Below are 71379 nucleotides of genomic sequence, written 5' to 3'. Positions count from 1 at the left end.
TATGTTACCCAGGCTGGCCTTGAACTCAGAATTCTCCTACCTCAGCCTCCTGAGTAGCTGAAATTATAGACATGCACCATTCTACCAACTCTATTTTATTTTATTTATTTATGTATTTGCTTGTTGCTGATACTGGGGCTTGAACTCAGAGTCTGGGCATTGTCCCTTGGCTTTTGCAATCAAGGTTAATGTTGTACTACTTGAGTGACAGCTCTACTTCCCACTTTTGGATGGTTAATTGGAGTCAGAGTTTCATAAACTGAAGATAGCCCAGGCTAGCTTCAAACCTTAAACTTTGGATCTCAAACCTCCTGAGCAGCTACCAAGAGCCATGTTACCAACACATCTTTTTTGTTGTTGTTGTTCAGTTGTGGGGCTTCAACTCTAGGCCTGGGTGCTGTCCTCAGCTCTTCAGCTCAAGGCTAGTGCTCTACCACTTGAGCCACAGCACCACTTCTGGCTTTCACTTCTGGTTTATTGGAGATAAAACTCTCACATACTTCCCTTCCTGGGGATGGCTTTGAACCACAATTCTCAGATCTCAACCTCCTGAGTAGCTAGGATTACAGGCGTGAGCTACCAGCACTGGGCCCAACCAATATTTGTATATTCAAATGCAAAGGATTAAGAATAGCTTAGAGAGCCAGAGGTTGGTGGCTCTTACCTGTAATCCTAGCTATCAGGAGGCTGAGATCTGAGGACTGTGGTTTAATGCCAGCCTGATTAGGAAAGTCCATGAGATTCTTATCTCCAATAAACTACTCAGAAAAGGCTGGAAATGGTGCTATGACTCAAGTAGTAGAGCACCAGTGTTGAGCAGAGGCAGCTCAGGAACGGCACCCAGGCCCTGAGTCCAGGCCCCAGGACTGGCTAAATAAATAAATAAAAATAAATAAATAAATAAAAATAGCTTAGATTCTCCACTAGCTACTCAAGAACTATAAAGCAGAGGTTCTTAGCCTGTGGTTCACCAAGGATTCTTAGAATTTAGAAGTCAATGAACTTGGATAGAAGAAAATTATACTTAAGTAAAATGTAGCCCTTATTCAATTATAAATGTAAGCAACAGAGCACACTAATGTGAGCAACACCAGTGGCTTATCACAAATGGTATCAGCTACTTTTGTTGCAGAAATTTCAAAATATTGTTAATATTCATCACCACTCTCATTCAGTGTGGCAATAAAGCATATGTATTGCAAAACAAGACTTGTTTCTCAGGGCTGAGAAGGTGGCTCAGTGGTAGAGTGCTTACCTTGCATGCTTGAGGCCCTGGGTTCGATTCCTCAGCACCACATAAGCAAAAAGAAAAAAGCCGGAAGTGGCTCTGTGGATCAAGTGGTAGAGCACTAGCCTTGAGCTGAAGAGCTGGGGGACAGCTCCCAGGCCCAGGCCCCACGACCGGACCCAAAAAAAACCCAAAAAACAAAAAACAAGACTTGTTTCTCCATAGTAGATAGCTATTTCTTCTCTAATGGCAATTGAATCTAGGGCTTCATAAACTCTTCTATTGAGCTAGCCTACATGTGTATTTCAGTAGATTGTTTCCTTAATGATTCTATATGTACATTTTTACTTCAGGGAAAAACTTTAATTGATACATTAAAAGCAAAAGTTGGGGAACTAACTGGATGGAGGTGTGGCTCAAGTGGTAGAGTGCTAGCCTTGAGAAGAAAAAGCCAATCAAGAGCACAAGGCACTAGGCACGGGACGCCTATAATCCTGGCTATTCAGGAGGCTGAGATCTCTGGGGATTGTGGTTTGGTGCCAGTTGGGGCATGAAAGTCCAAGAGACTCTTATCTCCAATGAACCGCCAGAAATCCAGAAGTGGTGCTCAAGTGGTAGAGCACTAGCCTTGAGCTGGAGAGCTCAGGGACAGCACCCAGACCCTGAGTTCAAATCCCATAACAGACTAGAAAAAAGGGGCCCTAAATGCCAGTACCATATTGGTACACAAACACACACACAAGTAAATAATTTTAAACACTGGCTGGAGACGTTTGGCTTTAATTAATTCATTTGTTTTATAGTAATGATTGAATTCAAGAACTCTCCATTAATCTACCAATGGGGTTACTCCCCTAGTCACTTTGCCTTTATGTCCCCCCCACCCCACCCCAGCCCAGATAGAATACTGTGTTTTCACCCATACTGGCCTTAAAACACAATCCTTCTAACACTACTCCTGAATAGCCAGGATTACAACACTCATCACCTTTAGTCTTTTTGGTATTATCCATCCTTATTTGGGTGAAGCAGTATCTCCTCCTGGGCTTTGATTTGTATTTCCCTGATGATTAGTGATGTTGAGCCCTTTTCGTGTACTTGTTCATGAATGTATGTCTCATATGTCTTCTTTTCAGAAATGTCTATTTATAGTTATTACCCATTTTATAAGGCAGGTTATTTATTTTTTATTTTTTATGGTTTTCTGCTATTCAGTTTTTGGAGTTCCTTAGGCATTCTGGATATATAATTCTACATACTATTTAATCATGTGTTTTACTTTTTTTTTTTTTTGGGTCCGGTCGTGGGGCCTGAACTCTGGGCCTGGGTGCTGTCCCTCAGCTCTTCAGCTCAAGGCTAGCGCTCTACCACTTGAGCCACAGCGCCACTTCCAGCTTTTTTCTTTTTGCTTATGTGGTGCTGAGGAATCGAACCCAGGGCCTCAGGCATGCAAGGCAAACGCTCTACCACTGAGCCACCTTCCCAGCCCCTCAATGTAAATTATATACCTAGACAATTTTTGTTTGTTTGTTTGGATGTTTTTGTGCTGGTACAAGGGTTTGAACTCAAGGCCTGGGAACTGTTCTTTGCTTTTTGGCTCAAGGCTGGTACTCTTACGTGAGTCACACTTCACTTCCATCTTTTTGATGGTTAATTGAAAGTCTCACAGACTTAACTGCCCCAGGGTTGGCTTCAAACCTTAATCTTTAGATCTTAACCTCCTGAGTATCTAGGATTATTGGTGTGAGCCACAGGTACCTGGTCCCACAGGTACCCAGCCCACTGATGACTTTCTACAAGGCTAATGGGAATACAAGTTGGTAGAATAAATATATATATATATACATATATACACATATATATATATATATATATATATATATATTTGTAAAGATACTGTACAGAGGGGTTAAACTTTTTTTTTTTCTGTAGAATAACTTTAAAAAAACCGCCTGGGGATTTGGAGATGTGGCTGTGGTAGTAGAGCTCCAGCCAATGAGTGAAAGTGTCAGATACTGAGTTAGAGTCCTGGTCTTAGACAAAGAAAAATTTTGGAATAAGATGTCAAATAGTTTGGCATGCCCTATTACCTAGTAATTTTACTCCTTAAATAGGCCCCGAAAAGATGTGTACCATGTGGAACCAGGATATACACAAAAGCATATTTAGAGCAAAATCAACAACAAAATGGATAAACAAATCATAGTATGTTCATACAAGGGAATATAATTCAGCAATTAAAAAAGTTTACAATAAGGGCTGGGAAGTTGGCTCAGTGGTAGAGCGCTTGCCTTGCATGCCTGAGGCCCTGGGTTCGATTCCTCAGCACCACATAAGCAAAAAGAAAAAAGCCGGAAGTGGCGCTGTGGCTCAAGTGGTAGAGCGCTAGCCTTGAGCTGAAGAGCTGAGGGACAGTGCCCAGGCCCAGAGTTCAGGCCCCACGACCGGACCCCCCCAAAAAAAAAAAAAAAGGTTTACAATAATATTGGTGAATCTTAACAAATACAGTAGAGTAAAAGAAACAAGACATGATTCCATACCTCAGAAGTTCAAACATATGCAAAACTAAAATATACAAATTCCAAAATTAGGTGGCAAAACTAGATGGGGGGAAAAAAGGGAAAGGATTACCCCAAACAGCAGGTCCATGGCTACCTCCAGAGGAGGGGGAAAGGGAATGACAGCCAAGCTCTTGATCCAGATGTCACTTTTACCCAGTATCTTTGTGTTTTATGCATTTTCTATATACCTAGTACACTTTGCAATGAAAAGGTTAGAAATGGAAAGTAAACATTGAAAGCTTGGACCTATGAGTGTTTTTTTTCCTCTATATATTTTCCATATAGATATAGTATATATATGTATATATAAATATAGTACATCTATAGATAGTATACATATCTATACATCTATCTATATATAGCTTACCTATGTACCTATAGGTCTATAGCTATAATATGTATAGAAGTTCCACATATATGGAAATATATAACATATAGATATATATTTCATATATGTTGAAAGTCTAAAAGTACATATATATATAATACAGATATATAGATACATAGATGTATATATTATACACACATATATTCCATATATATTCTAATCATTAGCCAGATTTGGAAACAGCTTTAAGGAAATTCTTTCTGATCATTCCTAAATACTACTCACTTTCACCAACAACATTCCTCATCTCACCTCTCAATTTGAGGTCTGAGAGGCAAATAAGAAATTCCTTCCTGCTCTTCCAGCTCTTTGGGCCTGGCTGGGCCCCGAATGTGTGACAGAGCCACACACCCATGTACACACAGCAGAGCAGCAGTCAGAAGCCTACGTGCTGCCTCTCAGGGACCTTTTCCCTCACCAGCTTCAGGCCTCTCTTCCTTGCTTTCTCTTCCCATTTATTAAACCAGATTTGGCAAACAGCAGACCATGGCCTTGGATATTATGTTTGTCTGGTCGACTTGGAATGCCTGGGAGGAGACATTTCCAGCTGGAATGGGGAGAGATGCTAAGTAACTAAAGAAGCCCAAGTCCACAGAGATGAAAAACAAGAGATCTGGCTTGTAGAGAGACCTAGAAATTGGACCAACTGAGCTGTAAACTTCCCTTATGGCATCCTTCCAAATCTCAGCAATCTGGGCCAGGGAAGCACACAGTGACCACCTCTCTATGGCACATCCTAGTTTTAGATGTTTTGGAAATCTCCACGTAGGTATCCAATGAGCAATGAGCATCTGTAGTACACACAGCTAAGATTGAATCTATGCTTCCTCTTTGTCCTTGTCCTCACCACTCCCCCACCCCGTCTCTGTCCATCGTGGGGTTTGAACTCTGGGCCTGGGCGCTGTCCCTGAGCTCTTCAGCTCAAGGCTACAGCTCTACCACTTGAGCCACAGGGCCACTTCCAGTTCTCTGGTAGTTAATTGGAGATAAGAGTCTCACAGACTTTCCTGCCCAGGCTGGCTTTGAACCGCGATCCTCATATCTCAGCCTCCTGAGTAGCTAGGATTACAGGCGTGAGTCACTGGCACCCAGCCTGTTCTTTTTTGGCCCAAACTGGGGCTTGAACTCAAGGTCTGAGCCCTGTCCCTTAGCTTTCTGGCCAAGGCTGGTGCTCTACTACTTGTCCATCGTGGGGTTTGAACTCTGGGCCTGGGTGCTGTCCCTGAGCTCTTCAGCTCAAGGCGAGTGCTCTACCACTTGAGCCACATCTCCACTTTTGGCTTTTTGGTGGTTAATGGAAAATAAGAGTCTCACAGACTTTCCTGCCTGGGCTAGCACTGAACTGCAATCTTCAGATCTCAGCCTCCTGAGTAAATAGGATTACAGATGAGCCACTGGCACCCAGCCCATGCTTTCTTCTTTTTTTTTTTTTGTCAGTCGTGGGGCTTGAACTCTGGGCCTGGGCGCTGTCCCTCAGCTCTTCAGCTCAAGGCGAGCGCTCTACCACTTGAGCTACAGCGCCACTTCTGGTTTTCTGGTGGTTTATTGGAGATAGGAGTCTCACGGTCTCTCCTGCCCAGGCTGGCTTTGAACCGAGATCCTCAGATCTCAGCCTCCTGAGTAGCTAGGACTACAGGCGTGAGCCACCAGCGCCCGGCTCATGCTTTCTTCTTAAACCCATCTCTTCATCACCATTCTTATCCTAATAGGAAGGAATGTCTGAAAAATCTAGGTTGTCTTGATCATCTATGTTCCACATCCAATAATCTTTCCGATACTCTGGAATTCATGCAACCCTCCATGTTGTTACTCCAATCCTGACGCCATCATCTTCCAGACTATTTCAGCCACATCCTGACGGATTGAGTGAGCTCTAGTCATGGCCCCTTATTACTAACTTCATCATATAGCATTTGAAGAGACTGTTCTATGATGCAAGTATGATTACATCTCTTCGTGCTTAAAAGCCTTCAATGGATCCTTTCTGATAGCATCCAAACTTAATATGAGGTATGAATCCTTTTACTTTCTAATTCTCAACCTTTATCTCCTACAATTCTACCCCTCATATGCTTTGATCCAGTTCCACTGCAATTATTATACTTTAAGCACCACACCCTCTTACCTCTAAACCCTTGTACGTGCTGTTTCCCCTTTTTATTCCTCCCTACCCAGCCCTCTTTTGGTAATTTGATTACTTCTCTCTCAAGTCCCAGGTTAAATGTCAGTTCTTCCGGGAATCCTCCCTTGTTCCTCAAAACCCTCTGGGGTCCTTCAACACCTACAATGTCACAGTAGTTTTCACAGATACCACTAATGCCTGCTTAATTATCCATCCTCCGCTTGGTGGCAGAGGGATCATGCCTGTATGTACAACTTCAGAACCAGTCCCAACATGCGGAAGATAGCTAGCACTCAATTCGAAGCTGAATAAGTGATTGGATGGCTATACACTCAGCACTCTGAGCTCAGGAAGGAAAAAAAAAATGAAGACCAAGTTTCTACCCTCAAAAGTTTACAGGTGGTAGGGCACCAGTGGTTCACGTCTGCAATCCTAGCTACTCAAGAGGCTGAGAACTGAGGATCGTGGTTCAAAGCCAGCCCAGGCAGGGTTCGTGAGACTCTTATCTCCAATACACCACCAGAAAACTGGAAGTGGCATTGTGGCTCAAGTGGTAGAGCGCTCACCTTGAGCTGAAGAGCTCAGGGACAGTGCCCAGGCCCAGAGTTCAAGCCCCATGATCCCCCCCCCCAAAAAAAAAGTTTACAGATGAAGATAACTTAAATCTTCATCCTTTACCCTCCAAAACACCCACAAGAGCTAGCTGACACTGACCACACTGAACAACAAATCAGGATCACTAACTCAGAACAGGACAAGACACTAGCTGGGGCTCCCAAGTAAAGGCTAGCCTGTGATTCTTGTATGTGGCTCAGGTTCTACACCTATTTATTCATCTAGGAAGTGCCAACCCTTGCTTCTGGCCCTGCTTTACAAAACACCAAGCAGAACACTGAACAGAGTGTACCAAACACACAGGGGAATAAGACTGGGTAAGGGACAGTGGACAGCAGCAGAGAAGAGCTCAGAATGACTTAGCAACACTGGACTCAGTGATACACCTCCACAGGACCTTGTTCTGACAGCTGGTGAGGCTTAAACCTGTATAAGCAGCAGATGGTTCTTTTTTTTTGGTTGTTCTTTCTGCAGTACTAAGAATTGAAACCAGAACCATGTACATGCTAGGCAAGCACTCTACCACTTGAGTTACATGCCAAGCCCTTTTGTTTATATTTTGTTTTTGAGACAAGATCTTGCTATTTTTGCTGGGGCTGGCCTCTGTCTCAAGATTCTCTTGTCTCTACCTCCTGAGTAGCTGAGATCACAGGTGTTCATCACCACACCTTGGCTTTTCATTTGGTTCTAATTCGTGCATGTGTTTGCCAAAACCACTTATGCCAATCCAGCAGCTGCTCTCAGGAGTGTGGGCTGGAAACAGGTCCACCCTCTTCCTCTTCATCTGATGGTGGCTACAGAGGGCAGCATCACAAAAACATTTCACTTAGGGGAACTCAACCTGGGACTCCTCAAAATAAATACCCTCTCATCATGTCAGCAATGCAGAACTAGATGAGTTCTAGCGCTGAGAGATTCAGATTTTTCCATATAGCTGGTTCCTAAATTCAAGTCTTATTTCAGGTGATGCTCAGAGAAAACTTGCTAAATCTGCCTTCCCATGTTTTATTTTCATTCTTTCAATCTTTCACAGGTGTGCAACTTTAAAGACTACAATTGTATTTCCTATGTATACTCATTCACGTGTATCATACATTACTGTCACACATTTATGCAAAGATACTATCATAAAGTGTGAAAAATCCTGCAGATCTTATATGGTAGGATTTACGAGTTTTTCAAAACTACTGTTGGTCCCCATGGTTTCTGCCTAGCCTATTGGCTTTGGAGCTTGGTCCCCACATGGGATGAAGCTCCACTACATAGGTACCATCCTCCAAGTTTCTCCTCCAACCTATGGCCTTGTCCAATCAACATTCAGCAAAAGCTGAGCACTCTGATCGCCCAGTTAGCAATGACAAACAGCTGTTAGAATCCTCACTAGTTCCAAGAGAAGCTATGACAAGAGATAGCTTAGGCCTGTGAAAAGGAGGTGGCTCTCAGAGCTCTTCTCCCTTTCAATCAATGAAATATTTAAATCACACTAGCTGGGCATAGCAATAGCAACTCAGTTCCCTTCCCCAGCTCCCTTCAAGTCCTCTAGTCCAAAAGATTGACAGATGGGGAGATAATCTACTCTACCACACTGCTAAGGAATTACCAGCTTGGGTTCAGACTACAGTTTCCTGCCTCTGCCACTATTCTACACCAAGGAAAGGACTTCCAAGTATGGTGGAAGTACCCACTGACCCTCACTAGCCCACGCTTGAATGTTCCCCATACACACAACCATGAGAATCAGCTCTGTTCCTGAACCCCGGTATAGATGAGAGTTCCCATATTTCGGACAAGGAAACTGAAATTTGTGAATGCAAGACTGAAGTCACGGTTCTCTGTCTAGACTTAGCTCCTAAATCAAGATTTCCAGATAATTTCTTTTAATAATTCATCATAAGGGGGTTTCTTTTCCTTTACAGATTTCTCAAACTTGCCACTACCTTCAATCTCCAAATACTTAAATCCATTCTACCCTTATCCCCCCCCCCCTGCTTTTTTTTTCCCCTCTCCCCAACTTCAATTTCCTCAAGGTCTAAGCATGGCCTTGAATTCAGAGGTCTCTGATTGTAGAAGGTGCAACCTCTCTGCCTAAAAAGTGGCTGAGTCCCCTTCTCAGGGCCTCTTATTTCTCCTATCCATTCTTTACTCACCCACCCTGTCTAGGCCCTTTGTGACTAACAGCCTTCCTCAGTTTCCTTGTCCTCCCTTCCCCATCGTGAGAGTCCCCTCCAGTACCAAAGTTCTAGATTGCTCCTCCAATTGCCCCGAGCGGGGGCTGGGGGGGGGGGGGAGCTCCCCCGCTACGATGTTCAGGCCTCAGCCTTTTCTTTCCAACAAAATCTCCATCCCACCATCTCAGCGCCCCATCTCAGACCCAGGTTCTACGCGCTTACCCGACCAGAGCACGAGTTTGCCGTGCGCCTCTTCCTGCGAGTCCGAGTCCCCGGCCAGCAGCGTGGAGGTGGCCCCGTAGGGCAGCGCCGAGCCTAGGCACACGTTGGAGCGCAGTGGCTCGCAGGGGGCGGCCCGGCCGCAGTGGCTCAGCAGGGATGGAGGGCCGGTTACCGCCGCGCTCCTCTTCGCGTTCCCGCCACCGATCCGCGACTCAGGCCCGGTCCTGTTCCCGCTCAGGGCCGCCCCCCGACCCAGGCCCTCTAGCAGCAGCAGCAGCAGCCCCAGGAGCTGCAGCTCCGGCCCCCGCGCTGGGCGGGCAGCGGCCATGGCCAAACTCGCCAACTCAGCAGAAGCCCCGGGCGCCCCCGCCCGCTCCCCGGAGCCCCCGGGCCACACGCACAACCCTGGGGGCCACGGAGGCGACTCAGGCGACCTGAGTACCCCACGAGTCCGGGGCCGGCTTCCCCCGGACGCTCCGCGCGCCCCGGCCCCTTGGCGCCCAACTTCGCAAAGTTTGGAACCCGGGGCCCATGTTGGGCAGCGGAGGCCCGAGCCAGGTTGCACAACTCCCTACTCCTTCTCCTGGCAATCGAAAGTTGTCTTCAGCCCTGGGAGCCCCCTAGGCCCCCAATCCTTAGCTCCATTCCCTCTTCTATCACTAAAGCTAACTTCCAGCCCCGCGACGGAGGCCTCGCGCCTGCCCGGGGTGCAGAACTGGGACCCCGACTCCGCCCCCCAGGCCAGCCCGCGGCCCAGCCACCGCCGCCGCCAAGCGCGCTGCAGCCCCCTAGCTCTCCCCGCCGACTACCCCGCTCCTTTGTTGCTCTAGCTGGCCTGGCTCTCAGGAATGCACGGGGCCAGGCGGAGCCAAGCCCGGCCCCCCTCACCAAGGCTGGGGGAGGGACTGGGCGAGAGAGAGAAAGAGGGGAGGAGAAGCTAGAGAGGAGGGGCGTGAGCTTGAGCCTGGAGGAGCCAAAGAAAGTTGGGGAGATTTGGCCCCCCACCCCCACACACAAACACACCCTGCCACCGCCCAGCGCCACGGTGAAAGAGATGGGTGGAAGTCGTGGCGCAGAGCTGCTATGAGAGACTTTAGCTATAACTTTATCTGTCTGAGGCTGGTTTGACTTGGTCATTTGCAGGACATTTCTCCTGTTAGGATGGGAGAGACAAGACATGCCCAGAGTCCATGAGAAATTCCTCCGCCCTATCCTTGCCCAGTTGCTCAGCGCTGCTTTTTTGGTAAATCTTTCAATTTAGCCCAGATCCCCATGGAGAGGAACCAGAGATTGTAGTTCCCATTTCTACAAATCCAACTCTGGATCTGTGTGAGAGAGGACTAATATCAGAGCAGGTGTCCCAGCTGTTGTTACCTGAGAGAGCAGGTGTCTGAAACCCAACATGCCAACCTTAAACTTGTATTGTTTTATTGCTACGAGTGTGTGAAGTCTGTGATTTACACCCACTGGTTTGGCGTGTCTTTAGTTGTGTACAAAAGATCCAGTTCTTCTTTGATGGCTCTGGCTGCCAGAGGAAGTTTCTGCATTTCTCTTTCCCGTTCTACTTTTCCCTTTCTCAGTCCTTTGCATGCCTCAAATTTCACCTTGAGGCAGTTAGCACCCATAACTAAGGGTCTAGCCTTTTTCTGTTACTGATGGGCAGTTTACTAAGGTAACTTTTATTTCTTCTCTGGGAGACTAGCTCATAGACTAGGTAAAATAGATGATTTCTGTTACCTTTGATCATTTAAGAACAAATTAGCTATTACATTTCAGCTACCATCCTTAATTAATACCTTAACCCCACAGGTAGAAAACTTGGAGATAGGCAGAGGAGAATTCAATTTATTCGTTCTGAAATCCTGGGATTGTACACAGCAGCCTAGTAACATCCTTGAAGAATGAATGGGAATGTGGTTTGCTGTGGACAGTCTCACACACACACACACACACACACACACACACACACACACACACACGAGATATTAGAATATTGGTATTCAGTATTAGAATATTGTGGAAACAAGGCTTGCCCTCAGGAAACATATATAATATCATGGCAAAACAGAAAATTTTTCTTCAGAGAAGGAAGTTAATTTTATTCTCTGTATCCACACAGTTCAATTGGATATACATCTTTTTGTTGTTGTTTTTGTTGTTGTTTATGGGTCTTGAACTCTGGGCCTGGGCGCTGTCCCTCAGCTCTTCCGCTCAAGGCTAGCACTCTACCACTTGAGCCACAGCACCACTTCCGGTTTTCTGGTGGCTAATTGGAGATAAGAGTCTCATGGACTTTCTTGCCCGGGCTGGCTTTGAACTTCCATCCTCAGATCTCAGCCTTCTGAGTAGCTAGGATTACAGGCCTGTAATCCTGTGCCCAGCTGGATATACATCTTAATCACCTGATTAGTTGCCAAAGTGAATGTGATAGGAACTTACAGTAGAGACATCAGTGTGGGCAGAAGTAGAGGAAGTGGAATTTGAACCCAGGATTGAAGTGTGAATAGGAGGAGTCAGAAAAGCAGAGGATTCGACATTAGTATTTCATATGAAGGAAACTATGACCACAGCTCAGAGCATGTCCTGCCTGTCTATCCCGACATAGTAAGGGTTATGGATAGAAAGTGACTGGCAGGAAGCCTCAAATGACATACAGAGATACAAAAGTTTAATTCTGTTGCCAATAAGAGAGTAATTTTTATTATAGGAGTGCTATTAATCATTCATAACCATAAAGTGACCTGAGCATGGTATGAAGGGCAAGAGCCTGGAGGAAAGGGAGGGTATGGAGCGAAGTCACCGGTGATTTATGGAAGGAGTAGAAATAGACTGTCACTAGGGCATAATATTCCCATTGGAAAAACCATTTAAAGTATAATGATCTAGGTTGTTTTTTTTTGTTTTTTGGTTTTTTTTGCCATGATAGAAATGAATTGGCTATTAAAACATGTCCACATCTGAGCCACAGGGAAAGTTGCCTTGGAGCCTGACATCACACTCACACTTTATTTTGTGAACTTTCTCTACTTATTTCTTTTCTTGGTAGTTACTGTGGCAGTTTTGAAGTCCTGTGGCCTTTTCTCATGGTGTACTCAATATTCTGTGTATTAAGGAGGGAGCAACACATGTGCTTGGGCAGAAGAGGGAATCTTAGATGATTCTAAGATATGTTTTCAGGCCAGAGTGTTCTTTTCTTGTGTGTGTGGGGGGCGGGGGGGTGTCAGGAGGTGAGAAACCATATTATTCCTTTTTTGGGAATACCTCTGGCCTAGGAAGAGGCAGAAGAAGGCAAAACTGCAAGAAAAATGCTCATAGTACTGTCATAGCTACTAGGGGCCATGTTCTTGCCGGTGGCAGATACACATCACCAATGTGCTCTTCCCTTGATACAGAAGTAGGAAAAAGTTCTACAATCCTGTCAGACAGTAGATTTGAAAGGAGAGCTGTGAGGATGGAGGAAACAGAAATTCCTGGTGACCCCTGAATGGCGCTCAGGATCCTGCTCAAAGCTAGACTTTCCTCTCCTGCAGATGCACCAAGAATGCCAGTCTGTTAGAGGATCTTCAGTGTGCTGCACATACTCTTTGTTTCAAGCTTGCTGGCAGGTTGCAAAGTATTTCACTCCTGCGCTAGGTAAAGCACACATGAGCACGCGCACGTGCACACACACACACACACACACACACACACACACACACACACACACACACGAACAATCTCTTAGGAATCTTAACCCTATCTACATGTCCTAACACAGTTCTTTTGTTGGGACCATGAGAAGCTGTCCTGGTTGAGGAGGCCTTGCAATACTTGATTTGCAACAAGTAGCTTCTTGATTTCTGAGTCATTCTCACCAAATATTTTTGGCATTCTGAAGTCTCACATTCACTATTGACTAGCTTAATATTAGTGTACTGGCCCAGAGAGATCTTACCACTCACAGAAGATTGACATGACAGTGTCATGAGTATCCTTGAGACCTTGGTGCCTGAGCTCAGCTGAGCCTTGGAGACCTTGGCCCAGCTGTCACACTGGCCAGAATCTGGAGCATAATTGTTGCAGTGCTCCAGTGCTCCTACATTCAAAGACGGGAAGACCCAACATTGTTAGGATGACAATACTGCACAAGTTTAATTACAGATTCAACACAAACCTTAACAAAGTTCCAATAGCTTCTGACAAAAATGGAAACGCTAATCTTCAAATTTCTTATGGGTTACAAGGGAGCTCTGAGTAGCCAAAACAATCTTGAGAAAGAATAAAATTGGTGGGCTCACTCTTCTGAACTTCATAATATACTCAAAATATACATACCTAAAAGACTACACAACTAGCATTAGAGCAGAAATGTAAGCCAATAGAATAGAACAGAAGCCTAGAAGTAACACCGCCAGTTGGTTTTTGACCCAAGAGACAATACCATTTAATGGTCTTTTCAACAAATAGTGCTGGAAAATTTGATTACTCACATGCAAAAGAATGAAAGTGAGCTTGGTGTTCACACTTTTATAATCCTAGCTACTCAGGAGGCCAAGATCTGAGGATCGCAGCTCAAAACCAGCTTGGTCAGGAAAGTCCTTGAGACTCTTATTTCCAACAAACTATGGAAAAAGCTGGAAGTAGAGCAAATAGTAGAGTACTAACCTGGAGCAAAAAGCTCAAGGATAGCACTCAGGCTCTGCACACACACACACACACACACACACACACACAGAATGAAAGTGGACCCTTACTTTGTATAATGCTATGATTTAAATGTGGTTTGTCCCTGCCAAAGCTCACGTTGAAGCATGTTTCTACAATGTTTCCACAATGAAATGGTACTGAAGTAGTAGGGTCCTTAATATATATTTGGGATCCTAAAAGTCATGTGTCATGAATGGATTAGTGTGGTCATGATAGCTTTTGGTATATGTTAGATATAGTGTTCTCAAAAGATTCATCTCAAAAGGATCTGCCCACATGGCAGATCCAATCATTGAGAGATATTTAGATCATGAAGGCTCTGGCCCAATCAATGGATTCATCCCTGGATAGAATTATAGAATGGACTACAGGGAGATAATAGGAACTATGGAAGGTGGGCCCTAATTAGAGACAGTAGGTTGTTGAGATGGGCTTTTAGAAAGTGTGTATTCTCCCTAGTGTCCTTCTTGTTCTGTCTATGATTCCTGGCAGCCATGAGGTAACTTTGTTCTGCCATACCCTCTCCACCATGACGTTCTACCTCAACCCAAGTCCACAGCAATGGGGCCAATTGACTATGGAATCTAAAACCATGGGCCAAAATGAAACTTTCATCCTTTAAAAACATACACATTTAAGAGCTAAAAAACCTTACAAACTCTACGTGGCATTGGGTTTGGCAATAATCTCATTGCTATGCCTGTACCAAAAGTATAGGCAATAAAAGAAACAACTAGGAGGCCGGGCACTGGTGGCTCACGCCTGTAATCCTAGCTACTCAGGAGGCTGAGATCTGAGGATCGCGGTTCAAAGCCAGCCCGGGCAGGAGAGACCGTGAGACTCCTATCTCCAATAAAACCACCAGAAAACCGGAAGTGGCGCTGTAGCTCAAGTGGTAGAGCGCTCGTCTTGAGCTGAAGAGCTGAGGGACAGCGCCCAGGCCCAGAGTTCAAGCCCCACGACTGACAAAAAAAAAAAAGAAACAACTAGGTAAAATTAAGAAATTTTAGGTGCTGGAGGTATGGCTGAATATATACCTAGCAAGAGGGCCCTGAGTTCAAACCTTGATACTACTATAAAATTAAATAAAATACACTACAATTTTCCCCCTCTTAAATGGCACCACTGTTCATTAACTTCACAGGCCAAAAACCTTGGTCCTTTTCTTTTTTTCTTTTTGCCAGTCACGGTGCCTGAACTCTGGGCCTGGGCACTGTCCCTCAGCTCTTCAGCTCAAGGCTAGTGCTCTACCACTTGAGCCACAGCACCACTTCCAGCTTTTTCTGCTTATGTGGTGCTGAGGAATCGAACTTAGGGCCTCAGGCATGCAAGGCAAGCACTCTACCACTGAGCCACCTTCCCAGCCCCTTGGCCCTTTTCTTTGTCAAACATTCCTTACCCAATCAGCAAATCCTGATTAAAAAAATCTTCAGAAAATGCCTGGCTCTACTGACAGTTCTCCCCTCTCCCATCCACTCAATTGCTGCTAACCTCATCTGAGCTACTATTATCTTTCACCTGGGCCAAAGCGTTTCTGAACAGCAGCTTCACCTTCCCTTCCAATAGTGTATTCTCAATTTGAGTTCCAGAGTCAACCTTCTAATATGTCAGATCACATGTTTTTTGTTTTTGTTTTTGTTTGTCCATTGTAGGGCTTGAATTCTAAGCCTATGCACTGTCCCTCAGCTCTTTAGCTCAAGGCAAGCACTCTACCACTTGAGTCACAGTGACACTTCTGGCTTTTTCTGCTTATGTGGTGTTAAGGAATGGAACCCAGGACCTCATGCATGCAAGGCAAGCGCTCTATCACTGAGCCAGCCCCAGATCACACCAGTTTTGTGTTCAAAATACGTACTTTGCCAGTCCTGGGGCTTGAACGCTGGGTCTGGGCACTGTCCCTGAGCTTCTTTTGCTCAAGACTAGCACTCTATCATTTGAGCCACAGCTCCTTTTCCAGCTTTTTCTGTTTTATGTGGTACTGAGAAATCGAACCCAGGTTCATGCATCTGAAGCAAGCTCTCTACCATTAAGCCACATTCTCAGACCCCAAAATATTTTATCAGAACTTCACCAAAGTGCTGCTGACCAATGGCAACCAGGAGGACATCACTTGCTGTCACTCTATTTTTCTCACACCACTTCACACTTGCTGTTCTTTCTAATTACTGAGTAAACACTTGCCTCAGGACCTTTGCACTCATTCTTATATTCTCAATTTACTCAGGTGCACTCAAATATTCTTTCTCGGGAATGTAATCCTTACAAGTTGCTCCAAAGAAAATAGACTATTTAAATGTAAATCTGATAAAGACAAATTACAAATTAGGAGAAGATATATACAAATTGCATGTCCACCAAAGTCCTTATCTATCTATCTATCTATCTATCTATCTATCTATCTATCTGTCTATCTCAAAAACAGCCGATTGGAAAATGGGCAAAAGATGTGCACAGACATCCACTAGGGGTAAAATGAGTTAGGCAAGGCAGTCCCAGCTACTTGGGAGGGTGAGATGGGAGGATCACTTGAGTGCACAGTTCAAGAGCAGCTTGGGCAACAACTCACTTAAAAAAAAGAAGAAGCAAATAATAAAAAAGACTGTATAGATGGCAAATACATAAAAAGATATTTGACATTATTCACCATTAGAGAAATGCAAATTAGGCCACAATGAAATACCACCACACACTTCCCAAAACAGCAAAAATGAGACTGAAGGTGTAGCTCAGAAAAATAGCAGCTTATGTGATGCCCTGAGTTTGATCCCAAGCAACACACACACAAATACATACACACACAATCACAGAAATTGGGTCACTCAGAACATAAAATGATACAGCCACTCTAAAAAGTAGTTTTGTTAGTAATCACACTGCTGGACATTTATCCAAGAAAAATAGAGATTTATCTTCACACAGGAAATTATTATATAAATGTTCATAGCAGTTTTATTTGTAATAGCCCCAAATTAGAAACTAATCAAAAGTCCTTCAATGGGTGAGTGGTAAAAGGAACTATGATTTATCCATATGGTAGAGTAGTATTGAGAAATTAAAAAAAAGAAAGAAAGAAAGAACATACTCGATACACATAATAACTTGGATGGATTGCAAAGGAATTAGGGTGAAAAAAAAAGTCAGTCTCAAAAGATACCTATTGCAGATTCCCTTTCTGTAACATTTGTGAAATAACATAATTATAGAAAAGAAGAACTCACTCCTGGTTGCCAGGGGTTTGTTAGGGAGGGATGGATGTGGGTTTGTTAGGGAGGGATGGATATGGGTTTGTTAGGGAGGGATGGATGTGGCCAAACACCACTGTGTCTTGCATGATGGCATGGCTGAGCTTTGTTCTGTTTTGTTTTGTCTTGGTGCTGGTCACATTTAGGCCTTTATAAAGGTATGCACTCTATCACTGAGCTACAGCTCCAGTCCCCTAATTTTTTTTTTTTTGGGGGGGGGGCACATCAGGGTTTACAATTTTGTGAAAATATAATTCACGGGGCTGGGAAGGTGGCTCAGTGGTAGAGCACTTGCCTTGCATGCATGAGGCCCTGGGTTCCATTCCTCAGCACCACATAAGCAGAAAAAAAAAAGCCGGAAGTGGCGCTGTGGCTCAAGTGGTAGAGCGCTAGCCTGGAGCTGAAGAGCTGAAGGACAGCGCCCAGGCCCAGAGTTCAGGCCCCATGACCGGACCCACAAAAAAAGGGGAAAAAAAGAAAATATAATTCACTTAAACAGTTGAAAGCCTTGACGGGAGTGGCAATCACACAAAGCCACACATATGATAAAAATGATATAGAGCTATGTAGTTTATGCAAATAACTACTTTAATTGGTGAGATCTGAATAAGTGATGTAGATTTCTTCATTTTCATATTGTACTATAACTGTACAAGTTAACACTGGGGGAAACTAAGGAAGGCTCATGAGGCTTTGCTGAACTATGAGTTTGTAATTCTTTCAAAAATATAAAGGGTTTTATAATTATTTATTTGCTTGTTTGTTTGCTTATTTATTGTTAATCATGGGGCTTGAACTCAGGGTCTGGGGGCTGTCCATGAGCTCTTCTGCCTAAGACTAGCACTCTACCACTTTGAGCCACAGCTATACTTCAGGTTTTCTAGTGGCTAACTGGAGATAAGAGTTTCATGGATTTACCTGCCCAGTCTGGCTTCTAACCAAGATCTTCAGATTTCAGTCTCCTGAATAGCTAGGATTATAGGTGTGAATGTTCATACCGGTACCCATCTAAAAAAATACTGTAATTAAAAAAAAATAAAACTACTAGAGCTAGTGGCTCATACCTATAATCATAGCTACTCAGAAGGCTGAGATCTGACAATCATGGTTCAAAGCCATCCTGGGCAGGAAACTTCCTGAGACTCTTATCTTCAATTAACCAACAGAAAACCAGAAGTGGTGCCATGACTAAAAGAAAAAGAAAAGAAAAGAAAAAAAAAAGAATGGTGGTTTTTGTTGTTTTTATTTTGTCAGTCTTGGGGCTTGAACTCAGAGCCTGGGCACTGTTCTTGAGCTTCTTTTTTTGTTGTTGTTCAAGGCTAGCACTCTACCACTTGAGCCACAGCACTACTTCTGGATTTTTCTGTTTACATGGTACTGAGGAATTGAACCCAGGGCTTCATGAACGCTAGGCAAGAAATCTACCACTAAGCCACATTCCCAGCCCCAACAACCATTTTTTACAATATCTCATCCAGAATAGCTCTCCTTTCACCACTCTAGCTTCTCAGCCTAATATATTTTTATATATTGCATAAATGTCTCCTATCCTTGAGTATAAATTTAGGAGAGTAGATCTTGTCATATTCTCTTCCCAATGCCCCAGTAGTACCTGGCAGTTGAGTACTGGTGGCTCATTCCTGTAATTCTAGCTACTAGGGAGGCTGAGATCTAGAGGATCACTGTTTGAGGCCAGCCCAGGTTGTATCCATTTTGCTTAAACCACCCATGATTTTGTTTAGAGAATTTCAGTTAATCTTTAAATTGCCTTTCTTCAATAATTAGTTTTTAAAATTCCTTTTTTTTTTTTTTGGTCAGTCATGGGGCTTGAACTCAGGGTCTGGGAACTGTCTCTGAGCTCTTTTGCTCAAGGCTAAGGCTCTGCAACTTGAGCCCACTTCCTGTTTCCATTGGAGATAAGAGTCTCATGGAGTTTCCTGCCAAGGTTGGCTTTGAACTGTGGTCCTCAAATCTCAGCCTCTTGAGTAGCTAGGATTACAGGCATGAGCTACCAGTGCCTGGCTAAAATCTCTTTTTGAGACGTCACTATGTAGTTCCAAGCTGGCCTAGAGCTGATGATCCTCCTGCCTCAGCCTCCTGAGTACTGAGATTATAGGTGTGCTCTACCACTCTTGTCTCAGTAATTATATTTGGGATGTTAGTGGAGATACAAATTTCATCTCCTTTTGTCCATCTCTCCCTGGCCTCCAATTAGGCCTTTCAAGAATATGTTCTCATTTGGCATCTTTCTGGGACAGTTAAAAGTCCAGCTGGGCACTAGAGGACACTTCCTCAGGAGGCTGAGAACTGAGAATCACAGTTCCTGGCAGGAAAGTCTGGAGTCTCCTAGCTCCAATTAACACCAGAACCAGCACAAAAATGAACAAAAACACCTATATCTAGCAGTTAAGTAAAAGGCTCTGAATCTGACAGTTCCTGACAAAGAAGGTTCAGACTGAATTGTTCAAATGAAATGATGCATGTGTACTGGGGCCGGAACTCAAGGTCTAGGTGCCATCCCTTAGCTTATTATTTATTTATTTATTTGCCGGTTGTGGGGCTTGAACTCTGGGCTTGGGTGCTCTCCCTCAACTCTTCCACTCAAGGCTAATGCTCTACCACTTGAGCCTTAGTGCCACTTTAGGCTTTTTCTGCTTATGTGGTGCTGAGGAATCGAACCCAGGGCCTCATGCATGCAAGGCAAGCACTCTACCACTGAGCCACCTTCCCAGCCCCATCCCTTAGATTTTAAATAAAGGCTAGCACTCTACCACTTGAACCAGAGCTCACTTCTTTTTGGTGGTTAATTGGAGTCTCATGGGCCAGGTGCTGGTGGTTCATATCTGCGGTTCATGTCTCTCAGGAGGCTGAGATCTGAGGGTTAGGGTTCAAAGCCAGCCCGGCAAGAAAGTCTGTGAGTCTCTTATTTCCAATGAACCACTCAGAAAACTGGAAGTGGTGCTGTGGCTCAAGTGGTAGAGTGCTAGCCTTGAGCTGAAGAGCTGAGGGACAGCGCCCAGGCCTAGAGTTCAAGCTCCACGACCGACAAAACAAAACAAAAGTCTCATGGACATTCCTATTAGGACTGGCTTTGAACTGTGATCCTCGATTTCAGCATCTTGAGTAGCTAGGCTTACAGGTGTGAGCCACCTGTAATGAGCCACAATGAGCCCAATGTGAAATGATTTTATAAGGAAAAGAAACAACATAAAGAAAGACTATTAAACTCTCTGTTGTCTATTTTACTACACGTGGTCATGGTAGCCCCATCTATAGCTGACGAAATAATGAAGGAGGCCACTAACCAAGGAATACAGGTGGTCTCAAGAAACTGAGAAGAGAGTGATGTTAGGAGGGGTGGAGGAGGGTACAGAACTTGAGGGAAAACCGGGTGAAAATGAGCAGTGGAGCTCACTGGACACTGATGAAAGTGAACTATACAACTTGCAGGTGGAGATGGGAGGGAGGGACTGGGAGAAAGTGAGGAAACAGAAGACGTTGTATGAAAGGAAGTATACTCATTACCCCCGATGCCCTACAATAGATGAGTGGATCCAAAAAATGTGGTACCTAACCATAATGGAATTTTACAGAGCCACTTGGAAGAGTAATGTTATGTCATTTGCAGGGTAATGGATGTACCTAGAACAAATCATGCTAAGTGAGGTAAGCCATGCTCAGAGACAAACGGTGCACATTTTCTCTCATATGTGGAAGCTAGGTGTAAAGCACACTGGGACATGATAAATGATACAGGACTCTAGGCATTTATGCACAGTGAGACCAAAGGACACTCTTATGGGAAGAATGCAAAGGCACAATGCCTCTGTGCAATAATATTTATTGAAATGAACTCCAGGAAATGGAAACAAGGTTTTTTTTTTTCTTTCCTTTTTGTCTTATTTATTTATCTGTCTTTGGAGAACTAAGGGGAAGCGCAGAAATGGAGGAACTAAGAATAAACAAATGCAGCAGTGATACTCACTAGACACTATGTTGAAAGTGAACTATACAACTTGTGGGTGGGGATGGAAAGGAAAAACTGGGAGCAAGGGAAGGAGTGACATTGTCTAGAAAGGAATGTGTTCTTTACCCTCTATATCATCTTTATAATAACAATAAAAAATATCAATAAAAAATAAGCCAGTGGAAGTGGTACTGTGGCACAATTGGTAGAGTACTAGCTTTGAGCAAAAGAAGCTCAGGGACGGGCCCAGAGTTCCAGCCCTAGGCCCAGCATAAATAAATAAATAAAAATAAGCTGGGCATCAGTGGCTCACACCTGTAATCCAAGCTACTCAGGAGGCTGATATCTGAGGATCACAGTTTGAAGTTAGCCCAGGCAAGAATGTGCAGAGACTTCTCTCCAATTACCAGAAAACCGGAAGTGGAGCTATGGCTCAAAATGGTAGAGCACTAGCCTTGAGTGAAAAAGCTTAAAGACAGAACCCAGGCCCTGAATTCAAGCTCCATGACTGACCAGAAAAACCAACAACAAACAAAACAAAACAAAAAAAGACAAGAAAAAAAGAGAAACAGAAAAATACAAAGAAACAAATTCTCCCTTGGAACTTCTAGAAAGATATATCTGCTGCTGACAGCTTGCCTTATGTTCAGCAATACCCATCAGGCTTCCTTCCTGCCTACTGACCTGCAAACCAATACATTTGGTTGTCTTTTTTTTTTTTTTTTTCCCAGTCCGGTTGTGGGGCCTGGACTCTGGGCCTGGGCGCTGTCCCTCAGCTCTTCAGCTCAAGGCTAGCGCTCTACCATTTGAGCCACTTCCAGCTTTTTTCTTTTTTTGCTTATGTGGTGCTGAGGAATCGAACCCAGGGCCTCATGCATGCAAGGCAAGCGCTCTACCATTGAGCCACCTTCCCAGTCCCTATTTGGTTGTCTTATGCATAAAGTTTGCACTAAGTTGTTACAGCAACAAGACAAACTAATACAAGATTTTATTCTATTTCTAGTATTTGTGTTGTTTTTGTTTATAAGCACGAGAAAGTTGAGTTTCCTTATAAAAACAAAATAGGCTTAACTCTAACACAAAGAGCATCTCTAGGAATCAAGGCAGGAAAGCAGGGGTGCTGCAGAAAAGTCCTAGGTCTGTAGAGGAAGCTGCTCTCAGAAGGCTCCTCCTTCTGCCCTCTGATCTCTACCCCCCTCCTCATCCCCACTCCTTCTTTTCTGCAATTTAGTCCATGAGGACTGAGCTTTACGTTCCCTTTGCCACTTTTTCCCCTTTCTAGTCCTGAAAAATCTCTGGCACAATTTAGACTGGATGTGTGTTATGGAGTGAATTGTGTCTTCCCTCAAAAGACATGTTAGACAGGCTGCCAGTGAGTCTAGCTGCTCAGGAGGCTGAGAACTCTGGGTTTCAGTTCAAAGTCAGCCATGCAGAACCATCTGTGAGACTTGTATCCTCAACCAGTAAAAAGTTGGAAGTAAAGTTGTGGCTCAAGTGGTAGAGTGCCAGCCTTGAGCAAAAAAAGCTAAGATAGTGCCCAGGCCCTGAGTTCAAACCCTAGGACTGGCACACGCACACACACACATACACTATTAAAGCCCTAATTTTCCATCTCCCCTAACCTTTTATGGCGCTAGGTTCCTTGTAGATGTGGTTATAAGGAGGACATAGTGAAGTAGACCATGGACTGGTGTCCTTGTAAGAAGAGGAAACTGGAAGAGACACAGATGAGGGAAAGACAGCCATGTGAAGATGGACGGTTTGCAGTGACGCTGCCATGAGCCAAGGACTGCTTAGGGTCAGCAGAGGCAAAGAAGGCTCTTCTTCTAAAGGCTTCAGAGGAGCAGGGCCCTGGGAACTTTCATTTTAGACTTTTTGTTTGCCTAATTGTGAGGCAATATGTTTCTATTGTTACAAGCAACATAGTTTATGACACCTTGTTACAGCATAACTGGAACACTAATAGTGTCCAAGTATGACTGAGTCCTAAAGGAACAAATGTCTAGGAAACCAAATGTGGTACCCTATGACCTGCAGCAGGAGGACCAATTTGTAAAGAAGGAAGAACAATGGTGACTTGGGCAGATACATTGAAAGCTGTCCTCTGTGGCCCCTCCAGAGCTATGACAAATACCACAGCCTCATTTTCTTTCCTTTTTTTTCTTTTTGGCCTGTATTAGTTTAAAATATTTACTCAAGCCAGATGCTAAGGGCTCATACCTGCAATCTTAGCTACTCAGGAGGCTGAGATCTGAGGATCTTGGTTCAAAGCCAGCCCAGGCAGGAAAGTCCATGAGACTCTTATCTCCAATTAAGCCCCAGAAAACCGGAAGTGGAGCTATAGCTCAAAGTGGTAGAGGGCTAGCCTTGAGCTGAAGAGCTGAGGGACAATGCCCAGGCTCCAAGTTTAAGCCCTATGACTGAAAATAAAGAAGTAAACTATTTAATCAAAATGCTCTACCCTTCTGGGATGTACTGCAGGGTATGAGGGAATATACAAATTCGTTACTTATTTCCCTCCCTGTAATCCATGTAATACCTTTTATTATTTTAGTGACCATTCTTCTTATTGCTATGTTACATTTTGCTTATTAGATACTGAGCACTGATATTCAAAAAGTATTTCTGGAATTTCTATGCTATATTCACTTGATGCTACTTCCTGGCATGGAGGGAAGACTCTAGAAGCTTAATTTCTAGCCTGAGTCTTACTAGAGGGTTACCCCATCTCTAAATGTTTTGTCTATGGCAATTGGGAATATTCACTTACTGTAAACTTATTTTGGGTGTTTATTAAATGTATTTGATCTTTTCAGCGTAATTGGTTGGAAGAATTCATTTAGTAACAACTGTGTTGTTCTCCTTTTGTTGTTGTGACAGGGTTTCCCTATGTTGCCCAGGCTGTTCTTGAATTCCTAGACTAAGTGATCCTCCTGCTGCAGTATCCCAAGCTGTTGAGATTACAGGTGCATCACTGTCCCTGGTCTGTTCCTCATTTTGAAACTTGTCCCTAGATTTATTAGCTCATCTGGTCTTCAGGATGACAATGAGTCATAAAAATAACAAAGCCTGAATATTTATCTTTATAGTTAACTATACGCCTGAAACACAATAAGCACACACACACACACACACACACACACACACACACACACACAAATTGATCATTATCAAGAGAGATGGGGGCTGGGAATGTGGCTTAGTGGTACAGTGCTTGTTTACCATGCACAAAGCCCCACTGGGTTTGATTCCTTAGTACCACATAAACAGAAAAATCTGGAAGTGGTGCTGTGGCTCAAGTGGTAGAATGCTAGCCTTGAGCAAAAGAAGCTCAGAGACAGTACCCAGGCCCTGAGTTCAAGCCCCAGGACTGGCAGAGAGAGAGAGAGAGAGAGAGAGAGAGAGAGAGAGAGAGAGGAAGGAGAGAGGAAGGGGAGGAGAGAAGAGAGCTGGAGATTATTTTTGGCAGCATCCAACATATGCTCATTCCCAGATTCCCTCACCTGAAGTCACACATGAAACTGCGAAGGAGAATGTGACAGGCTGAATAGTGTGCATCCAGTGTCCACGTCCTAAGCCCTGCAGCAGTGTGTATCTGACTTTATAAAGGCAAAGGGGGCTGGGAAGGTGGCTCAGTGGTAGAGTGCTTGCCTTGCATGCATGAGGCCCTGGGTTCGATTCCTCAGCACCACATAAGCAAAAAAAGAAAAAAGCCGGAAGTGGCGCTGTGGCTCAAGTGGTAGAGCGCTAGCCTTGAGCTGAAGAGCTGAGGGACAGCGCCCAGGCCCAGAGTTCAGGCCCCACGACCGGACCAAAAAATAAAATAAAATAAAGGCAAAGGGACTTCGGAGAGGTGGCTAAACAAAGGAGCTTAAAAAGGGAAAATCATCTTGGATAATCCAAGTGGGCCTGAAAATCATCACAAGGGTACTATGAAAAGGTGGGAGAGTCAGGGGGAAAGCAGATGGGGTGAAGATGGAGGAAGGTATACTACCAAGCAAGGTATGTAAGTAGAAGCTGAAAAACAGTTCTCTCCTATACCCCCAAAGGACAGTCACACCTTGACTCCCTCACTGAGACCCCTTCTGGATTTTTGGGTTCCGAATGATAACAACAAATGTATGTGTTTTTACACCATTAAATTTATGGTAATTTGTGACAACAGCAATAGAGAAAGCACACAGGGGGGCTTGGAATTTCTGCAAAATTTGCTCTTCTGGACATAAGGCTTGGATTGAGGCCTTTTTCTTGCCATGTCACCGAGCAGTTAGGTTTTCACCAGTCTCTTAGCACTGCCTCTGCCCTCAGATTCGTTTCTTGTCTCTGTGAATATCCTTCTAGTCACCCACCTTCAGTGCCTAGACTTGATACTGGTGCTAACTCCTCCTGTTTGGGACTGGGGTTGCTAGAAATAAAGAAAAATTCAACTGAAACATGAAATTACAATGAGAAACCTTCTAAATATAGGAGTATTTTCTCTCCCAGCATCCAGCCAAAGAGAGAGCAAGCTAGAGAGACTGAGAACCAGAGGTACCACAAACTGGAATCTAGCTAGAAACACTTTGCTGCCTTTTCAGTTTCTGAATATTTACTTGGTAAGATTTTGTTTTTGTCTTTTGCTTGTTTTGTGACAGGATCTCACCATGCAGCCTAGGCTAGCCTGGAGCTCATCATCTTCCTACCTAAGCTAATTTATAAGCCCCTACAGCCCTGCCCTGCTTGCTACTTGAGTTTTGAATCGTGGCTCTTAGGCAGGATTTCCAGGCCTTTAGTTCTAGCCTAGAAAACTGAAGACAAAGGACCAGTGGAGACCCTGGAGAAACCTGCATTTGAATTGTGGTTCTGAGGACCACAATTTTGAATTGTGGCTCTTAGGCAGGATTTCCAGGCCTTTAGTTCTAGCCTAGAAAACTGAAGACAAAGGACCAATGGAGACCCTGGAGAAACCTGCATTTGAATTGTGGTTCTGAGGACCACCATTCCTAGTGTTTTATTTTCATACGTAGAGGGTGCACTACCCCAATCCCTAATTCAAGACCTGTGGACTGCTGTTACAGATAGAAAGAATAAATGCATGTTTCTGGCCCTGTGCAAGAAAGGCATGTTACCAAGAAAGCGCAAAACTCGCTTTATTTTACTTTTCTCTCGCAGAATAAAAGGCCCTTACTTTAAATTGTATATTCGTGATGATGATTTTAATTTTTCTTTCCTTTCCTTTACCAGCTGGGAGCTAAACCCTGGCCCGGGCCCCAGGCGGCTGCTGGAAAGGCGCCCTCCCAGGAGCAGAAGGCTCGCAGCGGAAATAGTGGAGGCGGGAGCGAACTTGCCACGCTTTGGCGCCCCGCCCCCCGGCCCCCCAAGGGGTTCTCTCCAGGTTTCACCGGTGGGACCCCAGTCCCTAGTCGGAGGCTGGATACAGCAAGGAGCCCCGCGCTCCTTTTCCGGGCAGCCCCTCCCCTTCCCTGGCAGACACAGAGCAGGCCCCTGCAGCCAAGAGGTTGGAGACCACCCATGGAGGCCGGAGCCCCGCCCCTCCGCGACCCCGCCCCCTTCCTGGCCCCGCCCCCGCACTGTGATTTCCTACGCTGTGCTGAGTTCCGCCATGCACCGGCTGGGCAGCCTGCGGGGTACCCAATGCCTTCAGAAGAGGGAGTGTGGAGCCGCAGGGCCCAGCCTCAGAAGAGATGCCCTTCCTCTTCATTTCCTTCCCTACCCCAGCGGAGAGTACTTGTAACCTTTCCTCCCCTACACCCATCCTAAATTTGGGGTGGCAAATTAATTTTAATCCACTGTAATTCGAAACAACAAAAACAAAAAGCACCACCAAGTTTGGAGATACAATCTGAGAACACTGTTTCAGAGCAGAACTGCAAACCTTTGGATCTATAAGATCAAGTTAGATGGGGCATGTGGACCAGGGAGGGTGTTTTAGGGGTCTTCAGTATCTTCCTAGAGGCAAAGCTCACAGACATTTCTCCCCTTCTAGTTGCCAGAATGGAAAGTTTGTAGGAGACAGTTCAGCCCAGGTCAACAAACTTTTATTGCCACTTCTGGCTCCCCCAGCCCCAGCAAAAGTCCTGCTTCTACACTGGAGAAACACTGAGTTCAGTCCGGTGCAGGGGGATGGAGGTGAGGGGTGTGGCCATTCCTCTGTATACAGCCAAGTTAAAGAAAACCCTACTCTCCTGGAGGGAGGGCCAGACAGAGAGGAATTCAAGGGCTCAGTCCCACTTGCTGACTGCAAAATATAGGGGCCATGGTTTAAAACTTTTTTCGAAGGGTGTAGGAATGAATTTGGCCGCTGTTGTACCCCCTTGCTCTTGCTGCCATGTTGCCATGGAAACGAGGGAGGGGCAGGATGTAGCTCATTCTGACTACCTGGGAGGATGGTAGGGTAGGCATTTGGTAAACATACCATCTTCTATTCCTACCCAACAGACAGATCTGTCCCCAGCCGACCCCCATCAGAGGCTTACTCCCCTCGGCCGTTCTACTCCCTTCACTTCTGGAGCTGGAATCCTGCCAACTAGACTCCAGCCATGGCTGCTGGTGTCTGCTCTCCACAGCCAGGTCTCTCTGGCAGCAGGATCTAAGTATGTCCACCAAGCTCTAATAGACCTGTCAGCTATAGTGCCTCTTTGGAAAAGCAGCAGCTAGTACCCCCTCAACACTCCATGCAATTGCCGTTTCCAAAACATCTCTGCCCCAACAAATCTTAAAAGCATAAATCCAGATGCTTAAGGTTAGAAACGATAGAAAATAACTCTTTGATGATGCTCAGGGCTAGGATGGGGGAGAGGAGGTACATCCTCTAAGATTCAAGCCACCTGTGCACCCTGCCATTTGTCCATCTGGAGTTTGCTTCTTCCCACTGGGTCATCATTGCCTGGAGGCTGGAATGCAAATCGCCATTAGGTGCTGTTCTCAGTACCCAGTGCTGTTGATCGATGAGGCTTGCCTGTGGCCATAGTGAGGAGATATAGATGGATTCTTAATACCATGGGTCAGCCCGATGCTGCTGGTTGTAGAGCTGTAGCTTGATCTGATCTTTGATTTGATTCACAAGAATCTGGGACAGCAGGATTCCCACCAGCTAAAAGAGACAAAAAGGAACTGGCTCCTCAGCAAGGAATGAGGCTCTTGCTTTTTATGACTTAAGTGTGGTCAGCACTATCTCCTCCTTTGTCCCTAGCAATCCCAGTACCCAGCCAATGCCCATGTCCCCCCCCCCCCCCCCCAAGGAGTGTTTGCAGAGTTAGTGAGACCTACAAGTCTGACAAGGGAAGTTACCTGGGGGATGGCCAGGCCCAGTGCAACACCACCAAGTAAGAATAGGTTGCTGTGTATCCAGTTGACCAACTTGTCGATACAGCCATTGGTATAGATGACTTTACTCGCTTCCAAGTAATCAAGGGCCTGCATACCTTGGCCACACATCGTATTAATTACTGCCTGAGGAAAAAGTTGAAAAGCCAAATGTGATTCCCATACCATTAACATTTTGAGACCCTAGCTGATGGGCATCCCACCCTTTCAACCCCTAAATTGTTAAAGAGTTTTTATGGAGGTTGCTGGGTTGGAAATTGCTAAATACAGATTTCCCCTCCTTTGAGGGGTCTGGGATAAGTCCTCCATGTTTTAGATCCGCCTCTGCTGAGCTCCCATGGGAGCTCTCATATGTGGAAACTAGATCTAAAATATAACTGGACATGATAACCTATACAGGACCTAGCCATTCACACACAGTCAGACTAAAGGAGGATACCCTTAGGGAAGGAACCCAAAGGCGAAACTTCTCTGAATATTTAAAATATTACTTATCTCTGGCATTGATGACTCTTATCTGTAATCCTAGTAACCTAGGAAGCTGAGATCTGAAGAGCATTATTTGAAGTTAGCTGGAACAGAAAAGTCCATGAGACTCTTGTAGTCAATAAACTCCTTAGAAAAAGCTGGAAGTAGCACTGTGGCTCAAGTGATAGAGGACTAGCCTTTAGCAAAATGGGACAGTGTCCAGGCCCCGAGTTCAAGCCTCAAGATTGGCAATAAATAAGTAAATAAAGTAAAAATACAAATAAAGATAAAATGCTAGGGGGCTGTGAAGGTGGCTTAGTGGTAGAGTGCTTGCCTTGCATGCATGAGGCCCTGGGTTCAATTCCTCAGCACCACATAAGCAAAAAGAAAAAAGCCGGAAATGGCGCTGTGGCTCAAGTGGTAGAGCGCTAGCCTTGAGCTAAAGAGCTGAGGGACAGCACCCAGGCCCAGAGTTCAGGCCCCACATCCAGACCCCCCCCCCAAAATGCTATTTATCTAAATGAATTCTAAGAAAAGGAAACATGGGTTGTTGTTTTATTTTGGGGGGGAGGGGATTAGGGGTTGAGGGGGGGGTGGGTTCAGTTGTGGAGTTTGAACTCTGGGCCTGGGCACTATCCCTCAGAGCTTCAGCTCAAGGCTAGCACTCTACCACTTGAGCCACAGCACCACTTCCAGTCTTCTGAGTGGTTTATTAGAGATAAGAGTCTCACAGACTTTTCCTGTCCAGGCTGGCTTTGAACTGTGATCATCAGGGGCTAGGAAGGTGGCTCAGTGGTAGAGTGCTTGCTTTGCATGTATGAGGCCCTGAGTTCAATTCCTTAGCACCACATAAGCAAAAAGAAAAAAGCCGGAAGTGGCGCTGTGGCTCAAGTGGTAGAGCGCTAGCCTTGAGCTGAAGAGCTGAGGGACAGCACCCAGGCCCAGAGTTCAGGCCCCATGACCGGACCCCCCCCCCCCAAAAAAAAAAAAAAAAACTGTGATAATCAGATCTCAGCCTCCTGAGTAGCTAGGATTATAGGCATGAGCCACTGGCGCCTGGCTTTGGTTGTTATTGTTACTGGTGGCATTTGTTTTTGTTTTGTAGAAAGGGAGGGAGGAAGGGCGAACAAATATAATCAAGCTATTCAGTATACACTATGTGAAAATAACATATGTACCTTGTGGGCAGGGATGAGAGGAGGAAACGGGAAAGTGAAGGAAGGGGTCACATTGTACAAAAATGTACTAATTACCTGATTTATGAAATGGTAACCCCTCTTAATAACCCATCTTAATAATAACCATGAAATTATATTTTTTAAAAAAGAAAAGAAAGCCAGTTGCTGGTGGCTTATGCCTGTAATCCTAGCTACTTAGGAGACTGTGATCTGAGGACTGCAGTTCGAAGCCAGCCCAGGCAAGAAAGTTCATGAGACTCTTATTTCTAATAAACTAATCAGAAAAAGCTAGAAGTGGTGCTGCAGTGCTAGCCTTGAGTACAGTGAGGCTCAGGGACAGAGGCCAGACCCAGAGTTGAAGTCCCAGGATGGGCAAAAAAAAAAAAAGAAAGAAAAAAAAAAAGAAAATAACTTGAATCACTACTCAGGAGGAAATGAGGAGGTGTTTGGGTTTGCTCACCTGGTTAGGGGTAGGCAAACAACAGGAGTAAGGCACAGAACATCTCTCCCGACTGGGGTTGTCCTCTGAGCAGTTGAAGTACATGTTCTGGGACCAGTCCTTGTAAGAAATTCCTCCACAGCAGCTGAACTGCAACATAACCCACCATAGAGATTAAGAATCCCCCATCCCACAACTGAAATACCCAAAGGAATTCTCAGCGGTCAAAATCTGTGATAAGCCAGGCGCCGGTGGCTCACACTTGTAATCCTAGCTACTCAGAAGGCTGAGATCTGAGGATCATGGTTCAAAGCCAGCCTGAGCAGGAAAGTCCGTGAAACTATTATCTCCAATAAACCACCAGAAGGGGCTGGGAAGGTGGCTCAGTGGTAGAGTACTTGCCTTGTATGCCTGAGGCCCTGGGTTTGATTCCTCAGCACCCCATAAGCGAAAAGAAAAAAGCTGGAAGTGGCGCTGCGGCTCAAGTGGTAGAGTGCTAGCCTTGAGCTGAAGAGCTGAGGGACAGTGGCCCCCCCAGGCCCAGAGTTCAGGCCCCACGACCAGACTCAAGAAAAAGAAAACAATAAACCACCAGAAAACCAGAAGTGGTGCTATGGCTCAAGCGGTAGAGCACTTGCCTTGAGCTGAAGAGCGCAGGGACAGCGCCCAAGCCCAGAGTTTAAGCCCCAAAACCAACAAAAAAACCAAACCAAAACAAAAAAACCCCTCTGTGGTAAGCTTCCACTTGTAATTTTTTTGGGGGGAGTCGGATGTGGGGCTTGAACTCTGGGCCTGGGTGCTGTCCCTTCAGCTCAAGGCTAGTGCTCTAACATTTGAGCCACAGCACCACTTCTGTTTTTTTGGTGGTTTATTGGAGATAAAGAATCTCATGGACTTTCCTGCCCAGGCTAGCTTTGAACTGCAAGCCTCAGATTTCAGCCTCCTGAATAGCTAGGATTACAGGCGTGAGCCACCAGTGCCTGGCTTCCACTTTTAATTTTAAAGTTGTTTAAATGTAAGTTGAACTGTAGCTCAAGCTTTCCAGTGGCTTTCATCTATAGATGCTTTCTTCCCCTTTCCCTTCCCTCCCATCACCTCCCTTTCTTCACCTTCCTCCTCCCTTCTCTTCTTCTGCCTGTACTGGGACCTGAACTCAGGGGCCCAGGTGTTGTCACTTAGCTTTTTTGCTCAAGACTTGAGCCACAACTCCACCACTTTGCTCTACCACTTGAGCCACAGCTCCACTTCTGGCTTTTTGGTAGTTAACTGGAGATAAAAGTCTCGTGGACTTTCCTGCCCAGGCTGGCTTCTAACCTCAAACCTTAGATCTCTGCTTTCTAGGTAGCTAGGATTACCAGCATGAGCCAGAGGTACCATGCACATGTGTATCTTGTTATAACTCCAATAGTATTTGGTATTATACTTGTGTATATTAATATCTATATAATTTTACACACTGAACTACAAACTTCTTTTTTTGGGGGGGGGGATCCGGTTGTGGGGCCTGAACTCTGGGCATGGGCACTGTCCCTCAGCTTTTCAGCTCAAGGCTACCACTCTACCACTTGAGCCACAGCGCCACTTCTGGCTTTTTTTCTTTTTGTTTATGTGGTGCTGGGGAATCGAACCCAGGGCCTCATGCATGCAAGGCAAGCGCTCTACCACTGAGCCACCTTCCCAGCCCCTGAACTACAAACTTCTTAAGACAAAATTTTGATACTGAGCGCCAGTAGCTCACACCTGCAATCTTAGCTACTCAGGAAGCTGAGATCTGAGGGTTACAATTTGAAGCTAGCTGGGGCAAGGAAAGTCCATGAGACTCCATCAAAACAAACAAACAGAGGTGGAGCTATGGCTCAAGTGGTAGGATGCTAGCCTTGAATAAAAAAGCTCAAGGAGGGGCTGGGAAGTTGGCTCAGTGGTAGAGCGCTTGCCTTGCATGCCTGAGGCCCTGGGTTCGATTCCTCAGCACCACATAAGCAAAAAGAAAAAAGCCGGAAGTGGTGCTGTGGCTCAAGTGGTAGGGCACTAGCCTTGAGCTGAAGAGCTGAGGGACAGTGCTAAGGCCCAGAGTTCAGGCCCCACAACTGGACCAAAAAAAAAAGCTCAAGGACAGTCAGTGTCCAGACCCTGAGCTCAAGCCTCAGGACCAACATGTACACATACGCAGAGGAAATTCTGGCTTTGTAGCTCTGCATAGCAGACAGCCTGTGAAAAGGTGTTCAAAAATATTGGTGAGGGCTGGTGGTGTAGCCCAGTGGTAGAGTACATGTTACGCATGAATATCCCCTGGGTCAATCCAAATATCACAACTGGGGGTGGGGGGGGAAGCAAATTGGACTGCTGCATCAGAGGAAGAAGTCAGCACAATCTCCAAAGCACTTTTATTCAAAATTCGTAGCATCATAGCTATTGTGAAATAGACAAAGTAGAAGCAACACAAGTGTTCATTCATAAATAAATGGATAAATACAATGTAGAATTTATGACACTGGATTATTCAGCCTTAAGAAAAAAGGGAGTTGCAGCACGTGCTACAACACAGATGAAATCTAAATACATGCCAAGTGAGACAAATCATTCACAAACAAATATTGTATGAGTCCATTTATATGAACACCTAGAGTAGTCCACTCATAGAGAGTGAAATGATGGAGGGAGATGGTAAGTGTTTAATGGGTACAGAGTTTCAGTTGGAAATATGAAAAGGCTCTGGAGGTGGATGGTGGTGATGCATACAATGTTTTTGATATGTTTATAAGTATTCACATCTGAGCTGGGTGCTGGTGATTCCTTAAGCAAAAAAGAAAAAGAAAAAGAAAAAGAAAAAGCTAAGCAAGCTTACCCCTAGTACCATCATCAAAAAGAGTATACACATCTAAATGAATTTTTTGGGGGAGGGGGGTTCGGTCGTGGGGCCTGAACTCTGGGCCTGGGCGCTGTCCCTCAGCTCTTCAGCTCAAGGCTAGTGCTCTACCACTTGAGCCACAGCGCCACTTCCGGCTTTTTCTTCTTGCTTATGTGGTGCTGAGGAATCGAACCCAGGGCTCATGCATGCAAGGCAAGCACTCTACCACTGAGCCACCTTCCCCAACCCATCTGTATGAATTTTATAGATCTATACTTTTGGAAATGAACTTTACAACGTGTGTGTGTGGGGACGGGGGGGGGGGGGGGAGGTGCATTTGGGGGAAGGGAAAGTAGGAGAAAAACCAGGGAGGGTGTAACAATGTTTGAAAAGAAATGTACTCACTACCTTATGTATGTAACTGTAACCCTCTGTATATCACCTGGACAATAAAATTAAATTTAAAAAAATCTTATAGATCTGTACTTTTTTTGCATCTTTATTTACCTATTGAAAAAGAATATTTGTTTGTGTAAATACACAAACATCTTTATTACTCAGTGAAAGAGAATCTTTGTTTGTGTAAATACACTCTACAATGTTTGCACAATGGCAAAATCACCTAATAATGAGTACTTCAGAAGACACTACTGCAGTATATCATCTGTAAGACTAATTGCAATATTACTATGTACATAGTTGTACATGTTGAATGCAGATGCAATTTTTTTCAATATTGATTCCTCGTTGGTTTAAAGTATCAATACAGAATTCATGCATTAAAAAAGTTGTCTATACTGGAATAATGTTCTTATACCAATTTATATTACTTATGTGAAAACTTAATAAAAGTTTTATATGAAAACTTTTCTACAAGAGCGTTGCAATTGGGCTGGGAAGTTGGCTCAGTGGTAGAGCACTTGCCTTGCATGCCTGAGGCCCTGGGTTCGATTCCTCAGCACCACATAAGCAAAAAGAAAAAAAGCCGGAAGTGGTGCTGTGGCTCAAGTGGTAGAGCACTGGCCTTGAGCTAAAGAGCTGAGAGACAGTGCTCAGGCCCAGAGTTCAGGCCCCACAACCGGACCCAAAAAAAAAAAAAAGAACGTTGCAATTAATTATGCTGTTGCCTAGAGTCATCTGTAGAAAAAAATCTAGACCTGTACTTATAAAAATACAGATGTGCATAATTAAAAATGTAAATTCTAGGAGTGTAACTCAGTGGTACAGTGCTTGCCCTTGATATGCAAGGTACTGAGTTCTATCCCTAGCATCACTAAACAAAAGGTAAATTTTATGTTATGTATATTTGGCTACACATGTAAACTTATTAAAAAGCATTAAAATGTAACTTTTAAATAGGTAATCAAAAATCTGCTTGTGGGCTGGGAAGGTGGTTCAGTGGCAGAGCACTTGCCTTGCATGCATGAGGCCCTGGGTTCCATTCCTCAGCACCACATAAGCAAGAAGAAAAAAAAAGCCAGAAGTGGTGCTGTGGCTCAAGTGGTAGAGTGCTAGCCTTGAGCTGAAGAGCTGAGGGACAGCGCCCAGGCCCAGAGTTCAGGCTCCACGACTGGACCCCCCTCCCAAAAAAAAAAGAAAAAAAAAAGAAGAAAAAAAATCTGCTTGCTTCTTCATAAGTCACCATTTATGATGATTTTCTTATCGTTCCAGAATCCTTTTGCAAATAAGTATACCCCTCTTTTTTATACAAGTGGATTATTATATATACCAGTCACTATCCTTAAACATATTTTTAAGGTATTCTATGTGTGTAGGTGTTTGTGATTGTTTGCTTGCTAATTCTCTTTCCAGAATCTATTACCTAGCAGGTAACAAAGAAGCCCCTCAACCCTACAGGATGTGGCATCTCTTGGATAACATTAACTTTTACTCACAGCCCCCCAGACCACTTATTGACCCCACCACACTTAGCACATACCTTCTTCTGCCCAAAATCAATGAGGTTCTGCAAGTCTAGGTCATCTCGGTAGTGCACAATGGCATTGTTGATGATCTCACTCACTTTCCCCCGAGCCTGACAGAGACATGGACAGGGAATTAGGATACAGGACCATTTCTTGCTGCAGGAGTAACAGTAGGCCAGGATCACCTCCCCACTCCTTCCACCCTTGATATCTCTGTAGTTTATTGTCCCAGCAGATTTGTGAAGCCGAGCATACCCTTCATATGCAATACAGTGTGGTCACAGCTCCAGCATCCCTTCTCACCTCTAGCCAAGTCCTAAGCAGCCCAACACAGGTGTGGCTCCTTTTCCCAGGCCACCCTGGGTACACACTCATAACTACCAAAGTCAGTTCAGCCAAATAGTCCCACACCGCTTCCTATTGCCCAGCTCCAATCTTCTCCATACTCATTCATTATCACCAGCTTCCATTCTATCTTCCTTTTTTTGTTTTTTTGTTTTTTTTTTTTGGGGGGGGGGTCCGGTCCTGGGGCCTGAACTCTGGGCCTGGGCGCTGTCCCTCAGCTCTTCAGCTCAAGGCTAGTGCTCTACCACTTGAGCCACAGCGCCACTTCCGGCTTTTTTCTTTTTGCTTATGTGGTGCTGAGGAATCGAACCCAGGGCCTCGAGCATGCAATGCAAGCGCTCTACCACTGAGCCACCTTCCCAGCCCAGATTCTATCTTCCTTTTTAAAAACTGTTTCTATCCTGTCCCGTAGAGCATTAATTCATGATACATACTCATTTAGGCCCATATCCTTCAGAGGTATGAAGGGTCAATGAGTTCTCTCTGCTTTGGTAAATGGAGGACCAAGCCCAAATCCCCTTCTCTTGTATATATGGATAAGGACGGAGGCACCATAAACAGCTATAGCTACCTCTTGAACCAGCTACAGATACACAGATTAGAGAGGGATCATTCCATCTCTCTCTCTTTCTTTTGTCAGTTGTGGAGCTTGAACTCAGGGCCTGGGTGCTATTCCTGAGCTCATTCAAGGCTAGTGCTCTACCACTTTGGAGATGTCTTACAGACTTTCCTTCCTGGGCTGGCTTTGAACCTAGATCCTCAGATCTCAGCCTCCTGAGTAGCTAGGCCCTGGAGATGGATGGTGGTGATGCTTTGTTGCAGCTCCCAGCCCATCTCCTTTTTTAAAAAAATATTTTTATTATCTTTCAGTAATTGTACAAAGGAGTTGATATTCAAGAAAGCAGCTTATGAATACAATGTATCTTGATCAATGCCATCCCTTTCATCATTCTCATCCATCCTTCCCAACCCACCTCTTCCCTCCATCTCCTTTAATAAAATGGAACAGGGGCTTAAGAGCCTGGGTCCTCTAAGAGATATTAGGGCATCTCTCCCAGGAGTTGGGGGTGGGAAGTCACAGGTTAAAGGTCAAAGTCAGAGTATCAAAATGAAGTTCATCTTCCCTCAGTTCATCCTTCTTTATCTGAGTAAGGCTTCAAGCTAGAACTAGTTCCTAACAAGGAAAGAAAACCAGTTCAAAGCCCATCCATTCCTGGACCACAGGTCCCAGTACAGAAGAGAAATGTTGGATTTTCTGTCATTTTCAGATTATTTCAAAATAATACTGTTTATCCACTTCTATATACCAGTACTATAAAATATTTGTAGGTTGATAAAAAGTTCAAGATCTTTTTTTCTGGTGCTTACTGACCCAAGAGGTACTGACCCCTAGTGGGCACAAAAAAAATTGCATCAATTTAGACCTGTATCATTTTAGGACTCTCCAAAATCAGCACCAAGAAATTCAGCCACTCTCAATTTCTTAATTTTCTACCTTAGTGTCTTTCTACTCTACTTCACTTTTCTCACAAGTTCCTTCCATAGTTTTATACTTTATTTCAGGCGATCACTCCTCATTAAAAAAAAGAATTCTGCTAGTTAAAAGGACTTCCTGCATAGTAGACCACCTCAAGATATGGTAATAAACACTTTTCAAAATTATGTTTTCTTGCTGAGTGCCAGTGGCTCATGCCTGTAACTCCAGTTATCAGGAAGCTGAGATCGGGGGAGTTGCAGGGCAGAGTCAGTCCAGGCAGAGAAGTCAGTGCTACTCCATCTTGAAAATAACCAGCCAGAAGCCAGGCTGGAGACAGAACTCAACTGGCAGAGTGCCAGCTGAGCAAGCACAACAACCTCTCGGTTCAAACTTCAATATCAGAAAGAAAAAAAAAAAAAAAAGAGAAAAGAAGTATTTTCCTCCCACCTTCCCTCTGATTTTCCTCATCAATTTATTTTTGAAGAAATAAGAAGCACTCCTGTTGTCTGTGGTCCACTTAATCATGGAGTTTTGGTCATTTATTACTAACATTTTTGGCTTATTTTATCTTCATGTTTATAAATTTGCTTCCCAGTTGGCTTCTCAGACTGTCATGAAAAATACCTTACAATCTTTAAATATGGTGACTGAGAACGCCATTAACTCATCCCTAAGGAGACTCTTTCAAAGGCAGATTCTTCTCTGGGGAAGGAGTGCTGCGGTTAATTAATCAGGCTAAATAAGCTACAGCAGGAATGTCGGGCTCACTCCTGAGGACATCTCTAGGCTCCCAATGCTACCTTGTCTGAGAAGACGAAGCCCAGGACGCCAGCAGCCAGCTGCAGCAGGAACACGATGGTGAGGCAGAGTGAGAACTGCAGGAAAAGGAAACAGTCACTGCTCAGGGCAGCAGCCTCTCCCGGAAGAGGGTTTGGGGAGCCACTGTGCATTTCTCCCAGCTGCCCCCAGCAGGGAAAGCCTTCTGCCTCTGGGACTGGGTGGGCACCCTGTGCTGGGTGGGTAGTGCAGGGATGGCAACAGGGTGGGCGGAATAGACAAAAAGGAAAGGCTATGGGAATGATATCAGGAGACGAGGAAGCACCAAGAGGTGGGGCCGTGGTTTTCCTGGGGGCGAAGGCCACTCACCGTCTGCAGGAGGCAGATGTTCTCGCGGAGGGATCCAATGCAGCCGCAGAAGGTGAGAAGGAACATGAGTACACCCACCACGATCAGCAGGATGGCAGGGTCCACAGCCAAGCAGGCCAAGGCTGCTTCTGGGGAGGGGCCACCCCTCAGTGTGACCACCGGGCCCACTGAGGAAGCTCCCAGGGAGGGAGTGAAAGGGTACCCCCCAAATTCTTGTTCTTCCTTTGGTGGGACAGTCTCCAATGTGGTTGGGTAAAGATTATGGGGAAACGGTGCCGGTGGCTCAGCCAGGAGCCAGTGGCTCATGCCTTTTAGCTATTCAGGAGGCTGAGATCTGAGGATCACGGTTCAAAGCCAGCCCGGGCAGTAAACTCTGTTGAGACTCATTTCCAATTAACCACCAGAAAACCAGAAAGTGGTGCTGTGGCTCAAGTGGTTGAGCACTGGCCTTGAGCTGAAGAGCTCAGGGACAGAGAGTTCAAGCCCCATGACTGCCTCATCCCTTGGACATGCAGGCGGTCGCGCGCGCGCGCACACACACACACACACAGACACACACACAAAACAATGAACAGATTATGGGGAGACAACATCTGCCTCCCACGGGGTAGACAGAAAGAGCCCAGGAGGGATGGTAGCATTTAATTTGAGGAACTAACAAAATAAGTGCCTTCATTTCTGGGCTCCTGAGAGGCTTCTTCCACTCCAGAGAAGAATTAGAATGGCATTAGGCTCACCAGCTCTGTGGATTCCATTTCCTGTAGACTTTGTGCAGAAGAGGAATGGAGGTTGAATTACTCCAGGACCAGCTAGGGGTGGCTAAAGCTTTTGATTGCTCTGTGCTCCCAGAGGCCCAGCTTTCACTCCCCGATACTTCCTAAGCCTCACCTGTCAGCTGACCTTGAGAGATCGGAGAGGGCTCAGAGAAACCGAACTACCCAAAATGGTCTGCCAACTTGGAGTAGCCATCTAAGACTTGTAGCCCCACAGCCCATGCGGGAAGGCAAGGAGCCAGGGCTGAAGGAGGCAGAGGCGAGGGTTATAGCGAGAGTGGGGGAGATACAGGAAGATCTATAACTTACCTGCATGCTTCATCAGCCGGGCATAGACACCCACCGCCACCATTACCATGGAAATCACCTATGGAAACAGCGAGGGAGCCAGACTCAAATTTTGGAGCCAGAGAGCCTTTGAATGTGATGAAAGCCCAAGAGGGTGGCATTCCCAGGACCAGAAGTGAGTAAGTGGTCCCACCCTCAGTTCCCACCCACACTCTCCTCCCCTGTTCAGGAATACTACTGATAGTACCTGTTTGACTTCTGTAAGATACTTTCCCCAACATTATCTCAAACAATCCTCACAATATACTCACCTCCTGAGGCAGATAAAGATCCTATTTTACAGATGAAGAAACTAAGATGATACAAGTTTAATACAGAATGGTGATTAAAAACATGGGCTTAAAAATATACATTGAAGGGCTGGGAAGGTGACTCAGTGGTAGAGTGCTTGCTTTGCATGCCTGAGGCCCTGGGTTCGATTCCTCAGCACCACATAAGCAAAAAGAAAAAAGCCGGATGTGGCTCAAGTGTTAGAGCGCTAGCCTTGAGCTGAAGAGCTGAGGGACAGCTCCCAGGCCCAGAGTTTAGGCCCCATAACCAGACCCTCCCCCCCCCAAAAAAATATATATATACATTGAGGGGCTGGGAAGGTGGCTCAGTGGTAGAGCGTTTGCCTTGGATGCATGAGGCCCTGGGTTCGATTCCTTAGCACCACATAAGCAAAAAGAAAAAAGCCGGAAGTGGCGCTGAGGCTCAAGTGGTAGAGCGCTAGCCTTGAGCTGAAGAGCTGAGGGACAGTGCCCAGGCCCAGAGTTCAGGCCCCATGACTGAACCCCCTCCCTAAAATATATATATGTATATTGAAAAAAGATAGCCTCTTCAATAATTAGTGTTGGGAAAACTGGATATCCATATGCAGAAAACTAAAATTTATAACCAGGCACCAGTATCAACTGAAAGTGGATCAAAGCCCTCAAATGTCAGACCTGAAACTCTGAAATTACTGCAAGCAGAAGTAAGAGAAGCATTAGAACTTATAAACAGGAGCATTTTGCAAAGAAACCTAGTGACACGGCAGATGGGAGACAAATGGGATTATATCAAACTAAAAAGTTTCTGTATAGCACATGATATAGTTACTACACTAGAAAGACAACCAACAGGCAGGAAGAAGATCTTTACTAGCAATACATCTGACAAAGGTCTAATATCCAAAATATACAAGGAGCTCAAGAAATTACCCCCCGAAAAAAAACTAATAAACCAATCAACAAATGGGCAAAAGAGCTAAAAAGAGATTTCTTGGAAGAATGGCAAATAAACACATAAAAAATGCTCAACATCCCTGGCCATAAAGGGAATGCAAATCAAACAACATTGACATTCCTTCTCACCCTAGTTAGTTAGATTGGTTAGCATTGAGAATTCAAACAACAACAAATGCTGGTGGGGATGTGCAGAAAAGAAACACTACTGCACTATTGGTTGGTGAGAATGTAAACTAGTACAACCACTCTGGAGGGTGGTTTGGAGATTTCTCAAAAAACCAAACACAGAAGTTCCATATGATGCAGCCATAGCACTCTTGGCATCTACCTAGAACATTACAAGTCAGTTCACAGTAAAGACATTTGCACATCTATGTTTGTTGCTGCACTATGCCTTACAATAGATGAATGGATCAAAAAAATGTGGCACATATAGACAGTGAAATTGTAGTCATCTATTAGAAAAAATACTATTATGTCATTTGCAGGGAAATTGGTGGTCCTAGAACAAATCATACTAAGTGAGGTAGGCCAAGCTCAGGGAGACAAACGGCACATGTTTTCTCTCGTATGTGGAAACTAGATCTAAAATACAACTAGACATGGTAACTTCTACAGGGTTCTATGTATTTATATACAAACAATATACACTTAGGAAAGGAACCCAAAGGCATAACTTCTCTGAATAGCTAAAGTGTTATTTATCAAAACAAATTCCAGGAAATGAAAAATGATTTTTTTGTTTTTTGCTGCTGTTTTTATTGTTGGTAGTATTATTGGAGTTTTTAGTTGTTCTTTGTTGTTATTGTTGTTGTTGTCTTTTGGGGGGAAGCAAAAGGAGGCACAGAAATTGAGGAAGGAGGGGCTGGGAAGGTGGCTCAGTGGCAGAGTACATGTCTTCCATGCATGAGGCCCTGGGTTCAATTCCTCAGCACCATATAAGCAGAAAAAGCTGGAAGTAGCGCTTTGGCTTAAGTGGTAGAGCGCTAGCCTTGAGCTGAAGAGCTGAGGGACAGTACCCATGCCCAGAGTTCAGGCCCCACTACCAACAAAAAAAGAAAAGAAAAGAAAAGAAAAAATGGAGGAAGGAAGGATGAATAAATGCAGTCATTATATTCAATATACATCATGTAAAAAATGCACTATGCAACTCATGAGCAAGGAAAGGGGGAAAAGAAGGGAGAGGTGACATGTCAAGAAGCATTGTACTCATTACCTGACTTACAGAATCGTAACCCCTTTATACAACTCTTTAATAATAATCATTTTTAAAAAAACATGGGCTTGTGGAGGTCTGGGGGTATAGCTCATTGGTAGAGCATACTGCTAAGAACAGTTTGATTGCCAACACCAAAAACTACCTATAAAACAAACACACACAAAACCACAAGCTTTGGAATGACTCACACTCAGAAGTGGGACAAATTTCTGAGCTGTGATTCCTTTTAAAAGATGGGAATTTTGGATAAAGAGCCAGACATGGTGGTTCACACCTGTAACCCCAGTATTTGGTAAATTGAGACAGGAATATTGGGATTTACAGACCAGTCTGTGCTACACAGCAAGACCTTATCTCAAAAACTAAATTGAGGGGCTGGGAAGGTGGCTCAGTGGTAGCGCGCTTGCCTTGTATGCTCAAGGCCCTGGGTTCGATTCCTCAGCACCACATAAGAAAAAAGCTGGAAGTGGCACTGTGGCTCAAGTGGTAAAGCGCTAGCCTTGAGCTGAAGAGCTGAGGGACAGCGCCCAGGCCCAGAGTTCAGGCCCCACGACCGGACCCAAAAAAAAAAAAAAAAAAACTAAATTGAATAATTTATGGAAAGCACATGACACAATTTCTTTTTTTTTTGTTGGTCATGGGGCTTGAACTCTGAGCCTGGGCACTGTCCCTCAGCTCTTCAGCTCAAGGCTAGCACTTTACCACTTGAGCCACAGCACCACTTCTGCTTTTTTCTGCTTATGTGGTGCTGAGGAATCAAACCCAGGGCCTCATGCATGCAAGGCAAGCACTCTACCATTGAGCCACCTTCCCAGCCCCCAGAATTTCTGACAACAAACATCATCTATCATTATGAATAGGTTGCCCAAGGTCACATAGAAACTAGGTTCTGAATTCAAATCCATCTAGATCAAAGCATAGGTTTTTAAAGCTAAAGTAGTCCAGCTCTCTGACCCTGTTTGAGGTTAATATAGTATCAAGAACAAAAAGAGAGTGCATGCCATGTGAAAGAGTGTGCATGCGCTGTGGTAAGTGCCAGAACTGCCCGGGAGAGAGCCTTTATTTTTATAAGCTGATTCCAGTGGTGAAGAATAGAGGAATTTAGGCCTTTTGAATTTCATGGCACTTTGCTGTGAGAACAAATCCACTAGACTACCAGCAGTCCCCACAGAAGCATTCTGTCTCCCAGTCCTACAGAAGTGCTGGGCAGCCCCGGCATGTTCCCCCTCAGCTACCCTTTCTTCAAATCCAGTCTCCAGGATGGTGCTAAGCAGCAGCCAGCTGTCACCATGGCAATAGATGACGCCACGCTCTGGCAGGAGAGGGTTCTCAGCATCAGGGACTTGACCAACTCAGTAGGGAAGAAAATGACTGGCTAGGTTCCACTGGCCTGAAGACAGAAACCACTGAAAAGAGTCACCCTGGGGCTTTGGAGGGAGAAGGGGGTCCAGCCCTAGAACAGACAATAAGGTCAGATTTATCCTCTCAGAGGAACCCTTTTCCTTGTGGATCTTATCTACAAAAGTCCTTCTGGCAGGGGACAGAAGGTCCATGTCTTTGAGACCTAAGCCAGCTCTGCTTGAGTCCTTATCTGCCCTGCCCCTGATGATGAGCCCACATATTATCAGCCAACCCTCTCTATCCAGGAGACAGGCAGCAGCTATGTGGCTGCAGGTGCCAGTTGGTGTTTGTTCCACGGTATGACCAGGCTTGGGGAGCACAGGGACAGCAGGGAAACCCCAGCAGAGCTGGCAGTTACCATCCTCCCTAGTTCTGAAGGCTACCCTTGGCCGCAACGAACAAGCATCTCTCCCTACCACACCCAACTGCAGTTCTTAATACCATTTTACAGAATCAGTGAAGCATAGTATTTACCTTCTCTTTAATTCTGTTGTTTCTAAGCTCCTCACTTTTTTGGGGGAGAGGGAGGTATGCTGGTCCTGGAGCTTGAACTTAAGAATCTGGGCAATGTCTCAGAGCTTTTTTTTTTGCTCATTCTACCACTTGATCTATAGCTCCATTTCTGGCTTTTTTGGTACTTAATTGGAGATAAGAGTTTCACAGACTTTCCTGCCTGGGCTGGCTTTGAACTGCAATCCTCAGATCTCAGCCTCCTGAATTAGATAGGATTAGAGGCATGATCCACTGGTGCCAGGCTCCTCACTGTTTTTCTACATGCTAAAATTTTAGGGTTGGGAAGGTGGCTTAGTGGTAGAGTGCTTGCCTTGCATGCATGAGGCCCTTGGTTCGATTCCTCAGTACCACATAAGCAGAAAAGGCCAGAAGTGGCACTGTGGCTCAAGTGGTAGAGCGCTAGTCTTGAGCTGAAGAGCTGAGGGACAGTGCCCAGGCCCAGAGTTCAGGCCCCACTTCTGGCAAAATAAATAAATAAATAAAATAAAATTTTAGTAGGATGGATGGTTTTTCATAAAGTCTCTGATTAAATCCTAACACATATAAACCAAACAAGGTACAATAAAGAGTTGCTACCCATCACATGGTAACTTAAATCTATTAGTAAGCCTCCAATTATACCAGGTGCTCTGTTTCTATTGGTGGTAAACAGTACGTCTCCTCTGAAAGATGTCCATGTCCTAATTCCTGAAACCTATAACTATGTTAGCTTACATGGCCAAGTGGACTTTGCAACTGTGATTAAAGATTTGAACATGGGGAGATTATCCCTGAAGGCCTGACATGGTCACAGCAAACCTTACCAGAGTCACACAAGGAGGTCTAACAAGAGAAACAAGGGCCAGGCACTGGTGGCTCATGCCTGTAATCCTAGCTACACAAGAGCCTGAGATCTGAGGATCACAGTTCAAAGCCATCCTGGGCAGAAAAGTTCCTGTGAGACACTTATCTCAAATTAGCCACTGAAAACTGAAAGTGGCAAGGTGACTCAAAGTGGTAGAGCTTTAACCTTGAGCAAAAAGAGCTCAAGGACAGCGTCCAGGCTCTGAGTTCAAGGACCACAACCAACAACAACAACAACAACAACAAAAGAAACAAGGTTGGACAATGTCCTGCCATGAACCAAGGAGTGTGTACAGCTTAAAGGCTGGAACATACAAAGACATCTGCAGAGAAAACCAGGGGAATGTAGTAGTGCTGATATGACTGAGACCTGTTTGGGACTTGGCCTCCAGAAACAGAAAAGATTAAATTTGTTGTGGGCATGGGTGTCTCCTGCCTGTAATCCTAGCTACTCAAGAGGTTGAAATCTGAGGACAGTGATTCAAAGCCAGCCCAGTAGAAAAATCTGTGAGATTCTTATCCACAATTAACTACCCAAAAGCCAAAAGTGGAGCTGAGGCTTAAGTGGAAGGGCATCAGCCTTTCGCAAAAAAGCTAAGAGACAGTGTCCAGATTCTGAGTTCAAGCCCCATTACTGGCACACACACAAAAATAAATCTGTATAGTTTTAAGGCATTAAGTTTGGGTAATTTGATACAGCCTCAATAGGAAATGAATACAATAACTAAATTCAATTCAGCACTTGCTGTGTTCAAGGTACCTTGAGAATCTATAATGTTGTGTTGGGAAGAGAATTAAAAACATTTAGCACCAAAGCAAGGTTCTTAACCTTAGCTTTATTACAATTACAGAAAGACTGCCTAGGCTGCACTGAAAATAGTAGTTCAGACAAGTAATAGTAGTTCTGTATGTGTTCATAGTTCAAGAATCTACAAGGCTAAAGCACAATTGTCCAAGAATTGAAAGCAGCAAAAGAGATTACATTAAAAGCAAGATTTTAGCTGGGTGCTGGTGACTCATGCCTGTAATCCTAGCTACTGAGGAGGCTGAGATCTGAGGATTGTGGTTCAAAGACAGCCTGGGCAGGAAATTCCATGAGACTCTTATTTCCAATTAACCTGGAACTGGAAGAGGTGCAGTGGCTCAAAGTGGTAAAGTGCTAGCCTTGAGCAAAAGTGCTCAGGGACAGTGCCCAGGCCCTAAATTCAAGCCCCATAACCAGCAAAAAAAAAAAGTTAAAAAATAATATTAAGGGGTCAGAGACATAGCTCAAGGGTAGAGCTCTCTTGGCATGTACAAAGTCTCTGGTTGGACTCCTAGCCTCACTTAAAAAATGAAGATTAAGACTTTAATAGTATTAATATTTAATATGACCACATGCATCTCATTTTGGTTATCTTAGTATAAAATTCTTATAACACTCACAATGTCACAATTGACTTCCCTTCATGAGGACAGCGATAAAGTTACTTCTCTTTTCAGGATGGCTTTTCATATACCAGCCAGAATGAAGTCCGGTTAGAAACTTTTGAAATTTAGATATAATTTTCAAAATAGCGGAGCCATATTTCAGCAAAATTTATGTTCCTGAAAAGTTGGTCAAATTATTTAAAATAATTTCCACATACCAGTATCTTTATCCTTATGTGAGTATTCAACCTGTAAGGAAAATGGCCATCCCCAGGGCTATTTCTCCTTGAAAAAATAGCTAATTCTAGGATTAGGGCAGGAAATATATAAGATGAACTTGGAATACCTTGTACTAGAAAGTAAAAAAGTATTTAAAATAAAATCAAACCCCAAATCCCTATATTAGTGTAGTCTGCTAAAGGGACATAGGAGTCAAGTGAAAGAGCTCTTTGTCAGGGTGGGAAAAATTTAAGCATCAAAGTTAATAAGGTGTATTGATTTTTTTCTTTTCGGTACTAGAGTTTGAACTCAGGGCCTTGGACTTACTGGCAGGCTCTTACCACTTGAGCCATGACTTCAGCCTCTTTTTGCTTTGGTTCTTTTCAAGATTCGTGTCTTGCTTTTGATGCTCTGGCTAGTCTGGGCTGCAATCCTTCTACTTGTGCTTCCTCATGTCACTAGGGATACTAGGCATATCCCACCATACCCAGTCATTGGTTGAGATGGGGTCTCTCAAACTTTATGCCCAGGCTGGCCTCAAACAGTGATCTTTATCTACCTTCTGAATAGCTAAGATTACAGGATTGACTCACCATGCCCAGCTTTAAATGTGAATTATTACTCACAGTATAAATAGATATCCAAACAAATAAAGGTCTAAGTAAATAAGCAGGGGAGAAAAGATAAATCCTCAATGCAGAAGAATCCCCAAAAATTTATGTAAATGTCCTCAAGAAAGTAGACTGTAACTCCTTAATCCTTACATATGCACTATGCATAGTGACTTCCTTCCAAACAGCACAGCATGAAAAAGGGCAAAAGGAGACCTGAAAACAGGTATCTAAATAAAATTTGTACATGTGTTTGCTTGTTGGTTTCTCTGACAAAAACTACCTCAGCCTCATGATCAAGGTTAATGTTAACGATGATATTGATAAATCATTGGCATTATGTGCTAAAAATGGCATTTTACCTCCTCTTCAGAACCTATTATACCCAAAAAAAGGCCATGCACTGGTGGCTCATGCCTATACTCCTAGCTACTCAGGAAACTGAGATTTGAGGATTGTTATTCAAAGCCAGCCTGTCAGTCTGTGATATTCTTTATTTGCAATTAACCCCCTCCCCACAAAGAAAAAGCTGGAGGTAAGCTGTGGATGAAGTGGGAGATCATTAGCCTTGAGCAGAAAAACTCAGGGACAGCACTCAGGCCTTGAGTTCAAGCCCCAGGACTGGCACAACAAACAAACAACAACAACAAATCCTTGCCTATAATCTCAGTATACTCATGAGAAAAACTTCAGGCAAATTCCAATAAAGGAACACTGTACAAAATATTCTTCAAAAAATCTAAAAGTTGTAGGGCACTGGTGGCTCACGCCTGGAATCCTAGCTACTCAGGAGGCTGAGATCTAAGGATTGCTGTTTGAAGCTATTCAGGGCAAGAAAGGCAGTGAGACTCTTTTTCTTTTATGCTGGTCTGGGGGCTTAAATTTAGGGCCTGGGTGTTGTCTCTGAGCCTTTCTGTGCTCAACACTACGGCTCTACCACCTAAGCCACAAAGTCACTTCTGGATTTCTCTGAGTAGTTTACTGGAGATAAGAGTTTCAGGGACTTTCCCACCCCAGCTGGCTTTGAACAGTGCTCCTCAGACCTCACCCTCCTGAGCGGCTAAGATTACAGGTGTAAGCCCTTGGCATCCAGTTTGTGAGACTCTTATTTCCAATAAACTACTCAGAAAAGGGAAGAAGTGGTTTTATGCTAGCCTTGAGCAAATGAAGCTCAAGGACAGCACCCAGGCCCTGAGTTCAGGCCCCAGGACTAAACAAAAAAAAACAAATTCTGAAAGTCATCAAAAACAAGTGAAGTCTTGATCTCTTGTCATAGCCAAGAGGCAGGAGACATGATAACTAAATGTAATGTAGTAATGTAGTATTCTGGGTTGGATCATAAAACAGAAAGATATTAAATATCTTTAAGATACTAAATATCAGCACTCATGGGAGGGAGGGAACAAGTGGGAAAGAGGGAACAGCTGATGCTATGCAAAACAAAAGAAATGTACATATCACCCAATGTGGAAGAAATAACTGTAGTGCAAAGCTCATAGAACCTATAAATGTTAGGGGCTGGGAAGGTGGTTCAGTGGTAGAGCACTGGCCTTGTATGCCAGAGGCCCTGGGTTCGATTCCTCAGCACCACATAAGCAAAAAAAAGAAAGAAAAAAGCTGGAAGTGGCGCTGTGGCTCAAGTGGTAGAGCGCTAGCCTTGAGCTGAAGAGCTGAGGGACAGTGCCCAGCCCAGAGTTCAGGCCCCACGACCGGACCCAAAAACAAAAACAAAAACAAGAACCTATAAATGTTATAGACCATGATAAACAATTTGCTCCAGGAAAGTTAGAATGTGTTTGTGACTTTAACTGAGCATCACTATCCCACAATACTGTGAAATTTGGGAAATTATGTAATCACTTAATCACAATAAAGATTTTGAAAAAAAAAAAAAAAGGACACTAAATATCTAAGAAAACCTGAGGTTTACAGGTGCAGTGGCTTGCATCTGTAATCCCAGCTTCTTGGGAGGCACAGGTAGGATGATTAAGGTCTACTAAGGCTGCTGGCACAAAAAGCACAGATCCTATCTAAAAAAATAACTAAAGCAAAAAGGGCTAGGGCATGTCTGAAGTCACAGAGCACTTTTGTAGAAAGCATGAAATCCTGAGTTCAAAAGCTTAAGGACAGCACTCAGGTCCTGAGTTCAAGCCCCAGGACCAGAAGAAGAAAAAAAGACATTACATTAGTGCTGGTTAGTTTGGACTTTTCTACCAGGTCTGGCTTTGAACAGAAATCCTCCAGATCTCAGTCTCCAGAGTAGTTAGTATTACAGGCATGAGGCATCTGTGCCTGGATACAGTTTAGTTGAAGTATAAGAGTCTTAGAGGCTAAGCCCTGTCCCAAGACTCTGCCCAAGGGCAGAGTCATTGGCTGAGGTTTACTGCATTACTTTTGACCTCTAAGGCATAGTTTACTGGACTGGGTAAACTAAAGGTCTATTGTTTCAGAACCATTTGTTGACCCATCTTAGGCTGAAATGACGCCTATCACAAATCCTTAGGTGGGTGGAGTAAAAAGGCTAATTAAAAAAAAAAAAAAAAAAAACCAAAAACTATGACATTCTATGACCTTGGTGGGCCACGCTGGATGTTATAGTGTTTTCTCTCAGAGACCTAGGGCTCTCAGCCTTCATTTTAGGTTCCTTTATATTGCTCATGGCTGGCTGCTTCCTATCATTCTTCCCTCAATGACTTAAAACCATTAAAATTTTTCAATGAATGGGAAGTCATTGCTGTTTGGCTATTTCCTGCTGGGATGGAGCTTATGTCTAGGCCAGGAGAGTCTCTAGCTCTGGCTGTTTGTGGTAATAGCTGAGATAGGTGGGATCCTGGGTTATCCAGGGGTCCTGTGGAAGAGGTTATAATCTTTGGAGATCATAACCAGCTATAACTGTGTCTAAAGGGAAGGAGGCAGGCTGTAGAAATAGAGAGCAACAGGTTGGGATTGGGATGTCAAACACAGAAGCAGTATAAGAATCTCTTGGCACCTCAGATGACTGACGCAGGAGCAGCAATAAAACACTATTGTGAATCCAGAGCACCAAGAGAACAGGAAACATTCAAGTTTTTATAGAGTCATGAATTGTCTTGTGTTGGACTCAGTTTACATTGGCTCAATTGTCTAGAATATGAACACAGCAGTTAGTGTTGCCCTGTGATGTAATTAGGATATCAAGGGCCATCCTGGTTTGGAGAATTGCCATCTTTACCTGAGAATCTAGTAGAGTTAGCCCTTAAACTGTATCACTTGTAGTTTTATAGTCTCCTGCAGAAAGAGACTTGTTGGATCTCAGTCACTGAGTCATGGCACTGAAATATATTATGGGAAGTTAGAGCAGGTATCAGCCTCATTCCTGTGTCTAGCAAGAGAAGAATTTAGGCAAGACTTGAAGCACAGTGAAAGTCATAGGAAAGTTTATTAGGAAAAGAATACACTTCCAACAGAATGAAAGTGGCTCATCTCTACAGAGAGAATGACCCTATCTGTACTATTTCAAAGCACACAATTGAGTGGCTCTAAATACACTCATATTACTAATATAACCATCAGTACTATCAAGTTCTAGAGCTTTTTCACCACTCCCAGTGGAAACCCCATACCCATTAAAGTTATTTTTCATTTCCTCTTCCCCTCTTCCTTCCCTAAACCCTGGTAGCCACAAATCTGCTTTCTTTCTCTATGGACTTACCCTGTTCTATATATTTCCTTCATGCCTGTCTTCTTTCTTTCTTTTTTTTTTGGTCAGTCGTGGGGCTTGAACTCTGGGCCTGGGCGTTGTCCCTCAGCTCTTCAGCTCAAAGCGAGCGCTCTACCACTTGAGCTACAGCGCCACTTCCGGTTTTCTGGTGGTTTATTGGAGATAGGAGTCTCACGGTCTCTCCTGCCCGGGCTGGCTTTGAACCGCGATCCTCAGATCTCAGCCTCCTGAGTAGCTAGGATTACAGGCGTGAGCCACCAGCGCCCGGCCCTGTCTTCTTTCTTAAGGTTCTTCTATCATAGAGCTTGTTCCATTACTTCATTTCTTTCATGGCTGAGTAATATTCTATTGTATGGATATAATTTATGTATTTCTCCATTAACAGATATTTGGGTTATTTCTACCTTTCAGCTAGTATGAATAGTGGTGTTGTTATAAATATATCCATGTACAACTTTCTCTTTGGATAGCCATTTTCAATTCCTTGAGCATATGCCTAAGATTAGAATTATAGTGTTCTATAGTTTCTATGTGTTTTACACAGTGGCTGCACTATTTTACCTCCCACTAGCAATGTCTGCGGATTCCAATATCCTCATGTATTTGTTTTGTTTTATTTCAGTGTGGCTCAGGATGGCCTGTGATTTGAAATGGAACCCAAACTGGTCCTGAATTTGCAGTTCTCCTGCTTCTATCCTTTTTGTTCTGACTCTTTTTAAACGAACAGTAGGTTTTTCTTTAAGTTTTAGCAAGGATTTATTTTAGTACAGCAGGGTTAAAGTAGAGAGAAATAGAAAAAGAGAGAAACAACATCTCCTGCTCTTCATGTAGGAAGTGGGAGTTAAAGACTCCTTGACACCAATTTTTTTCTTTTTGGTAATACTGGATACCTTGAACTTGCTAGGTAGATGCTCTAATGCTGAGCTACACCTCCAGACCTTTTTTCACTAGTTATTTTGAGACAGGGTCTCGTAATTGGTGCTTTGAGATGTAGTTAAGATGATAGGCATACTCCACCATGCCCAGCTTCTTCCTTTGAAATGGAGTCTTGTGAATATTTTTGTTTCAGGCTGGCTTGAAACTGTGATCCTGCTATCAGTCTCCTATGTAGCTGGGATGACATGCACACCATGTGTCCAGCTATTGATTGACAAAGGGTTTCAATAACTTTTTAGCCAAGGTGGTCATGAACCACAATCCTCTTGATATCAGCCTCCCAAGTAGTTATCATAGGTTTGAGCACCCAGTGACACTGATACTTTTTTGTCAGTTGTGGGGCTTGAACTCTGGGCCTGGGTGCTGTCCCTCAGCAATTCAGCCCAAGCACTCTACCACTTGAACCACAGTGCCACTTCTGGTTTTCTGAGTGGCTTATTGGAGATAAGAGTTTCACAGAGTTTCCTGCCCAGGCTAGCTTTGAAGTGCGATCCTCAGATCTCAGCCTCCTGAGTAGCTAGGATTACAGGCATGAGCCACCGACACCTGGTGACACTGACACTTTTGATAAGTTTAGGTCAACTGTTTTGCAGAATATCCCTTAATTTGTATTTGCCTGTTCCCACACAATTATATCCAGATTAGACATTTTTGACAGAAGTATTACAGAGATACTATTGTGTACCTTTCAGTGTATTGTGGGAAGGCTACAAGATATTAATTTCTATCACAGAAATAAGAAACCACTTTACTAACATGATGTGACTGCTAGATACATGTTGCTGCATCTCATAAAACAATAAGGTGATACTGTTTCCTGGGTTTCATATATTTGATTATTTCTGGTTTTCTTGCATTTGTCTTTTGCAAGCACTTACTGCAGGCAGATAAGAAGCCACGGGCACTAATAATACCTAGAGGAGAAAATACAAAATGGAGAAAATTCTCTCCATTATCTTGACTTTTCTTGCAAATTGGGAAAAGACAAGCATGATTTGATGTTTGTGAGGAAAAACTCTTTTAAAAACTTAATGTTATTGTAGGTGATGTACAGAGAAGTTATATAAGTCAGGTAATGAGCACTTTTTTTTTTTTTTTAATAGTGTTGCCCCTTCCCTTACTCTTTCCCAGTTTTTCCTTCCTATCTCCACCCACGGTTGTATAGTTCATTTTCAACATAGTGTCTAGTAAGTACTACTGCTGCATTTGTTCACTCTTTTTTCCTCTATTTCTGTTCCCCCCCACTTACCCTCCCAAAAACAGATAAATAACAACAACAAAAAAATGAAGAAAAAACCTCTTGCTTCCATATTTTGGAGTTCATTTTTTTTTGCTTGTTTGTGTGCTGCTAAGGAATTGAACACAAGGCCTCATGCATGGTAGGGTAGCATTCTACGATTAAGCCACACTTCATTTTATTTTTATTTTTTGCCAGTCTTAGGGCTTAAACTCAGTGGCTGGGCACTGTCCCTGGGCTTCTTTTGCTCAGGGCTAAAACTCTACTACTTGAGTCACAGTGCCACTTCCAGCCTTTTCTGTGTATGTGGTACTGAGGAATCAAACCCAGGTCTTCATGTATGCTAGGCAAGTGCTTTATGACTAAGCCACATTCCCAACCTGTCTAGCCCTTCATTTTGGTATATATTATTTTATATGATCAAAGGCACATAGGCATTATGCCTCTGTGTTGTGTGGGAAAACTCTTATTATAGCCACTAGCTATAATACCCCAACACTGAAAGAGCTACAGGGCCCAACTGAGGTCTAAACAAAGATTCTCAAGCCCAGTGGCAATAATTATAGGCAAACTGGTTCTTGGAGTCTATTTCCACTAGCTTCCACCTAAATACCAATGTGTGTCAACCCCTAAGGAGTGAAGACGAGGGAAGGGCCTGAGAGAGGCAGGAGTGTGCCCTGTTCCTAGGATATATGTGAACATCTTCACCAACTGCAGAGTAGAGAAGCATCACCAATTATTATCACTCTCTGGCTGATGTGATCATTTAGACCTTGGGTTCACTCAGGTTCATTTGAGTTTCCCAAGCCTCATCCACATCTCCTTGCCACTCCTGAAGGAGCTCCCATCTTAGCTCTCCAAATTTACCCCCATCAGGTGATTTCTAAGAACTAGTTCCAGAGCTAAGGCCAATGGTAGGAACTACCTTCTAGCAAGTGCTAAGGGCCAAGCTAACACTTTGTATATATTATCTCATTACATTTTTAACCACAGTCCTAAGAGGGCATTAGTGTCGCCACTTTACAGAACCAAGGTTCACAGAATTCAGATAACTTTGTCCAATTCCCTCAGTTGGAGGGTAGATGAAGTGGGACTGAACTTACATCTTGGATGGCCCCAAAGCCTTATGACCTCAGTCAGCCACATGGCTGCCTTCCTATCTCTGCTACACAGCAACCCAGGGAGCCTGTGTGTTCCCCTGGGGCTATCATGTGAGTTAGAAGAAACAGCTGTCTGCAGTTGTGCTGAGAAGCAGCAGACAATCTTCAAACTAGGCAGGGGAAAGAAGATAAGCATGGGGAGGTGACAAGATGCCAGCGGGAGATAGCTCATTCTTGAGAGAGGCATCCTGAAAAGAGAAGAGATGACACAGCCACGCAGGGCTGGACGGGATAAGCAGCCTCTAAGAGGCAGCTGTCCTTGTCTGTCCCCCATACTGCCAAGTCCAGTGTGCATCATGAAGTGGATGGAGGCATGGAAGCGATGGAACCATCTTGGTATCACTCCTTAGAGCCTTCTTCCTTCTGAAGATGGTGGAAAGAAGCTGAGGCTAGGGAGTCCCTGTGTGGGAATCAAAACCATAGCTGGGCTGGGGATGTAGTTCAGTAGTCCTGTGCTTTCCTAGCATGTTCAAGGCTCTTGGTTTGATGCTCATGGCCCTGGATCCACAAAAAATGAGGGAGTGCAAGGGATGGATCTCTACCTTGTTTCCTATTTTGTCCTGAGTTCTGGGAAAAGCCAAGGAAGTCACAGTCTCCTAGACCTACAGCAGCTTCCTATTCCTCATAGCTAGGACCTGCACATGCTGGTCCTGTGACCTGTTGTACGCAGGATTCTGAAGCAGCAGCTGTGGAGGTGACACTAGCTCCTGGCTTTCTCCCTCTCGACTGCAAAGTACTATCCTGCTGCAATGGAAGAGTCCACAAGGCTCACTCCTTGCCAATGGTGGAAGCCAAACTTCCAGAGTTTTCCTCGGGCTATGGCTTGTTTTGGTCTTCCAAGGTAATGAACGTGAAAGGGAAGTCTACCAGGGCTCACAGGAGTAGAAACATGGAACCCATTGCTATGCAATGACTGGCCCGACACAGAGCCTGTTACCAAGACACTGAGAAGGGCTCTATGTGCTCTGTATCTTCTTTTATTCTGTTTTTTTTTCTCTCCTCTTTTTTTTTTGGGTCCGGTCGTGGGGCCTGAACTCTGGGCCTGGGCGCTGTCCCTCAGCTCTTCAGCTCAAGGCTAGCGCTCTACCACTTGAGCCACAGCGCCACTTCAGGCTTTTTTCTTTTTGCTTATGTGGTGCTGAGGAATCGAACCCAGGGCCTCATGCATGCAAGGCAAGCGCTCTACCACTGAGCCACCTTCCCAGCCCCTCTCCTCTCTTTTTAATAAAAACATTTTAATGTTATTGTAAAGGTGATGTACAGAAAGGTTACAGTTTCAAAAGCCGGAAGTGGTGCTGTGGCTCAAGAGCTGAGGGACAGTGCCCAGGCTGAGTTCAAGCCCCACAACTGGCAAAAACAAAAACAAAACAGGTTACAATTTCATAAGTCAGGTAATGAGTATATTTCTTTTTGGACGATGTCACTCCTTTCTTTGCTTTAATTTTTTGTTATTATAAAGGTGATGTAGAGAGGAGTTAGTTTAGTTAGGTAAAGTGTACATTCTTTTTACATTTCCTTTGCTTTATTTAAACACATACACTAGTTGTATGGAGGGAGTTCATTGTAATATTTCCACTCATGTACATAATGTGTCACAATCAACCTCACCTCCTCTACCACTAGCTTTTATCCACTCTCCCCTCCTTTTTTTTTGTTTTGCCAGTCCTGGGGCTTGAACTCAAGACCTGGGTGCTGTCCCTGAACTTCTTTGTGCTCAACGATATCATCCTACCACTTGAGCCACAGTGCCACTTCCAGCTTTTTCTGAATAGTTTATTGGCGATAAGAGTCTCATGGACTTTCCTGCCTGCACTGGCTTCAAACTGTGATCCTCAGATATCAGCTTCCTGAGTTTGGCTAGAATTAAAGGTATTAGCCAATAATACCTGGCCTCCTTCCTTCTTTCCTTCCTTCCTTCCTTCCTTTCTTTCTTTCTTTCTTTCTTTCTTTCTTTCTTTCTTTCTTTCTTTCTTTCTTTCTTTCTTTCTTTCTTTCTTTCTTTCTTTTCTTTTCTTTCTTTCGTCCTGGGGCTTGAACTCAGAGCATGGGCACTGTCTCTGAGCTTCTTTTGCTCAGACTAGCACTCTACCACTTAAGCCACAGCACCACTTCCAGCTTTTTCTTTTTTTTTTTTTTTTTGGGTCCGGTCGTGGGGCCTGAACTCTGGGCCTGGGAGCTGTCCCTCAGCTCTTCAGCTCAAGGTTAGCGCTCTACCACTTGAGCCACAGGGCCACTTCCGGCTTTTTTCTTTTTGCTTATGTGGTGCTGAGGAATCGAACCCAGGGCCTCAGGGATGCTTGCAAACGCTCTACCACTGAGCCACCTTCCCAGCCCTTCCAGCTTTTTCTGTATATGTGGTACTGAGGAATTGAACCCAGGACTTCATGGGTGCTAGGCAAGCACTCTACCACTAAGCCACATTCCTAGCCCCCCATTTCTTTTTAAAAGTTGCTTGAAATTTAGCATTTTCTACTGGACCAAGGCAGGCAAAACTGCTGGGGAAGGTAAGAAGGCACATGTGTCTCCATTTTTGGTGTTTCAGTTCTTTTGTTGACTTTAGAAAAGCACCTGACCACCCCGTTGACTGAAATGTGCCTAGCCTAGGAAAAGTGGCGAAGAGGTGGGGTGGGCTCTTCCCAAAGCAGGCAAAGGGGGAAGGCTTGGGTGGCAGCAAAGGCCTCTGCCATTACAGAATTGGGGGGGCAGAATTTTTTGTGGGGGTTGATTCTGAGTGCCTTGGGGACTCTAGAACAATGGACCTGAGTGAGAGAGTAGACTTGTTAATGAAGAGGCTTTACCAGTGACCGGAACTAGCCTAGGGAAGACCTGATGGGGGAATCCTTTGATAGAAAAGAAAAACTCCACAGGCTGTGACAGTAATGAAATGGGGTTTAGGGAAAGAATGAAAGAGATGGCTAACATTTTTTTTTCTGACCTGGCAGAGAACAGTGGTGTAGATACCACACTAAGAATGCTCAAGAGCTTAAAGCTGTGCTGCATCTGTGCAGACCAGAGTCCTTGATGGAGGGAGAGGAAAATGTTCCACCTCTACCTGGTGAGCTTTGCTCTCACCATTTACTAAATATCCACTTTCTGCCAACACAGCTGGACAGTGGGAATCCAGAAGCAAATAAAGCAGTCTCTACCATGAGGAGCCTGAAGTCTAGTGGCAGAGACAGGTAAATAAGTACATAATTAGGAGGCAACAATGCTTGATAAAAAATGTACCTATTGGGGGGGGGGGTGAATAAAAAAAAAAAGAAATGCTCATGTAATTGTAACCCTTCTGTATGGTATTTTCACAAAAAAAGTACATTAATTGCAGAACATATAGGAATGTGGCAATCAGACTAGGTTCAAGATGCCACAGGAGCTCACACCTGTAATCCTAGCTAATCAAGAGGCTGAGATCTAAGGATCATGGCTCAAAACCCAGGCAGGAAAGTCAGTGAGACTCTTATCTCCAATCAACTGCTGCAAGTGGAGCTGGGGTTCAAGTGGTAGAGCAGCAAACTTCTAGGCCCTTAGTACTGGCATACACACACACACACACACACACACACACACACACACAAAAGATGACAGAGGAGTCCAAAGACATGGTCAATCAGAGATGTCTGGGCTGAGATACACACAAGGACAGCAAGGAGAGAAGGTCTGGGTTTCTTGCCTCTGCTCAACTCAAAAGCCACTCCAACTGCTGTCCTGAGGAGGGAAAAGGATCAGCAAGGGAGGAGCAGAGCAGGACTTGTACTTATGACCTGGTATGCCCACAACTAAATAAAATATGTACCATCCCAATGTCTTAAGTCTGCATGGAGATGTCTGGACACAGGACATTGTGGAAAAACAGCCCCTTATTCAAGTTTCAACACAACTTTTAGGACCTTAGAGCAATTATTCCAGGCCATGGAATCACAACAGTCATCCAGTAACATGATTCAGGGGAGAAAAACCAGAACTCACAGGCCAAAGGAGAAGCAAGATTTGAAACATAAACAGGAGGAACTTATCCTTGAAGTTCTCTCTTGGAGCCAGAAGCTTTCTCCATTAGACTGCAAATACCCCCCAAGAACCAGGGCTCCTTGAACAGGAGCAAGAGCCACTGCCACCACAACTGACTACTGAATAGGAGCCCAGATGATACTGGCTGCCTTCCCAATGTGTCCCAGTACAGATAAAAACATCACCCCCATACGGCACCCACAGCAGCTGGCCAGACAAGCTGATAGTTCAGGTCATGGGTGTATCCAGGCAGAAGAGGGGAATTTGCTTAGATTAGTAGAAGGAAGCCTGCAAAGAAGAAAGCATTGTACCCAGTCCCTGAAATGGGATGGGAAGAAAGATCACCTCTGATCTGGGGAAACAGTTCTTCATCTCTGGCAGCTTGGATGTGGAGTGTAATTCTGTGGCTCTGGGACTGGAGAGAAATGAAACTGAGTAATCCTGAGAAGTACTGTCCCCTAAGAGGGGCAAGTTCCCTAAGACACAGGGAGATTCATTCTCATATTCAGCCCCAGATCTTAAAGAAAGAAACAGTCCCCAAAGTGATTCATCCATCTTTAAATAGTTCAGAGTCAGACAAATTTCTCCTTTACATTAAGGCCAGAGACACGGATACATTAGCTTAGGATCACACAGTAAGTTGGTACCAGAAAGAAGCTGAGCCTCTTTCCTTCAATGTGCTATTTCTAGGCTGGCTTTTTGTATCTACAGCAGTGCCAGAAGGGGCTCTACTCTTTTTTGAGGTAGTGCCTGCCTGGCAAGCCAGGTCATCTGACCTTACATGAAGCATTTTCACCAAGGTAATGGATCTATGAGCCAAATTATCTCCCTGGCTACAACCTCTCCAAATTATTTCTTTGATAAAAAGGAGTGTGGGGTAAGGCAGAGAAGTCCAAAACATGACAGGAACAGAGTTAACAGATGAACCCAGCTGCTGTCTCTAGGAACACAGATAAGAGTAAGGTACTGAAGGCTCCAGAGAAGAGTTAGATAGCGAGAGAGTAGATGAGCCCTACGTCCTTGGGATGCAGATGCTGGTTCTGAAGATAGCATGCCCTGGCCTGGCACACTCAGTGGATATGAAAGATGCTACGCTGGTATTTCCCCCTAATGAGTGAGTTCCCCTTAGCACATTTCCCCAGCCTTGCAAAGCAAGTGGTGTGGGATTTTTCTTGTTCCATCCCCCACCCTACCCCCCACCAACCTCCAGTGGAAGCAGAACCTAGAAGTTAGGAACTTGGGTTGACTGGTTAACTACGAATACCGCCCACTACCCCAGCTCCAGTAGCAGTCATCTAGGTCAAGGACTTCCCCTAGAGGCACTCTGGTTCAGTAGAAAAACTACCAGACCAAGCCTGCTAACCAGCTGTTGAACCTTGAACAAACATTTAACATCACTGTGACTTAGCTTTCTCACACACAAAAATGTGGAGGCTAGATGAAATGCTTGCTACAATTTCTTTCCAGTTTTAAAACTGAGAATTTCATAGAAGCTCAAACTTCAATTTTCCCAAGAGTACAAGGCTGAGAGTGAGCTGTCATCACCACCCTCTGGGATTTCTCTCATTTGTCCCAATAGGCTAGCACTTATGTACTTTGTGTCTGCACTTCACACCATGGCCCCTGTGAAACCTTTCCAGCAGCTCCCTTAGATGTCTGGTCTGCCTGCACCTTCTCCTAGGAAACATATTTTAGTCTCACCCTTTTTCCCTCCTGCAAATCTGAACTGTGGGTGTCAGGTTGAGGGAGGCAAGGAGGTCAGACAGACCTCTCTGCTCTCAGATCCCAAAGGGCCCAGGGATTCTAGCCATGGGACAGGATAAAGCTAGCATTTCATGAAAATTCTCAGCTCCTGCAGTGTTTCTGCCATTCCTGATCATAACTGGGTTTGATTTTTATAGGGGAGGGAAGGAAGATCTGCAGTCTTGAACACATTTGCTCGGGTCAATCAAGTAAACAAGGATGGCAGAGTGGGAATGAAAATCTAGGTGTCTGCACCCTCAGGCTAGTATTTTTTCCACTTTTCCATTTTCAAGCAGAAGATTTGGAAAGAACCTCTTGGCTTTCCATCCGAGCACGACGTCCTATTTAAATCAGCTGAAGACTGCCAGGTTTCAGGGGAAGAGTCTGGTCCTGAGACAGGTAGGACAAAGTTAAGGGAGTGCTGGGTAAGAAGGGAATAGGACCTGAAAGCCGTGCACATCCCTTCTCAGCCTTGCAGGGAGGGGGCACCTGGGGCCTGTAAAAGAGAGAGGGGGAGCCCCTTGACCCTTCCTCTCTGAGGGGAGGATGAGAAGCTTGAATTTCCCCCCTTCCTTCCTCTTTTTTTCTTTCTTTCTTTCTTTTTTTCTTTTTGGCCACTAGGGCCTCCCAGCCCCCAGGCCTGAAAGTCCCCAGTGGTGACTGTGTGGCTGGGGCTGCCTGGCACAACAGGAAAACCCGTTCCTCCCCCAAATCCACCTTTTTTTTTTTTTTGGCCTGCCACAGATCTTCAACCTCACTAAACCCTCATCTCTTGCAGTAAACTGGGTGCCTTTCTAACGCTCCCTCTCGACACGGCGCCACAATGGCGTTCCCCTTCTCCCCCAGGAGAAATGCCCCCAAAGTGTCACCAGCCCAGAGAACTAGGTAGTGCCGCTCCCACGCTCGCTTGGCACCGGGCAGCGCGGGCCACCGCTCCAACCCGCAGGTAGCCTCCTGGCTCCTTGCACTGTGTGTGTGTGTGTGTGGGGGGGGGTAAACCCTGTAGCCCAGGTGCCCCCCAAGACTCACCCAGAAGAGCATGTTGAAGAAGAAGAGCAGGTATTTCACCAGCGGGCTGACGAAGGAGAACTCCTCCCCGTAGGCGCCGGGCGCCCCGGGTCTGCGCGCCATGGTCCGCCGCTGCCCCCCGGGGGCCTATCTCCCCGCGGCCGCCGGCCCACCTGCGCGCCCCGCACCCGGGGGCATGAGCGGCGCCGCCGCAGGAATCCGGGCGGCGGGGGAGCTGCGCCGCGGCGGGAGCCGCCCGAGCCCTGCGTCGGGGTGGCGCGCGGGCTGAGAACGGCGCCTCTGCGGGAACCGCGGGAGCCGACGCGGACAGCCGGAGCTGCGGAGACTCCACCGCGACCGCAGGACCAGCCCGACCCGCCAGCTCCCGGGAAACTGAGCCCGCCCCCGGCCGCCTATTGGTGCAGCTGCCACAGCCTGACTTCTGATTGGTGGAGCGCTGATGTCACTAAGTATCCAGCCGTCCCTCCTCCTCAGAGAGGCGGGGGAGACACCTGTTCTGTGAGGGACAACTTGTTAAAAGGGTCAGCGGTTCTGCCTCCTCCCCACCCAGAAGGAAAACCTCTAAGGCTGCAGCTGCTCAAGGGGGTGGGAGGAGAAGAATGAGGAAAAGGAATGCAACACTGAATCCCACACCCACGTCTTCTTCCCTGTTGCTGGGCACACATGCAAACACACACACGCACACACACACATTAAAATCAACAAGTATGCACTCCGTGTGTTGAACAATGCGCTGAAAACTATGGGAACACAAGAAAACGAGAAACAATACCCAGGAGAGGACGGTGAAATCACAGACGAAGCCTTGTTGAACTCATTATCGTGCTGCCTCAGCTTCTTGGGTGCTTGGATTATAGACATCAAGTCTGGCTCCCAAATATTTTCAATCATATGTAAGATCCGGAGTTTGATCCTCGTCTCTCACACACATAAAAAATTCCATCAGCAGTTGGTTAAACTCATGGAACTTGCAGATGTGGAACCCTAGGGTCAGAGGTATGACCGCATCACGGACACCATCATATGGCTCTATTTTGTGTGAGTAAATTCTTCACCCAAAATTTATTGTTCTTACTATATTATTATTGTGGTACTGAGGACTGAACTTGGACCTCCATATATGCTAGGCAAGCATGCCACCTACAAGCTACATCGCCAGCCTTGAATTTTTATTATCTTGAACATATTATTTCCCCTTGGGAAATTTTTTAAAAATTAAGTGGTAGTGATAAGAGTAGAGTAAGAATTTTTTTTGGGGGGGGGGTCCAGTCGTGGGGCTTGTACTCTGGGTCTGGGCGCTGTCCCTCAGCTCTTCAGCTCAAGGCTAGCGCTCTACCACTTGAACCACAGAACCACTTCCGGCTTTTTTCTTTTTGCTTATGTGGTGCTGAGGAATACAACCCAGGGCCTCAGGCATGCAAGGCAAACGCTCTACCACTGAGCCAACTTCCCAGCCCTAGAATAAGAATTTTGAGGGGAGAGCAGGTGGAATGGATTGAAGGAATTGGAGATGGGTTTTTGTAGAGGAGGAGGGGTTTGGGAAACCCAGGTGGGGAAACAGCTTAAGCAAAGCTGAACCCTAAGGAAGAGCTGAGGGTCACATAAACCACTAGTGAGGAGACTTTGCTCTGAGATGTTTTTAGAAAGATTGATAGATTCAGGATAGTTTATGAGGTCCAAGAGTTGTTTCATAATCTCTGGTATTATTAATAACCTGTAATCATACTCAAATATAAGACTTGGGATTTTAGAAATTGTGTGTATCTACATTTTTTCATATGAAAGTTGAGTCCAGTAAAAGAGACCAAAATTTGGGCTGGGTCTGTAGTTCAGTGATAGAGTGCTTGCCTGGCATGTCTAAGGCCCTAGGATTAATCCCTAGCATACACAGACTCACAGACACAGACACACACAGACACACACAGACACAGAGTTGGATAATCATCTGGGCCTAAAAATAACTCAAGGAAGCCTAAACAAAGGAATATTAAATTAGAGTTACATTGGATTTTATTTCAACTTTATTAGACCATTGGAGTAAATACTGAGCACAATTGCATATATGAAATTGGTATATAATTGACAGTGCTCAAATAAGGAAGGGAGTAGGGCTGAAATGATATTTAGAGGAAGCTTAGCAAACTTGGTTAAAATAAACTTACTAAAGCAAGCAGAACATTTGCAACTCCACATTGGAAATTGGGTGATTTCATTTAATCGTAATAGTGTATCTTCCTTCCAGAAGGAGGTTGGACCTTATTGATAATCTTTGAATTAAGGTCATTAGGGATGGGGATGGGTACCCAACTGGGAAAAATAGAAACTCAAAACAAACAAAATAACTAGTTATGTTTGCTTTGCTACCCATCAAATATTCACACCTGGCTAGATGATTAATCAGTGGCTCTTATGATTTTTGAGGCACAAGGATCATCTGTGGAATTAGTTTAAAAAAAAAAAGAAAAAATATTTTTGCTGGCACCAGTAGCTACTGCCTATAATCTGAACTATTCAGGAGGCTGAGACCTGAGGACTAAGGTTCAAAGCCAGCCCAGGCAGGAAAGTCTGTTGAAACTCTTAGCTCCAACCCACCAAAAAGCCAACTGAGCTGTTGCTCAACTGGTAGAGTACTAGCCTTGAGCACAAAAGCTCTGGGACAACACCTAGGCACTGAGTTCAAGCCTCAGTACTGGCATGCGCACACATGCACACACACACACACACACACACTCACAACAGATACCCAGGCCTTAGCTCCAGTGACTCTGAGTTTTTGCCCGCTTGGGCAAATCAGCACAGTGGAAATTTACTTAAACACGTAGCCTCTGTAATTATTTTTTATTATTCATTTATTTTTGTGCCAGAACTAGGGCTTGAGCTAAAGATCTTGTGCTCTTGCTTAGATTTTTCTCTTAAGCACTCTACTACTTGAGCCACAGCTCCACTTCTAGCTTTCCTGTTGGTTGATTGGAAATAGTATTATCACAGACTTTTCAGCTTGGACTGGCTTTAAACATCTATCTTCAGATCTCAGTCTCCTGAGTAGCTAGGATTACAGGCATGAGCCATGAGTGCTCAGCTTGTGTAGTTCTTGTGTAGATCACTATGAACAATAGTTTGAAAAACTCCAGGGATATAGCATTTTTCAGGGTAAGACTTGTGCAATTAAGAAATGAATTTTAGCTTAGAATAGTTATTTTCCCTTTATATGATGGAATCAAATATATGCAAAGTTAGGAGGCTAATAATACAGTCACATCCTCAGTAACCCAATAGCAACAATTATCAACTCCTAGCCATGCTTAATTCTTGCTTCCTTTATTTCTTCCTTCCCTCCTTCCTTCTTTCCTTCCATCCCTCCCTCCTTTCTTCCCCTTCTCTCTCTCTCCTTCCTTTATTCCTCTCTTTTTCTCTTTTTCCCCTTCCTTCCTTCCTCCTTCCTTCCTTCTTTCTTCCTTTCCTTCTTGTTCCAGTACTGGGTTTGAATCCAGGGCCCTGTATTCTCCCTTGGCTTTTTCTGCTTAAGGCTGGTACTCTACTACTTGAGCCACACCTCTTCTTCCAGGCCATTCTTATTTAATAACTACTACTCTCCTACAGTCCCATCACTGGATCATTGCAAAGTAAATCCAAGGCATCAAATTGTTCCAAAAAGTGTAGATATTTTTGAATTATGTATTTACTAGTCATCATTAATGCAATAACTGTACATCTAGTAAGGATTCCATACACTACAACTTTTCTTAACACTTATCATATTTGATAGGAACAATTAATTATGAAAACTGCTTTCACTATATTCACTGCTGTTGGCAATCAACTGTTTCTTTCAAAAACTATTTCTGAGGTCTTGGGGGGGAAAGCTTGATGTTCAACACACATCTGCTTTATTTTTTCAGCTGTAGTCTCTTTTAACCATAATGACATGTGAAAAGATGATAGCAATTGGAAGCTTGTGCTAGTGATTAAACTGATGGTGATAAGGAAAGGAAGGTACATAAGAAGAATCAAGCAATGACTTTCCCAGAGATATTAGACTTTATCACTATATACTTAAGGCTATCAAAACAATATTTATTCTGAAAGTCTGGTAGGAAAACTGTTATTAGGAGTCTGAAATTTATTTACTTCCAAATTTCCTTTTTCCTTTTTCCTCATTGAGATCTTCTTGAGTTATTCTTTTTTTTTGGGGGGGGGGGTTCCAGTTGTGGGGCCTGAACTCGGCCTGGGCGCTGTCCCTCAGCTCTTCAGCTCAAGGCTAGTGCTCTACCACTTGAGCCACAGCGCCACTTCCGGCTTTTTTCTTTTTGCTTATGTGGTGCTGAGCAATCGAACCCAGGGCCTCAGGCATGCAAGCCAAGCGCTCTACCACTGAGCCACCTTCCCAGCCCCTTGAGATGTTATTCTTAAAGATATCCAGTTGGGTACGTATGGCTCATGCATGTAATTTTAGCTACTCAAGTGACAGTCCAGTAGGGTGCTGGTGGCTCATGCCTATAATCCTAGCTACTCAGGAGGCTGAGATCTGAGAATCATGGTTCAAAGCCAGTCTGGGCAGGAAAAGTCTGTGAGACTCTTATCTCCAATAAACTACTTAGAAAACTGGAAGTGACACTGTGGCTCAAGTGGAAGAGCGCTAGCCTTGAGCTGAAGAGCTCAGGGCCAGCACCAGGCCCAGATTTCAAGCCCCACGACCACCACCACCACCACCACCACCACCAACAACAACAACAACAAAAAAGAGAGTCCAGACAGGAAAGTCCATGAGACTGTTATCTCCAATCAACTAGCAAACAGTCAAAATCAGAGTTGTGGCTCAAATGGTAGAGGGCCAGCCTTGAGCAAAAAAGCAAAGAGATAGTATCCAGGTTCAAACTCCAGTACTGATACCAAAAAGAAAAGAAAAGAAATAATTTCATAGTTTTGATCAATGACTGAGAAGTGAGTAATCTCTGTAAGAGTGAGAACCATCTTGCGAGATCTCTTTAACTCTTCTATATAATGAGTTTTCTAGAAACACAGTTAAATGGAAAAGAGAGTGAATTGTTTAGTTATAGCTAGATTATCACTGTGATAGCATTGGTCTCTGGCTGGTACTGGTGATCAGAAAATCTAAATTACTGTTTTTATGTTATTTGGGTAAAGAATTTACTCAAACAAAATAGAGCCATATGACCAATTGGTGTCTGTGATGCAGTCATACCTCTGACTCTTGGGTTCACATCTGCAAGTTCTATGAGTTTAACCAATTGCTGATGGAACTTTGTATGTATGTGTGAGACTAGGATCAAACTCCGGATCTTACATATGATTGAAAATATTTGGGAGCCAGACTTGATAGTACATGTCTATAATTCAAGCACTCAAGAAGCTGAGGCAGGATGATAATGAGTTCAACAAGGCTAGGTTGTGGTAGATAGTGAGACTGTCTTAAAAAAAAAAGGTGAAGCAGCTGCTTGGACTTGCTCTGTTCTGAGTAAGGCTAGGGGAGAGGACAACATAAAGCTGAGCTCACAGCATGGGAGCCTGGTGGACCTGGTCTGAAAACTTCGATGCTCCATTGGTTTTTTACCTGACAGAACAGGAGAAAGACATATTCGGCCAAGGGGACTCATTCCTCCCCTGCATTGAGAAACACAGCCACACCCTCATTCAGCTGGAACCCTGGTTCACAGCCACAGGCCACACTCAAGTCACTGTGGTGGGTCAACCAAAGGCCAGGCCGTGGCTCATGAACATGGTTCAGTATTTAGGGCACCAGGATTCTCATTGTCAAGCCCAAGGTTTAGAAATGCTGCAGCATGTCTGGAGCCAGCCCCTCACCAAGGAGGACTTGGCCTTTTCTTTCATTGCTTGTCCTGATATCATGCTCTTGTCTTGGCAACCATGACGAGTGATCCCTTCTCTCAGGCTTCCTTAAGACAAGGGCTTGATGCTTCTGGGTTCCCTGGAGTTAATTTTGTCATAAAGATTAACTTCCCTGGGAAGCTCAGAAAGACTTGGAAGGTATGGTGCAGGTTGGAATTTGTGGCCAGCTTGTCTCCCTCAGGGCTTCTAGGCATATGTCTGAGGGATGTCTCTTAAATATAAGGATGTGTTCTCATCTAAAAACTTATTATTGAATAATGATATGTAATAATAAGCTCTGTCATGTAAAAAAAAAAAGTGTAACCAGGAACTAGTGGCTCACACCTGTAATTCTAGCTACTCAGGAGGCTCAGGATTGCAGTTCAAAGTCAGGTGGGGCAGGAAAATCCCTGAGACTTTTATCTCTAATTAAGAAACAAAAAGCAGGGTAGAACCCAGGCTCTGAGTCTAAGCCTCATGACAGACAAAAACAAAACAAACTACAACAAAAACAGTTGCCTGGCTGGGCACCGGTGGCTCACGCCTGTATCCTAGCTACAGGAGGCTGAGATCTGAGGATCGCGGTTCAAAGCCAGCCCCGGGAAGGAAAGACTGTGAGACTCCTATCTCCAAAAAACCGGAAGTGGCACTGTAGCTCAAGTGGTAGAGCTCTCGCCTTGAGCTGAAGGGCTCAGGGACAGCGCCCAAGCCCAGAGTTCAAGCCCCATGACCCACCAAAAAAAAAGAGAGAGAGAGAGAGAGATAACTATCCTTGAGTGAAAAAGGTCAGGACAGTGCCCAGGCCCTGATTTCAAGCCCCAAAACAAAACAAACCTTAAGTCTCATGATGACCCCCAAAAAAGAAAAAAAAAACGTTTTAGGGGCATAAGAGTCAGTGGTAGTGAATATGCTTATCATGTGCAGGTCCCTGGATTCCATCACCAGCACTCCAAAAATACCTCACAAAACTTTAGTAGGATGCCTATCTGTTTCAGCTCTAGAAACATGACAATCAATGGGCTAATGCAACAATAGACCTCTGTAGATCAGGTATTCTGATTACCACTTTGGTTCTACTGTCCGTCACAATAACAATCATATTTGCTTATTAAGTGCCACTGCTTGGTCCTTGCCACCCTGAGTCCCATCATCTCCCCCGAATTCAGGGAGACTAATTTGATGACAGAAATGTAATCATTCCTGGCCTACAGAGAAACCTGGAGGAAGCTTTCCTTAAGCATATTTTTTCTGCCTTGGAAATTCTCATGGGGGAACATTAGGAAAGGTTGGGTGAAAATGTCCCACATAATAAACCTTCAGTTTCATTCCAATATCTCTAAGCCTCAAAATTAGTGATTCTCTACAAGAGGCAATTTTGTCACCCCTCAACATCATTTGGCAATGTTGGCACTTTTTTTTGTTTGGACTTATGCTGGGACTTGAACCAAGGGACTCATGTTCTTGCTTGGCTTTTCCACTCAAATCTAGCTCTGTACCACTTGAGTCACACCTCCACTTCTGGTTTTTTGATGGTTAATTGGAGATGAGAGGATCACAGAATTTTCTACCAGGGCTAATTTTGAATTTTGATCTTCAGATTTCATCCTCCTGAGTGGCTAAGACTACTGGAATAAGCCACAGATGACAAGCCCACAATTTTAGTTGTTAAGAATAGGACGATGCCACTGGTGTTTACTAGCCAGGGCTACTGCTGAATGGGGCAAGGCTAGGAAGAGATTAGTGAAGTACTTGGGGCACAAAATTAGATATCTCATGCAGCTAATTCAAGTTTTGTTCCTGCTGCTAAATATCCTGAAATACATAGCACAGGCCCCATGACAATACACTGTATCAATAGTGCTAAGATTGAACAACTCTGCTATATAGTACACTAAGGAAATGTCAGCCAGTCTAGGCCACTGTTGAGATGAAATTTCAGTTTAACTAACCAAACAACCAGAGCCATTTCTAGCAACTTGAACCAACATATTAAATCCAGAATCTCTGCTTGGTGAGCTCACATCAATAAATTGGACTTGGTTCAACTTTCTGTTTCCTTTGCTCCAATTCCATACTCTGAGAAACCATTCCCACACATGTTCCCCAGGGTAGTATACATTGGTTGCTATAAATTGTGAACTTGATCCAGCCTGGGAATTGGGTGATATAAATGGGTAAAATAATGCAACTCTTCGATGTATATCTTACCTCTTCATGAGTTGTAGTTTAAATTTAATTCTGAAGGGCCTGTTTTACCTCAGATCTTACAAGTCTAGGAAAACAAGAAGTGATGGGCTTGGGTCTTTGGGAGACCTGCGGTTCCCTGCAAAGCATCAGTCTCATAAGAAGGCCATTACGATTTCTTCAGGCAAAGAGAATCTGTCACAAATCCTTAATAGAATGACATAGGGAAAATAAATAAAAATAGTGAACGATAATTGAATTTTACATCTCAAGTATGATCCATTCTTTACAGATATGATTTCATTATACCAAAATAGATGGGATTTATCTGTTTGAAAGAGAGGCTGGATATAAATTGGGTTTCATCGACTACCTTAACTTCGTTATGAAATTCCTGTATTTGTGTTAGTGATTACTAGAGTATTTGTGGCATTGATTATAGGAGAATTGTGACTCACCTTTCCAAGGTAGCATAATTGTAACAGGCCACTGTTCTCTGTGGCACTTTTTGTGGATACTCACTATGATAGGAAGCTTAAACTATTCAATCTGCGCAAACAATTTAGATACTTGTATTCAGAAAGAAGCTATGCTTATAGAACTGTTCAAACAGAACCACAGATGTGCTGTAAGCAACCATCATATATCAGACACAGGTATTACTTTTTGTTTGTTTGTTGTGCTGATACTAGGGTTTGAACTCAGGACTGGGTCACTGTTCCTGAGGGTTTTTTTGTTTGTTTGTTGTTGTTGTTGTTCAAGGCTAATACTCTACCACTTGTGCCATAGCTTCACATCTGGCTTTTTTGTAGTTAATTGGATGGGAATCTCACAGAATTTCCTGGCATTGCTGGCTCTGAGCTGGGATCCTCAGATCTCAACCTCCTGAGTAGCCAGGATTGCAGGTATGAGCCATCAGCATTCAGTAAGAGATATAGGTGTAATCATAAATTTAGGAGCACACAATCTAGCTGCAATTTAATCATTTAGATTTGAAACAGAAATCGGGCCTTGCTTTACTGATAAAGAAAGAATACATTTGTAAGGCAAGTACTCTACCACTGAGCCACCTTCCCAGCCCGAGTTTTTATTCTTTCTAGGGCAGGGAAGGTGGCTCAGTGGTAGAGCGCTTGCCTTGCATGCATGAGGCCCTGGGTTCGATTCCTCAGCACCACATAAGCAAAAAGAAAAAAACCGGAAAGTGGTGCTGTGACTCAAGTGGTAGAGCTCTAGCCTTGAGCTGAAGAGCAGAGGAACTGTGCCCAGGCCCAGAGTTCAGGCTCCATGACCGGACCCTCCCCCCTCCCCCCCCAAAAAGAATAAAAACTCAATTCTGAAAACAACACACCAACACCTTTGACAAGATCTCCTTATGTAGCTGACGTGGCCTTGAACTCAAGAGTCTCCTGTCTCATCTTCTTAAGTGCTGAGATTACAGGCAAGCACCATATAGTGGGCTTCTAAAACCTTAAAAAAAAAAAAAACCTGATGCTCATGGCTTATGCCTGTCATCCTATCTACTCTGGAGGCTGAGATCTGAGGATCACCATTAAAAGCCAGCCTGGGCAGGAAAGCCTATGAGACTGTTCTCCAATTAATGACAGAAAAATCAGGGAATGATGCTCTAGCTCAAATAGTAGCCTTAAGCAAAAGGCGATTAGGGGACAGCACTCAGGCCTAGAATTCAAGGTCGAGGACCCAACCAGAAAAAGAAAAAGAAAGGAAAAACAACTCAAAAAAATAAGCAAATAAAGTCACCTAGAAGCCCACTGTTCTTTCAAGTTTTTCACCTACACGCACACATACATACATACATTTTTCACAAAAATAAGTCCAATAGTTGGTATTTCTGTAGACTTGGAAACATCAATGAGCAATGTTGGAAAAATTTAAAGAACCAGAGATCATTTTGCTAATGATCATCTTTGATCACCCTGCTAATTTTATTGAGATCACCATTTTAGGGGTTGGGAAGGTGGCTCAGTGGTAGAGTGCTTGCCTTGCATGCATGAGGCCGTGGGTTCAATTCCTCAGCACCACATAAGCAGAAAAAGCTGGAAGTGCTGGAAGTGGAGCTGTGGTTCAAGTGGTAGAGCACTAGCCTTGAGCTGAAGAGCTGAGGGACAGCGCCCAGGCCCAGAGTTCAGGCCCCAGGACCGACAAAAAAAAAAGACCAATTCTTAGTAAGCATTAAAATTGTTTGCAGATATTTACTGTGCTCCCTGTCTGTGCTGCTTCACCATGCCCCACTCCTCTGCTGTGATGGACAGAATCCTGTCAACCTGTGAGCTGAAGTAAATAATTCCTCTCTTAAATTGTTCTCTCAGTTATTTTGTCACAGCAATGAGAAAAGCGACCGGCATGCTCCAGTTAGCCATCACTTCTATCACTCCAGCTTACATCACTTACTTAGCTCTAGTAGTCACTTGAGATTATAGGCTCAGTGCTGGAACTCTAGTACGGTCTTAAGAGCAGGGCAGGCAGAGGTGGGCAGGCATAATTTGTGCAGCTTGAGTGATAAGCCACAATAACTGGCCGATGAAGATGGGCTCAAAATATTTGGGGTCATATTATTAATGGAGGTAAGACTGGCAAGAGATAAGTAAGGCTTATAGGACATACTAGGAACATGTAGCAACAGT

At 44.4% G+C, this 71379-nt stretch overlaps 3 protein-coding genes across 4 annotated transcripts in view; 1 reads left to right on the top strand and 2 right to left on the bottom strand.

Moving 5' to 3' along the window:
• The window catches only part of Smo (smoothened, frizzled class receptor), a 26398-nt gene extending 16277 nt beyond the window's left edge, over positions 1-10121 (bottom strand). Inside the window, exon 1 of the mRNA XM_042695970.1 lies at positions 9305-10121. Within this exon, the coding sequence (XP_042551904.1) occupies positions 9305-9632 (328 nt within the window). The 5' untranslated portion in view covers positions 9633-10121. The remainder of the gene's footprint in view (positions 1-9304) is intronic.
• A 17100-nt stretch (positions 10122-27221) lies between these two features.
• Tspan33 (tetraspanin 33) lies at positions 27222-61046 on the bottom strand. 2 transcript variants are annotated; one of them, XM_042695910.1, is made up of 8 exons: positions 60707-61046; positions 39434-39491; positions 38352-38479; positions 38006-38080; positions 35398-35493; positions 30632-30760; positions 28490-28651; positions 27222-28292 (listed from the first exon to the last, which is right to left on the bottom strand). In XM_042695910.1, exons 1-8 carry the CDS (start codon positions 60806-60808, stop codon positions 28191-28193), a joined length of 852 nt encoding a protein of 283 aa, XP_042551844.1. In that variant the 5' UTR covers positions 60809-61046; the 3' UTR covers positions 27222-28190. The 2 variants fall into 2 exon arrangements, with proteins under 2 accessions (XP_042551844.1, XP_042551845.1); XM_042695911.1 differs by having other exon boundaries at positions 38352-38476.
• A 5178-nt stretch (positions 61047-66224) lies between these two features.
• On the top strand, positions 66225-66596 carry LOC122121767 (KH homology domain-containing protein 1-like). The gene has a single exon (XM_042695902.1). The coding sequence runs from the start codon at positions 66225-66227 to the stop codon at positions 66594-66596; it is 372 nt and encodes a 123-aa protein (XP_042551836.1).
• Positions 66597-71379: the final 4783 nt, after the last annotated feature.

This window comes from Dipodomys spectabilis, unplaced genomic scaffold (genome assembly GCF_019054845.1).
Source record: "Dipodomys spectabilis isolate Male_0828 unplaced genomic scaffold, ASM1905484v1 ptg000197l, whole genome shotgun sequence".
Lineage (NCBI taxonomy): Eukaryota > Metazoa > Chordata > Mammalia > Rodentia > Heteromyidae > Dipodomys > Dipodomys spectabilis.
This window is presented reverse-complemented; position numbering and strand designations above follow the sequence as displayed.

Excerpts from the sequence above, each read along its gene's own strand:
- Tspan33 (XM_042695910.1), bottom strand. The coding sequence starts at position 60,808 with ATGGCGCGCAGACCCGGGGCGCCCGGCGCCTACGGGGAGGAGTTCTCC. Across the intron at positions 39,492-60,706 it reads TCTTCAACATGCTCTTCTGG|GTGATTTCCATGGTAATGGT; the intron begins GTGAGTCTTGGG and ends CTGTTTCCATAG. Across the intron at positions 28,652-30,631 it reads GTTTGCCTACCCCTAACCAG|GCAGTAATTAATACGATGTG; the intron begins GTGAGCAAACCC and ends CTTTTTCCTCAG.
- LOC122121767 (XM_042695902.1), top strand. The coding sequence starts at position 66,225 with ATGGGAGCCTGGTGGACCTGGTCTGAAAACTTCGATGCTCCATTGGTT.